Raw genomic sequence first — 71,279 nt, forward strand, 5'->3', positions numbered from 1 at the left:
GATGATTGAATTTGAAATTCAAATGTGGTTTGAATTCAATCATATAACTTAATTTCAAATTCAATCATGCAACTTAAGATTGTGATGCATCTTCTCTTCTCTCTTCTCAAAACCCTAATCTAGTTAAGTAGGAACAAGTTTGTCGCACTCTCGAAACCCTAACCCTGTAGGATGTCGAGAGAGAAACCTGTCCCCCTTCGATGCAGTTTTTGTTTTAAAAGCGCGAAATTTCCCCGTAATTTACAATGCAATGCACATCCCTTTCTAAAATCTACCCCTCGATCATCTCTAAACCTGGGACATTACATGGATCCAATCATAATATTTTGATATCCTTCTTTGGGCTCATATATAGGACAATCAATAGCTCCCACTTTGATAGTTCTCACATTAAAAATTGTGTTAACTCCACATACTTTATCAATCCTCTTGGGGAAATAAACGGTATGCTCCTTGTCACAAACATTGAAAGTAACCTTTCCTTTATTGCAATCAATAACAGCCCCTGCGGTGTTAAGAAAAGGTCTCCCAAGAATAATAGACATATTATCATCTTCAGGCATTTCCAACACAACAAAATCAGTTAATATCAAGCAGTTATTAGTAACTTGAACAGGAACATCCTCACATATACCAACAGGAATAGCAGTAGATTTATCAGCCATTTGCAAAGATATATCAGTAGGTATCAACTTATCTAAATAAAGTCTCTTGTAAAGAGAAAAAGGCATAACACTAACACCTGCTCCCAAATCACATAGAGCAGTTCTAACATAATCATTCTTAATAGAACAAGGAATAATAGGTATATCTGGGTCGCCCAACTTCTTTGGAACTTTGCCATTGAAAGAGTAATTAGCAAGCATAGTGGAAATCTCCTCATTAGGAATTTTCCTTTTGTTAGAGACAATATCTTTCATATACTTTGAATAAGGAGGCAATTTAATAGCATCAGTCAAAGGGATTTGCAAGAATAAAGGTTTCATCCAATCACAAAATTTATTATAGTGTTCTTCTTCCTTTGATTTTAGTTTCTTAGCAGGAAAAGACATTTGCTTTTGAACCCACGGTTCTCTTTCATTACCATGTTTCTTAGCAATAAAATCTTCTTTAGTATACTTTTTATTTTTAGCATGCTTTTCAGGTTCATCTTCCACCTCTTCTTTATCAGAAGCATCATTCTTATCATTATCTTTATCATGTTCATTACCACTTTGAGCTTCAGCATCAGAAATAGAAATACTATTAGGATCATTAACAGGTTCAGAGGATTCTACAACAGTTTTATGTTTCTTCTTCTTTTTCTTAGAAGGAGCACTAGTTTCAATTCGTTGAGAATCTTGTTCAACTCTTTTGGGATGCCCTTCGGGATATAGAGGATCCTGGGTAGAAACACCGCCTCTAGTTGTTACTTCATATGCATGCTTTTCTTTAGAATTATTTTTTAACAAGTCATTTTGCACTTTAGTGAGTTGATCAATTTGAGTTTGAATCATATGAAAATGTTTAACAAGCATCTTAACATCATTGGAGGTTCTCTCCACAATACCATGCAATTCACTAATAGCTCGAGAATTTTCCATTAAATGATTCTCTACTCTCATATTGAAATTTTCTTGGTTAACAATATAATTATCAAACTCATCTAAGCATTGAGCAGGAGGTTTTGAGTACGGAATATCTTCCCTAGTAAAGCGTTGAAGAGAGTTTACCTCAATCATGGATGAAGGGGGAGTTATCTTACATAAATCTTCTATGGGAGGTAAGTTCTTCACATCTTCAGATTTAATACCTTTCTCCTTAAGAGATTTCTTGGCTTCCCTCATATCTTCATCATTTAATTTAATCATACCCCTCTTCTTCAATATCAGTGTCGGGGCTGGTTCAGGTGTAGCCCAATCATCATGATTCCGGCCTATTTTAGCCAATAATTCTTCAGCTTCGTCTGGAGTTCTTTTCCTGAAAATACAACCAGCACAGCTATCCAAATATGCTCTAGACTCAATGGTTAGTCCACTATAAAATATATCAAGTAAATCATTTTTTTCCAGATCATGTCCAGGTCGAGCTCTGATAAGAGAGCAAAATCTTGCCCAAGCTTCAGGCAATTTCTCTCCATCTTCCTGGTCAAAATTATAAATTCTAGCAATATGTTGAGCACTAGCGGGAAAGTATTTTCGAAAGAAAACATCACGCAAACCAGTTGGACTTTCAATAGAATTAGGAGGCAAATTATTATACCAAGTTTTAGCATCATCCTTTAATGAGAAAGGAAAAAATTTAGCGACAAAATAAGTACGCATCTTGATATCATCAGAAAACAAGCTACTCAGAGTAGACAGCTCAATCATGTGTTCTACAACACTTTCTTTTTCAGTACCACAAAAGGGTGTTTTCTCAACAATAGCTATATGAGATAGATCAAGAGAAAAATCATAATCTTTATCCTTAATGTTTATAGGAGATGTGGCAAATTTAGGATCAGGAGACAGCTTATATCTAACAGTATGTTGTGCAAGCAACTTTTTAATTTTTTTGCATCAGTAGTAGCATTGCATTTATCAATAAAATCATCATCAAGTTCCACATAATCTTCATCAGGATCATCACTAGAGTATTCAACAGACTCAGGTGAATTAACAAGTGTAACAGTATTTTCATTAGGAGTTTCAGCATTTTCAATTTATCTAGACCTAGCAATTGTAGCATCTAGAAAAGATCCCAATGAACCACTATCATCAAGCACATCAGAAGCATCATCAAAATTATAAGAGTTTTCAGATTCAGCAGAAGTACCAGCATGTGCAGCTTGTGGTGGTGAAACAAGTTAACTTATCACAGATGGTGAATCAAGAGCAGCAGAGGTACTTAGATTTGTACCTTTTCTTGTAGTGGATGGTAATATGTCGACTTTAGGATCGCGAGATTTACCCATGATGGAGAATTTGCAGCGAACAATATCAATCCAAGTGAACTTCCAAATAAAGCTATGCTCCCCGGCAACGGCGCCAGAAAATAGTCTTGATGACCCACAAGTATAGGGGATCGCAACAGTCTTCGCGGGAAGTAAAACCCAATTTATTGATTCGAAACTAGGGGAGACAAAACCCAATTTATTGACCCACAATGAGAAACTTGCACAACATCTTTTGTCCTACCAGCCGGTGGCAGCCGGGCCTCTAGGGAATCTACTGGAAATTAAGGTACTCCTTTTAATAGAGTACCGGAGCAAAGCATTAACACTCCGTGAACACATGTGATCCTCACATCACTGCCTTCCCCTTCGGTTGTCCCGATTTCTGTCACTTCGGGGCCTCGGGTTCCGGACAGCAACATGTGTATACAACTTGCAGGTAAGATCATAACACAATGAATATCATCATGAAACAATAACATGTTCAGATCTGAGATCATGGCACTCGGGGCCTGGTGACAAGCATTAAGCATAACAAGTTGCAACAATATCATCAAAGTACCAATTACGGACACTAGGCACTATGCCCTAACAATCTTATGCTATTACATGACCAATCTCATCCAATCCCTACCATCCCCTTCAGCCTACAGCGGGGGAATTACTCACACATGGATGGGGGAAACATGGCTGGTCGATGGAGAGGCGTCGGTGGTGATGATGGCGATGATCTCCTCCAATTCTCCGTCCCGGCGGAGTGCCAGAACGGAGTTTCTGGTCCCGAGACGGAGTTTCGCGATGGTGGCGGCGTTCTGGATGGTTTCTGGCGACTTCAACTTCTCGTCTCGCGTTTTTAGATCGAAACCCTTAAATAGTCCAGAGGGGGGCGTCAGAGGATGGCCTAGGGGGCCACACACTAGGGCGGCGCGCCCCCCCTCCAGGCCGCGCCGGCCTGGTGTGTGGGGCCCCTGGGCCTCCCCCAGGCCTGCCCTTCTGGCTCCGTGAATCTTCGGGAAAAATAAGACCTTCGACATAAATTTCGGGGATTTTCCTGAAAGTTAAATTTCTACACAAAAACGAGACACCAGAGCAATTCTGCTGAAAACAGCGTTAGTCCGTGTTAGTTGTATCCAAAATACACAAATTAGAGGCAAAACAATAGCAAAACTGTTCGGGAAAGTAGATACGTTTTGGACGTATCAGTGGCCTAGCGGACACGCGGACAGCGGCCCGCGTCCGCGTGTCCGTTTGGGTCGCGCGCTGCACCCAACGCGCGGACGCAGCGCATAATCGGAGAAACACCAAAAGAAAAGAAAAATGGCAAATCTAAACGAAATTTGATTAAACATATGCCCTATTTTGGGCAAATTTGTACATAGCCCTATTTTGGGCAAATAACTAACAAAAGAAGCCCCTATATGGACTTTTAAATTTAAACTACAAACCCTCTATTAGGGTTTGGTCGGCGGCGCGGTGGCCGCCGGTGCGCCGCCTAGCCCCTGTGGGCGTCGTCGGCGTCGTCGTCGTCGTGGACGACGTCCCCGGCGGCGAGGCACCGTTGTGGCTCGACCGCGCCGGGGACTCCGGCCACGGAGACCACATGGCCTCCTCCCGGGCCGAGTGGGGGTCCGGAGCCACCCGAGGATGCGGCGGCGCACGGAGTAGCGCCTCCTCCCCGAGGCGCTCGCCTCTCCTCCCGTGCGCGGCGCACGGCCTCCGGCGCCGCCGCCGCTCCGCGCGGCGCTGGCCTCCCCGCCGCCGCGCTCCTCGTTGGCGCGGCACCCGGCCTCCTCCCGCCACGCCGCCTCCTCCTCCTCCCATCGCGCCCGGCGGGCCCTGGGCATAGAGCTCCCAGCCCTCCGCTTCCTCGACCTCCCGCCGGCCGCTTCCTCCATCTCGGAGGTGCGAATGGCCGCATGGAGGTGCGGCCATTTCGCGTCCTCCTCCGTCGCCGAGATGAGCGGCGCGGCGCGGAGGTCCGGGTCCTCCTCCGAGGACTCGGGCTTGGGCCCGAGCGGCCAGGCGGCGGTTGCGGCAATGCCGCGCCGCCGCGGGCTGCCTCTCCGATGTGGAGGCCGCCTCGGTTTCCTCCGGAAGGCCGCAGGGTCGGCGGACGACGGCGGCTGCTGCTCGCCTCGTCGTCGTTGGCTCCGGGAGCGAACCGTCGCTTCGGGGCCATGGCGGCGGTTTCGCTGCGGGAGTGGAGTGGGGACGGAAGTGAAGGGCCAGATCCCCTCCAGTCCCCATTTAATAGCCTCCCGGGTCACCGACAGGTGGGCCCTTGGGCGACGAGGCGACCAGCGCCTAGACGCGAGCGGACGGCGCGTTCTGCGGCCACGCAAACCTAGCCCAGATTTAGGCCGGGTTTGCGTCGTTCCGGACGCCGCGGCCGTCCGCTTTTGCGGTGCGTCCCCGCGTTGGGATGGGATTTTGTCCAGCTCGACCCATCCGGACGCGCGGGCGCGAACCGCGCGGTTGGAGATGCCCTCATGCTCAGTGGGACTGTTCAAGACTTCAAAGGGAAGCCACGTGTGGTGCAAGGTGTCGGTCACGTGAATGGACGTGGCGCCGTTCCCTAAAAAAGCGGGTGACTGCCGACCCCTATTTTCCGTTTTGAACTTTGGGCTTGCCCCCCTATATTCGTTTCATTTCCCTCCAAAAGGCCAAAACCGAAACCCCCAATTTCCCTCTCTCTCCTCCAAACCTTCCTTCCTTCCCCGGCAAGATCCCCATTCCCGAGCACACGCACAAAATTCCCCAAACCCAAACCCTAGCCCCTCCACCTATCCAGACCGCCCCCAGGCCAGGTCCCTCCCTCCGTCCACACCCGCCATGTCTTCGCCGGACGACGACGACCGCAACCTCTTCGCCGGCGTCCGCTTCGTCCTCGTCGGCTTCGACAGCGTCTCCGAGTCCCAGGTGCCCCCCTCCTCCCCCCTCGCCAACCCACGCCCACCCTTCCTGGACACGCGCTAACCGCTGCCCGTTCCTGCAGTACCGGGCGGAGATGGTGCGGCGCGGCGGCGCCGACGCCGGGCGGCTCGGCGGCGGCTGCACCCACGTCGTCGCCTGCGGCCGCGTCTACGTGAGTCCCGCCCTGCCCATGTTTCGCTCGCCTTTCTTCTCGCGGGATCTGGAACCGATCTGGCTCTCTCTCTCTGCGTGTGTGCAGGATGACCCCGTGTGCGTGGCGGCGCGAGCGCAGGGCCACAAGGTCGTCAGCGAGCTCTGGGTCGACGACAGCTTGGACCGGGCTGTTCTCGCCGATGCCGACAGGGTCCGTTCCCAGTTCCCACTGCTAACTGCTTCTCTACTTCCCCAATCCTTTTCGTGTACCATACTGCCGCAATCTTTCTCAGATGTTGCTGCTCTTGGTGTGTAATATGCGTCTATCGCCGCAGTTCTGCCACTCGTTTGGTTTCCTCAAGCGGCATTTTCTGTCCACAGGTTATTTATTGGCCAACGAGAGATTTGAAGGGAATACCGGGCAGTGACGAACTCCGGATCTGTTTGACGGGGTACCAACGGAATGACCGCGAAGATATAATGGTAACCCCTTGCTGCCTACTTTTATCCTCATATCTCTTGGACAAAACTCTGAAACATGAGTTTTAGCAGCATTTAGTCGACCTCCTTAATTGAACATAACGTACCAAAACTAAGTTTTGGTCGCATTCTGCACATGGTATCATTCTGATTTCATTGTAGCATTCAAGGAATTGATTGACTGCTTTAGATGCTAACTTTTTTTGCTACTAAATTGTATTTACTTGACCATAACATACCAACCTATGACTTTACTTCTCTGTAGTACAGTCCCTATTTGTTTTGGTACCTATCACATGGGTCCATATATGTAGTCTTGAAGATAATTTGTTTGCTTGTCATTATGCTGATGCCAGAGCACCATATTGTTTGTGTGGAATTCGTTGCCGGTACTTGAGATGTGGAAATGAAGTTGTGTTCTTCGTTTTTTGTGGTTCACTAGTTATATATATATCGACTTACAGTGCACTGTGTTCCCTTCTCATTTTTAATGCAGAAAATGGTCGCTCTGATGGGCGCCCACTTCTCCAAGCCTTTGGTAGGAGGCGTAGTCACTCATCTTGTTTGCTATAAATTTGAAGGTCTGTTGCTTTTAGCAGCTGTTCACTGCCGTTAATATGTATAAATAGTTTATGCTATTTGTTTTGCTGCTTTTCCCGCACCGGGTCTTCATTGCTGTTGCTCTGTATTTGTGACCATGCATTTGCGAAATCTGGCATGAGTTTTTTGTTTCCTATGGTTATTGGTGGCCCTTTTATTTACATCTGATGTATATAGTTTCATTGGTAAGGGTTAACTCAGTGGACCAGTAAGAATCTTATACCCAAATTCGTAACTTGGTGTCAATCAAGATGACAGTTGTTCCTCAAGTTGTCATCAGATTAGGATTTTAGGTCTACTATTTGGTGCATAGAACTTGATATGATATACATCCATGAGGTCTTGAGCTGAGGACCCTTGCTAGCCAATTTAGTAAAATAATTCCAGCCCACTTTGGTCCACCTTATAGGCTAGAGGGTGGGTAGATGTAATTTTGAAGTAAGAAACTTTGATGTCAACAAAATGTTCAGTGCACTGTCATTTGGTGGTTGAAAGCAGAGGTGGCATCACATTGTGAATCTTTGCTTTTCTTGTCTTTATGTCAGCCATATAAAAAGTTATCTCATGATCATACATAGCCTTTGGCATGTGTGGTGTACAAAATAGGATGCCTGTACGCTCCTGATATTTTTCCATTTTTCCAGTTTGGTTCCCTTTTTTGGTCCTTTTAGTTGAATAAAAAGAGGGGATGAAATTATAGAAAAAAATGTGCGGTGTACAATGATGAACATGATACGTTAGGAGATTTGGTCGAACATACGCTGTGTATCTTGGGGATAAATATTAAGCTTTGTACCGTTTAGGAAGCCTCTGAAAAAATGTCTCCTCAGTAACTTGATAAATCACAACATGCTTATAGATTGTTTGTTTTGGACCTTCTCTTTGTGCATCTATATCATGCTGCTAGAAAGTTTATATGCTCCGTGAATGCAATATCTCAGTTATTCAAATGAACCAGGTGAGAAGTACGACCTTGCTAAAAAGGTGAACATCAAGCTTACTAATCACCGGTGGTTGGAAGATTGGTATTGCACTGCAGCTTTTCCTTATATTCTTAACTGTATGGCTCATGTGTTAAATACTATAATACTATTTTTGCCCTTTATTTATTTTGCAGCTTAAAGTCATGGGAAATTCTTCCAGTAGATGATTATAGCAAGAGGCAAGTAAAAGTACAGTTGCATGCTTTTTTCGAGTTCTCCTTTTCACTTGTGTTGTATACATGTTCTGATTTAATCAGTGAGGCTATCTATTACTGAATATCACAAAAAACCAATTCTGGTTATTTATTTCATGCAGTAGTTGGGAACTAGAGATGCTGGAGGCGCAAGTCAAGGATTCGGACGATGAAGTAGAAGATGTAGACAGAAAGCCATTCAACAGCAGATCCAGTGTTAAGCGCACTCCCAACCCCCAAAGTAGCATAAGAACTTCTGGCAATCCTGGCATCGATGCACAGATCCGTCCACCCATCATTCCCAATGATGATAAAAATATGGCTGTGGATAGGCATCTGAACACTCCAAGTCAGATCAAGAAGGAAGGAAATATGATCAAGAAGACACATGATATCACAGCTCAACTTCAAGGCACTCCTAACTTTAGTAGGTTAGCAAGTTCTGCTAACACTGATAGTGGTGCTCCCATTCAAACTGCATTTGTTAAGAGTGGCAATAGAGTGGAAGCTGAAGAAAGAAATCTGAACAGTCCAGATCAGGTCCATGCAGCTGAATACGAATATGTTAACACTTCAGATCAGATCAGAAAGGAAGAAAATATGGTCAAGAAGACACATGATATCACAGCTCAACTTCAAGCCACTCCTAACTTTAGTAGGTTAGCAAGTTCTGCGAACACTGATGGTGCTGCTCCCATTCAAATTCCATTTGGTAACAGTGACAACAGAGAGGAAGCTGCAGTAAGAAATCTGAACAGTCCAAATCACTTACAGGCAGCTGAATATGAATATGTTAACACTTCAGGTCAGACCAGAAAGGAAGAAAATATGGTCAAGAAGACACATGATATCACAGCTCAACTTCAAGCCACTCCCAATTTCAGTAGGTTTGCAAGTTCTGCGGATACTGATAGTGGGGCTCCCATTCAACCTCCATTTGTTATCAGTGGCAATAGAGAGGAAGCTGCAGTAAGAAATTTGAACAATCCAAATCAGGTCCAGGTAGATGTTGGAACAGATATTGCAACTGGTGCACCAGGCGCTACAAGCTCAAGCGATATTGCAACTGGTGCAACAGGCACTCCAAGCTCAAGCACAATGGCAGTTCCTGCTAACCATCATTTTCATTCCTCAAATGACACCCTCATGGTACCAAAGAACACAGCAACTCCTAGAGCTAGGAAAACAGGTGCCAGGAGACCCTGCAGTGTTAGCATGGAGGTTGATGGGTCAGTGGTTAATAATGGCAAGGCAGTTGTTTCTGAATCAGAGACTGACAAAATAATTCCTTGTCAGCAGGCTGGTACAATTCCTAAAGATGGATCCAGTATTGCAAGTGCAACGGAAAGAGAAATAACTTCTCTAAAGAAAGTTCCAGCTGGCACTCCCAGCTCAAGCAGGATGTCAGTTCTTGCTAACCATAATTTCAGTTCCTCAAATGAGACCCTCACGGTACCAAAGACCAAGGCAACTCCTAGAGCAAGAAATGCTGGTGCTAAGAGACCCCACAGTGATAGCCTGGAGGTTGATGGATCAGTGGTTAACAATGGTAAGGCAGTAGTTTCTGAACCAGAGACTGAAAAAATGCTTCCTTGCCAGCTTGCCAGTGCAACATCTAAAAAGGGCTCCAGTAGTGCAAGTGTAACGGAACGAAAAACAACTTCTTCAAAGAAAGTTCCATTTGGTGGAGTCAGGAGTGCCCATGCGAAGAGGCAACAGAGTGTACACATTGAGGTTAATGCTGCACAGGTAGGATCTCAGTTGGAGTTAAATAAAGTGATTTCTCAGGAAAACATTGAGACAGGTCCTAAGAGGTTTTGTAGCAGTGCACTTGATGCTGAACATGAAAGAAAGTCACCCAAGAAATTGCCTAATACGAGGGTGAAAAGTACAGTTGCCAAGAAGTCTCGAAAATCTGACACCAACATGACCACTGAATCACCAGCTGATGAAGCTGAAAAAGTACCTGCAGAGTCACTGTTTGATGATTTGTTTCCTTCAGAAAATGTAGAAGATTGCCCTAAAAAGCTTTCAAGTACTGCAAGTGTGGATGGTTGTGATGCAATTTCTCCTGAGAACATGTCGAAAACTAGAGCTAGGAAAGTGGTTGCCAAGAGGAAAATAAAAGCCGTGGAAGACAAGTCAGGCAGCAAGCATAACAAAATTGGTAGTGCACTTGTATCTGCAGCTAAAGCATTCTCATCAAAGAGAATGGAGAGCACATGCAATATCGATGAAGTAACTGCCGACCAGGACTCCCGGAAGGACAATAATGATGCTATGAGAGATGTATCTGTATCTTCTTGCAAAGACACTCTCACCGTAGAAAAATTAGAAGGAATGCACAAGTCTAAGTTGAGATGTAGTGAAAGAAATAAAGCTCTTGCTTCAGACCATGACAAAGAGAACCAACAAGACCATGGCAATCTCAGTTCTAAATCGGATTGTGGAAAAGGTGGTTTGAACTCCAAATTTGCTTTGAGAAGTGCAAGAAATAAAGCTACTGCTTCAGACCATGACAAAGAGAACCGGCACGACCCTGGTAATCTCAGTTCTAAATCCGATTGTGAAAATCGTGGTTTGAATTCCAAGTTCGATTTGGAATCAGCGAAGAAAAACACAGATATGCTGGACAAGCATGGAGGGAGAGAAGGAAATGGAGCTGGAACCTTCATCACATTGGACCCTACATGCTTTATTTTAAGTGGACATCGTTGGCAGAGAAGAGATTATAGGTCAATACTTAGACGCCTGAAGGGAAGAGTTTGCAGGGATTCACATCATTGGTCATATCAAGCAACACATTTTATTGCTCCGGACCCTCTTAGGAGAACTGAAAAGTTCTTCGCAGCAGCTGCTGCAGGCAGGTACAAACGCTGATCTAGATCCTTAGAAACTTAAATTTCACTAACTTGTTACTGATTATTTTATAGACCTATTTCAGCGAGATAAGAAGGCAAATTACTGCTTATCACATGTTTTCTACATATGTGACTTACAATTATGTCTGACCTACTTAACTTGCCAAAGTCTGCCATATCACAATTCTGAATGTTAGCTCTTTTACTCCCAAAATAGGTGGATACTCAAGCCTGATTACTTGACCTCTTGCAATGAGGCTGGCAAGTTGTTAGATGAAGGGCCATTTGAATGGTCTGGCACTGGCCTCAATGAGGGTGAAACAATTAGCTTTGAAGCTCCCAGGAAATGGCGTGCTATAAAGCAACAGATGGGTCATGGTGCCTTCTACGGAATGCAGATAATTGTGTATGGACAGCTCATTGCTCCTTCACTGGTAAGTCTTGTTTGCCAATCAACTTATCTGCCAAAATCATTAGTTCTTATTATAAAGCAATGCTGCACTGTAAGCGCGTCTAGACCTTATATTTGGAAGCTCCATTGCTCTTTATCCTCTAGCGCATCCTAAAAACTATGCTCTTTTCTTACCAGGATACTGTGAAGCGTGCGGTGCGTGCAGGCGATGGCAACATCTTGGCAACCTCTCCACCATATACCCGGTTCTTGAACTCTGGTGTTGACTTTGCTGTTATCTCAGCGAGCATGCCCAGTGCAGATGCATGGGTTCAAGAATTCATCAGTCACAACATCCCATGTGTCAGCGCTGACTACCTGGTCGAGTACGTGTGCAAGCCTGGGTACCCCCTTGACAGACACGTTCTCTTCAAGACGAACCGTCTGGCCAACAAGTCCCTTGCCAAACTGCTGAAAAACCAACAAGAGGTGGCCACAGATGATCTGGAAGAACTTGAGGACGATGATCCTGCTGATGACCTGAGCTGCTCAGTTTGCGGGAGCACGGACCGGGGAGAGGTGATGCTGATCTGTGGCAGCGAGGACGGCTCGGTTGGCTGCGGCGCTGGCATGCACATTGACTGCTGCGAACCTCCTCTGGAGTGTGTCCCAGATGACGATTGGCTGTGCCCCAAGTGCGACGTGTCCAAAGCCAAGAAGAAACCTTCGGCCCCCAGCAAATCGAGAGGATCAAAGCGGAGGAGGTGATTTAGTTCTGTGTACACTCCCTGTTTTATTGTAACATAACGATGTAATAATTGCACCATTGTAAAGCTTTGATATTTTCTGAAATGCTGCCTCGGCATTTCTTGTGTAATATTTGCTCTTATTCATCCCCATCTGTTTCAGTTGCCTTCCATGTGTAGTGATACATTATTGTAAAAGACTTCTGAATAGAGCGACATCACAGCGTTTTTCTGCAATTTCCATTCGTTCATTTTGGAGTGTATATATGCAGAATGTCTTGGATTGACATCATTTAGCTTGAACTCCGACCGATTTGCTTCGAGCTCCTGCTTGAGTTATGTAGATGGATCGATCAATGGATGTGTGTAAATGTGCTGCTGCTGGTGGCTAGTAGTTTATAGGCCGGGAGGCTCACCTGCATGTTTGGTACATTCAGTTTGTGCGATTCTCTGCGGAAAGGGTGTCTCCTGAGCTCCAGTCTTTCTTCATACTGAAAAAATTGAAAAACATATTTAGAAATCTTAAAAAAATCTAAAAATAATTCTGGACCTTGTCATGCAAAACCTCAACCGAAATTCTTTTTAGCATGGGCTAGATAAAAATGACAAAATCTGATATTTTTGGAGATTTGTAAATGTACATACTCTGATCTACACTTTTAGAATATAAAGTATTTGAATTTAATATTTTGCACGTTTATGGGATACAATATTTCCTATATCTGGTTTTTTTATTTTCTTTGTTGAAACTCACAAATTTGTTTGTTTTAAAAAATGGGATCACTGGTGCTCATGTGTACCAAATCTCCATTCAATTGTCGTTAACTACGACTTGGATTAGCAAATTTGTTGGGTGATTCCATCAGCTAACAAAGAAAACACGACTTGAGACTTAGCTAATTACAACTACCGTTTCAGTAAGGGACAATCTGTTGTGAAGATCAAGGGAGGAAGAAGTGCCAGGAACAATTTTAAGCGCCGGGAGAGGTCAAGTATCTGCAGGGAAGACATCTTAGTTTTTAGGTGTCCACTTCGTCAGTTAATTGTACTACCTGAACTTGTGTCGTGTGACATGGAATTAGTGAATCGGCCCTCGTGTACCGTGTGGTGTGGCCATGGGCCACGGGTTCGGGTCAGGGTATAAGAGCCAGTCGTGTCCTCCAAAACGCCTCCCAAATTTTGATAGGCGTACCGGCTATTTTACCTCTTCTAGCCGCGCGTCCTAAAGAGTCTTTTCGCCCGACGCAGTCTAATAGATGAATATCCTCCACGGCGTTCCCCTATTTCAAGTTGAAGCATGATGCTGTTGGCATGTCCGATTTCTCGTCGATTCAAAGTGCACCGCGCCATGAGGATGTTTGCATACGAAACACCGCTGCGATGAGGATGCTTGCATACGAAGCACCTGCCGATAAACATGACAACTACCTTTGCATGAGTTTTTATGGAGGGTCAAAGAATTATCAGCAAATGCGGCGGCACCTTGATCGATCCAACCCAACTTGTTTGGTTTGTTGTTTTTCAAGAACACACACAAGAATTGCGTGTCTTTCATATTAAGATAGAAAGAGGGTTTAAGTGCAAGAAACTCCAATGGAGCTCAAATCACAGGTGATCGAGCTCCAAAACCTTCACAGAGACACACGCGCTATTACTCGCTAACTCCCACAACTCCACACAGTTTCGCTCTTTTCCATTGAGCAAACTCCACTCTAATTTTCCGACAGACTTCCATCGGCAAGGTAGCAAACCTATCAAAGACTCTACTATTTCTTTCCAACCGCAAAAATGTATTTGCACGATAAAATTTTATTTATATAGTACCACAAATTTGTGGGACGACATCAGCTACGACAACTTATTACACGCACTCAACTGGTTCACACCAATAGCAGGCTCAATGGCTTTATATATTCATCGACGTACCAGAGTCCCACAGCACATAGGTCATTTTCGCGATAAAAATTGCTACTAGATCAATCAGTGATTACATTAGTAGCCTCTGGACTCCACGTCTGTCGTGCGCGCAGTCCTGATATTTCCACATCGTTTTCTTTGCGAATAGGTATTTCCATGTACTGAGGCCCACCTCTGACGTCTCACTGTCCGTAGGTGTCAGCAAAACGGCCTCTCGCCACCGCCGGCCGCCGTCGTGTTGTCCCGCCGCGACACCGGCGGGATGCTGAAATGCCAGAGCCGGCCGGCCCCTCCCACCCGGAACCGGTCGCAGAGGAACTCCTCGGCGTACATCTTCTCCACCTTCCGGTCCACGTCGTGCAGGAAGACGTCGGTGTCGCCCTCGCCGCGCCTCGCCCGCGCCATCGCCGCCGCCGTCCATATCGCCGCCATCCTCCCCGGCGCCGCCGCGAAGTACCCCTTGGGGGCGTCCAACATGAGCACGTCCCACTCGTGCTCGTACACCTCCGGCGGCAGGTCGTGCAGCGCCAGCGGGCACGCGTCGTTTCCCTGGACGGCGGGCTCGTCATCGGCGCCGGCGCCGGGGACGCAGGACGGGACCCGCCTGTAGTTGTCGAAGAGGAGGTCGGCCTGGTCTAGCCGCGTGTGGTAGCTGACCAGGTGGGAGCGCAGGAACGGCGACGCCGAGCACACGGCGCGGTGCCACTCCGGGTCCTCCTCCAGGAACACGGTGACGCCGCCGGGGTTGAGCGCGTGCCAGAGCGGCGAGTCGTGGCCGAGGCCGAACACCAGCAGCCGCACAGGCGCGCGGCGGCGGAGCACGGCGAGGGCCAGCGATATCTCGTCGTGCGTCTGCTGCGGAACCGTCGGCGTGGTGGCGTAGTAGACGGCGGCGTCGGCGAGCGCGGCGAGGCCGGACGGCTGGTACCCGGTGCCTGAGGGGGCAGTGACGGCGGGCAGGCACGGGAGCGGCGGCAGCGGTGATCTGAGGAGGCTAGGGACCAGCAGCGACGTGGCGACGACCAGCGCGGCGATGATGAGGCGGCTCGGGGGCTTCATTGCGGTGGGTCGCCGGCGCGGGAAGTGGCCGGATCTTGGTAAGCTGGGAATGAGTTCGACGCGCGGAGTGGGATAATGGGATTGATGGCGCATAGGCTTACTTGGTTTGCTCTCTTTGTAGGAGGCGCGGAGGTTGTTTCTCCTGTTTGAACCTGCGTGTTTCTGTTCTCTTTATTGGAGGCGCTGTGGTTGTCCTCAAATATATACTCCTCGAATATTTTGAAGTAGATTTAAAATAAATTCACGTGACATTTAATTTTAATTAAGTATTGTTTAGATTTACGAAATGTGGTAGCGATAAGTCCGGAGTAAAATCCGTATTTTGGTGGGTCTCAATCCGAAATTTAAAACCATGGTGGTGTACATCTTCAAATGTATGGATGTTTCAATAAAGAAGAGTTTGTAAATTATGTATATGGTGTATGCCGTTGTTAACGATTAGTTTCAAATTATATGTTCAGTGTATCAGACAATCCACACATACTCTAATCTTTACCAAAAAATATTACAAAAAATACGTCTCTTTTAGTTTTGATCAGAGGGATGATTCTATACTATATACTAGATGATACCCTACACGTTGTTGCGGGAATTCTTAGCAGCATAGAATTTTTTTTTACTAAAATTTTAATTGGAAATCATCTTATGTCACATTACTGCTCCATGGAGTACTTAACAACCAGACCCGTGATAAGCATGCACCACCGTGATAATATTTTGATTCAGGTAAAGAAAATATAATTGCATACTTGTTTTGGCATGAAGAAGGATTGGACATGTCCTCAAGCGGGTAGCAAAAATTCCAACAAAAATAATGTGGTATTTAGAAGAGAAAAATGTTAACACCAGCAGGGCTGGAGATTTCTTGAACCTCGGCTATGGGCAGACTATGAAAGTTTAGATCTGCATGCCCGATGACCAGTGGAATATCCGAGTTATCAAAGATGCATGTCAAGATTCATTTCCTGGTATTGCGAGGAACAATATTTAGAAATAGGCCGGACGGTGAAAAAACAAATATGGGGTGCTGTACATAGGATCATAGGATTGACCGTGACTTAATATACTGTAGAATATATCGATCTTGAAACTATGGAAGGCATATGGTACCTCTTATGTTCTTTAATTGTATCAATACTCCATTGCCAATCTTTATTGTCAACTTGTGTCTGTTTTCTGAGTTTCTGACTGTATGTATTGAAGGAAACGATGCTTTTTGTTTAAATCATCCAATGAATAGTGATTTATTTGCAAATTGCAATTTCTGAAAACATGCTAACAGTATCTGGCATAGCCTCCATGAAGATTGCTGAGTTATAAGATCACTGCCTACAAAATTGAGATGGCATGCATTCCACAAAGTGAAGATTAATGCAAATCTCCTAGGTGATAACCTGCAACTATTATTGTATTTCAAGTACCTGAACTGGAGTGCAATATCAAACGTTAGTTCAAAACGTATGTCTTTATTTAATCTCTGGTTTGGACTGTAAAGCATAGCCCGCAAAATACACTTTGGTTAATCTAGGTAGAACACCATGAATAGCTAGACTAAACTCGACGGACTATATATCCATCGGGCTTGAAATTGGAAGTAATGACATAACAACTTGGGTGGAAGTGGAAATAAAACTACACCAATAGTTCTGCTGAGGTTAATTCCAGCATCATACAACATAATCCATTAGAAGAAACGGCAGAGAAAATACCAAATACTTTCGTCCTGCTTTATCTATGTATTTTGAAGGATAGATAGTCTTGAGTCATAAACATTCATAAGATCCAACAATAGAAAAGAAATATTGTGCTCCAGGGCCATGCGATATATCAATGGTCCTAGTGTGCTCTAGGGCCATACGACATCACTCATCCTTGTGTGCGTACTTCATTAGCCTATATTTGTGACATATGCCTGCTGCAAACAACATGTGAAGAATAATATAGTTAAGCTTGAAAGAAAATGGAGGTGGATGGCAAAGATCAAGCCATTATTTTATTTAGTACCACTGAAGCAAGATTAGAGAATTATTTTTCAGGGAAATGATTACAGAATTACATACCTGAGTATTTTTTTTGGCGATAACATATATAAGTACATGACCGAGAGAAAGTGATGATTGCTGGTCAGCAAGAATACATGTTGAGAGGGCGGATCAATCATCACTTCATCAGGCTAGATAGATGTACAGGTCGAGGAGGGATCGAATTCACCGTGCAAGCTAGCCAAAGCCACCTGGAGACGAGGTACTGGAGCAATGGATGTAGGGGGCTCGCCGGCCGGCCGGCAGCAGCGGATGATTCCTTGATGACTGCTCTGCTATGATTCAATAGGCGAGATATCCCCATCACCTTGACCATTACAACTGCAGACATAAAGCATTAGCGACGTGCGCCGCAGGAAAATGACTGCGGAATCAGCACCGTCAGTCTTCATCCAGGATAGCAAGGTACCACGCTCGGCCTTCATCTGGTGAAGAAATAGAAGCGAGTAGATATACAGACTGCTGCTGTTACAAATCAGGATGTGAATACGAGAGGACGCAATACAATTAATGATGTGCTGGTGGAGGGGAAGAGAAGAGGACACATGCATGGAAAGTATGCGAAGAGAAAATGAAACGGATTGTGCCACCAATTGATGACATGGCAGAAAAAACTGAGGTGGCATCATCTATGATGTGGCATAGCTGCATGTTGAGATAAATAGGATAGTGGGGATGTCAGACAATCCACACATACTCTAATCTTTGCCAAAAAATATTACAAAAAATACGCCTCTTTTAGTTTTGATCAGAGGGATAACTCTATACTATATATTCACATTTACATGCGCGATCCGCCATGGCGCTTTGTTGGATTGCATGTGCTTATGTTGTTGTGTCTTTGTGTGGGTGTGTGCGTCTTTGTGGTTATTCATTTCTGGGTGTGCACCATCTTTATAATCGGAGCAAAAGGGAGTCGTATTTGTTCAAGCCCCTTCATACCGATGTCACGACCTTCATTTCTTGGCAATGGCCTTCTGCATGTTTCGATGTTGAGGGTGTCGCGCTAGCTTGCCACGGGGGTGATTCAGCCATGCCTCCCTTAGCGTATGCGACATAGGCGTCTCTTGTTCCTGTGGTCCCTCAAACAATGTTTACATTTCCTCTTCTATCTCAAGTGGTGTTTTCATCCGTGAGACTGTGACGATGAGGGCAGCGAGGACATGTTGATGAAGAAGATTCAAGAGATTGTAAACCTCTTGAAGAATCTTAAAGGAAAGACTCGTGTGATGGGCATGAAGATAGTAAAAGATCTAGACACTTGACGCGAGGAGTGTGATGTCGTAAATGACACGAGGAGCTCACCGAGGAGGAGAAAAAGGTGGGTACATGGGAGGCTAACCTTGTCAAGGAAGAAAGAGTCTCACCTACATATACACGATTCCTAAAATTTTGTGTTGACTTCACCATGATCGCCGGAAGCATGCCTGCTCCTTCATGAATTCATTAGTCACAAAATCCCACATGCCCCGCTGAATATTTGGTTGAGTACAACTACACAAGCATGGGTGGAACTTATGAGCTTGGGCTTATGTATACTTTATGAACTTAGTCATATTCGACACTGATGTGGACGTGCGGTCCCTCTAATTTTCTCCAATTCTTCCAAAAAAATCTTATGAATCCAAATGTAGTCAAAGAGGTCTTGATAAATACCATCATGTGTAACTTTTCTTGTGATGTGATCTCGTTTGTAGTTGGTAGGAGTTTGTAGCATTTTTATAGTGAATTTGCAACATAAGCCTTGAAGATGATGTTTCATGGAAAAATTACATCAAGTCCGAGTATCTACCTCTTTTTGTTTAAAGTTATTTCAGCACTAGCTATCCTCCTTTTTTGAAACTTCTTCTTTGCATTGTTATTTTTGTTTTGTTTTGTCAAATAGATAATAAATTATATTCAGGGGTTGTGAGTCTTGTTTTTTTAAATATTGTACGTCTCTGTGTGGCGAAAGAAATTTCTCGCTTTTGTATAATAGCCTCTCGAGGACTACTTTTTTCCTCCAACGAACGACTATGCATGGTGTAGCTGATTGGTGCCATAACATAACATTGTAGGATCCCAAACCGCTTGATGGCTGATCGTTGTAGACCGATGTCTAACCCTTGAGGACTCATGAATTAGCCATGTAACATGCCGATGGGAGAGGTAAGCATAGGTAAATCATGTAGGCACTGCTACCTGCGGTAGATGTCATGTCGTCTCTATTTGCGGCTACATTTGGTTGAATACTAGACTAGTAGGCAGATTGATTGGGCAGGTTCCATATTCCATGCCCCTTGATAGACTTTCATGCTGCCAACAAACGCAAATATGGTTTTGCTAATTCCTGAATGACTAGATTGCGCCGTGGCTCGTGCTACCATGAGAGTGACACATGAGTTGCAACCTAGATTTTTGCGGTCTCAACTACAATCTTCCCCATTACACATTTTTTTGAAGCTTTTCCCCATTACACATAGTTTGCAACATAGAAAAATGTCCCAAACCGTTGGATCCATGCCAACATGGCACATGTGTTGCAAATGGGAATTAAGTTAGCTCTCAATCGACTAATATGAGCTCTGGCCGCTCCCGAATAAATCTTCTATATCTAAATAGCAGCCTCTCACTACAAATAATTTTCTCATTATACAACTATGCCACATCATATTTGTGCCAACTCGTCTATTTTTGCCGCCACAACCTTCCATGTTACTATGTACATGAGCCACATCATCATTAGTTGGTCACGAGTAGCACATTATGCTCTTGGCCTCGTATCCATTAGTTGTAACGTGTGCCCTCCCCTCTCCTACCATTTCAACATTAATTCCCATGTGTCCTACAAGCTCCTTGGGTTTCCTGTAAATTTATCGGTATTATTCAAGATTCATGTCTCACTATGCCATAGTCTTGAACAAACTTTGCGAACTTCATGCACTTGACCATACATCTCTCCTACATAATTACTCTACCACTCCATATCCTCTAGTTGCACTACCTTCACGTGTCAATAATGTTTCCTCAACGCCTCTTCATCTCTCCCTCTTCGCTCCACACCACCATTATATGCCCTATTACTAGGTCCTTTCTATGTTGAACAAGATCGATAAATTACTGTGTTCACAACCTTTGTAATTGAGCCACATCATCATTTAGGGTTTTTACGTCCTTGTACATTAACATGTCATGATAACACAACTTGACATTGTACGTAAGGCTAGTGACATCTGTTCGAGGGGCTAGCGGTTGCATCGATATGTACTAGAAAGCGTAATTCTGGGGGAATGGTCTGTATAATATAGAAAGCGCCTAAAAGTGTCAATCTTCTCCGCCTTCTTTGTGGAAATGCGGTGGATATGGGATCGTAAAGTTACGCATGAGCCATTCATGGCTCCCAAGTGTAGGAGATCAATTGTAGTACTTTTCAATAAGAAAGGCTGTCGAACCCACGAGGAGCTAAAGGTATTGGTTAGTACGTTTGACAAGTAAAACAATAAAAGGATGCAATGATTTTGGTGCTTTAGGTTTGTAGTTTGCGATAAAATAAAGTACCGAAAGTAAATAGAAGCAAGTAAATGCTCTCAATGAGAGAAATCCCAATCCTCTATGTAGCAAGAGAACAAGCTCAAGTGTGTGTGAACATGTGACAAGCGTTTCCCGGGGGCGGCATCGATTTACTCAACATTTAGATTTCTACACAACTTGGTGAATATACTATCAAGTTTCATTCCTTTAGGGCGGAGCCTAAATTAAGTGCAACCATAGATATGAGAAAATACAACTCTTATGATGGTTCCTAGAGCCATTTTCATGATCAAGTATATGAATCATTAAGACATAAATGTCCCACCATAGCAGTTAGTTCATTGGTCCCCGACATAAATCCCTCTAACTAATGCAACTCAAAGTATTGGAAGACGGTTTCTGTCATTCCATTCCTTTCAACCCTCATCATTACATCAAAGTGCAGCCCTATACGCCCATATAGGTGAAGTAATATGCAGTCAAAGTTCGCACAAAACCATTATAGAACCACATAAAAGATAAAAATTTGACCAAATACTCATTGCATATTATATGGAAATCATAGCCAATTCATCCTATGCCCTCAAGAACATAGGGATCTACTCAAATGTGACAAACGTTATATGGTTCAGAGGCATATGGATTACAGCACAATCTGAAAAATATAATATCTCTACCTAATAAAGACAAGTTGCCAATCACAAACATGCAAATAACACTTAAACAATATCTTGAGTTCAATCAATCACAAACTACGAGGGGAATGAGGTGGATCTTGGATATGGATATGGTGATGATGATGGTGCTTATGGAGATGTTGATGGATAGACCTCCCCCTACGCCAAGGAGGAGTGGTGATGACGATGGCGTTGATTTCCCCCTCACAAGAGGCTCCGGTGTGCTGCAGGCTATCCTGTCCCGAAGTAGGAGAGGAATTTCGCCTTCGGCTCTATAAATCATGGGAAAAATATGGCGTAGGTTTTCTGGCGAGACGGAGGCATCTGTAAACATGGGGATCCGAGACGATGCTCAAGGCCGAAGCGGTCCTGGGTGGCGCGCCATGTTGAGGGGGGCGCGCCACCTAGTATCTTTCGGGCCTCGTGGCTCCCCTCTCGTGTTTCTTTGGCCCATGGTCCTTCTCTTGATGAAAAATTGATCACATATTTTTCCTTTGATTTTTTTACGTCTAGAAGGTCTTTGAAACAGCAAAATACGAAAAAGGAGGTTTTCTGTCTCCCAAAAATTAAATACCAATGAAAGGAACTTTGTAGGAAAGTCCCATAAATCAACAAAATGGCGTAGATAATGATAGATCTTGGTAAATTGCGGCATTTAAAACAAGTCATATAAGTTAATATATTGATGATGTAAAATGCACGTATCAGCCACATGGACAACAAATTTGTATCTTGCAAGTTGCCACTTGTGAGATCCACAAAGCAGTGGTTTCTCTTAGAACATGGGCACTAGACCTTGTGTCATCCTCCACTCCCGTCGGCGCCTCAACGGCTATGGTTTATAAGTTCGGTTGTCAATCACCCTCTCTTATGAGACTTTATGTATGGCTATAGCTAGGCATCGACTGAGTGAGAACTAGGGGAAATCATTCGCCCTTAGAGTTGTTCGATATTTATAGTGTAACCCTTCACACACAAATTTTTATTTACAGGTTTGCAACATTATGACAACATTTTCCACTGATATGTCAAAAGCATGCAAAAACGCTGTAGCATTTCAAGCAACACCTGAAACACTTTTATTTTTCTGTGTCTGCAACTCGACATAACTCCTCACACATATGCAACTCAGAAACAAAAGTTTTCAGGAAACACAACAAACAATTGCAGCATGAATGCAACATTTGCACCAGAAATCATAGCATATCGTAGTTTATAACAATGTCAAAATAGCATATGCATCATCGAAAAACCGTAAATCACTGACGTTCATTTTTTAGCATCGTATTCATGCCAGATCAGACTATGCCCACCCATTCCTCGCAGTCATGACATCTCCTAAAGCTTGGTGGCAAAGTCAAGCTCTGCAACCCATAGATGGACCATGCGAGAGTTCTAGTGTGTGATGATGGATATTTCCAAGGGAGAAGGAGGGATGAGGAAGAAGTGCCGAGGGCGGACAAATGAGAGGGCTAGTTCTTATTTTCCCCACACAAGACCAACTGAGTTTTTAAATTTCCCTTTGTGCATTTTTTTATGCCGCAACAAACCAAGCCAACGCGGTGAAAATATTCCTAGTATAGATGGGGTCAATGGTAAGAAAAATATCATGCTTCCCCCATTGTCAAATACATATATGTTTGGAGAACGGTTAAACTTTATTAACTTTGACTAACTTTATTAAAAATAATACTTACTCCGACCAAGAATAAGTGTCGGATGTAGTACCATTTATGACACTAAATTGATCTCGCTAGATTCATCTTGACATGTAGTTCAACAATATAATAATTTAGTATCACATATGTTAAAACTACTTTTTGTAAAATTTTGATCAAATTTGAAATGTTTAACTTCCAAAAATGGAAAACCTAATTTTGTTTTGCTTGACGGGATAGTAGTCGTACGAGTATGTTTCAAAAAAAAAAAAAAATACTAGTAGTACATGAATAGACCAACGAGGCAGGCGATGACGAGTACACCAAACCAACCTCTGTCTCCCTGCACTAAAGAAAAACTCTGTCTCCCTCCCCCGGTCAGTCTCCATTCTTCGAGAAGGCCGCCGCCGCCGCTGCCGGGCCGGACGCCGGAGTAGACGTAGTCCGGGAACTCCCCCTCCAGACCTCTTTCTGCGGGGCGCACTGGTAAGCCCTTGTCTCCGGACCGCCCGGGATAGGTAGTAGGATCGCAGATTTGTTTTGACGAGAGCCCTGTAGAGGCGACGACCGAGATCAGTGGTGGCACCGAATATGCGCCGCGCCGTCGCCATCGCCTCGTAGACACCGTCGTCGCCGATATTGCCGTCTCCAAGTTTGATGCGCTGAATTTTGTTGAAGCCCGTACCAAATAAGCAAATGTGTACTGTACGAGTCCCCTAACTTGGGACCATAGCTGATTTTGTGCAACTTTAAATGTTTAAGGATGTTAATCGAACCGTTCAAGTAGAGAAACCCAACGTAGGACATCAGAGTAAGGACTGAACACACATCCATTCCATGTTTCAGTTTAAAAGGTTTTCCATTATGATTTACGAGCTATCTCGAGTTCACGTAAAACATTGCCAGAATTGTTGCAAGAACAACAGTTAGATAAAACATATGGTCTGATAGCATGCCCAGTATAAATCATCACTTCCATATTCTTGAATGTCAGCCAAACAGGAGGTTACTAGTATCCTTACTTTAAACTTTCATGGTAAACTTTATGGAATTTCCTCTAAACGGCTTTTTTTTCATGTTGTGTTATATTATATTCATTAGTTAAATTGTCCCAACCTTTGCTTCAGAATCATGCTTACTATCTATAGTTGACTGGTACTTTATTATCCTGCAGGACTTGCTTTTATCATATACCGGCAAAATGTTTCCTCAGTGACGTCCAGGCATGATTTGGGTATTGTTCATAATGCAGCTGGCTTCTCATACTATCCTAGAAGACGAAGCAACACAGATGGTGCCGAATTGTGATCATGAACAAGTGCCAGATTCGCAGGAGGTAGTTTCACAATCCAACACCACGGGAAGCTCCAAGGAGTATCTGGTCTCATGTGAAATCAAGCAAGTGATAGTTGAGAATGACAATCACGATATCGATGACAATGAAGAAACCCAGCTTGTCATTCAAGACTTATCACAGTGCCGGATTTGCCTTGATAATGAAGGTCCACAATACACTGTGTCTTGAAATACTCTTTTCTTATATGTTGCCTTAAGAACTTCTATATATCTTGTTATATATTGAGTCGGTGTTTATTGTGTTTTATTCCTTCTTCAAGAAGGTGATGACTTGATTGCGCCATGCCATTGCAAGGGCACACAGAAGTATGTCCATAGGTCCTGTCTTGATAACTGGAGATCAACAAAGGTATTGATTCATGAGCATTTTCTTATTTACACCACACTTACTTGGAGACGCTCAAGTGTTCAATTATCCTAATATCCACCCAAAATATCAGATATGCTAACACTCGTTAATCATTTTATCAGTCTCGCTCTGACCTAGCTTCTTTGTTACACATTACCCAGGAAGGTTCTGCATTTTCACATTGCACCGAGTGTCGGGCAGCATTCGTACTTCGTGCAAATGTTCCTCCTGATCGATGGTGGTCAACACTGAAGTTTCAACTTCTAGTTGCTAGAGATCACACATTGATCTTTTTTATTGTACAACTAGTAAGATGTTCACACCTTTTATAGTCTAGTGCAATGGACTACTTTTCTTCAATGATCTTAAATAACATTAGTCTGCACCAGATCTTTCTCTTTTTCTAGATATTTTGTTACACTTTTGTTACACATGCTGATGAACTTTTGTGATATTATATTACATACCCATGTGAGATTTACGTTTTTTGGTCTCATGATATTATTACAGTAATACTGTAACTGATTGAAATACCAAATATGTGTTCTGCTTTGTGTATAGATGCCACTCAGAAGAAGTATATGGGCCGATAAGAGGGAGAATAGTATACTAGCGTAATAGGAACATATATTGGTGTTAATTTCTTTCTAAAGATTCCAATGAACATGGATAATTTTTTTTTATCGCTGAGATTTATGTAACATTTTCTTGCTTCTAGGCTTGTCAAATTTTGTTTTGGTAAATATAGAAGTAAGCATGTCTATGTTTTTTTTATTGTGTTGAAAAATTGCAGCATGCATCCTAAAATGATGAGTCCATAATGTACCATGCGCAGAGATATATAATTGTTTTGATCTTACCAAGTTGATTTATTTTCTTTTTGCCTGATAGGTTGTTATTTTCTTGGGTATGCTGGTATACAGATTTTATGGAGATGAACTGCGAGAAATGTTTGGTTATGAAGAACATCCATACGTTTTTTATGCGTTGGCAAGTAAGTTCAATTTTCATAGTGATGTTTACTGTCCTTGTGCATGTTATCGTTTATCATCGTCTATGATTCAAGAAATTTCTTGAATTGTCACTAGCCCAGTACCTAAAAGGTTAAATGAGAACTAGATAACTCATGTACTTCATTTCATCATGGTACTATCAACATGGTTTGGTATTTACTTCTTTAAAATAAGCCACTTCATTAATTGCAGATTTCATTTTACTTTTGTAGCCAGTATTGAGAGATATTGTGTAGAAATGATCTTACGCCGGCACTATCTCTATGTGTTTCTGTATCTACTGTGATGATGTAGATCATCATATATTTCTCTAATTTATGATAGCAGTAAGAGGTTGGTCATTTGAATTATAAGATAATCTAAGTATATTTTATATAGGATGAGTCATGGTTATCTAAGTGTGGTCTGTGCTTTCAGCACACATGGAAAGACCTGTCAATGGATTCGTTTTCATAATTCAGATGATCGTCTAAAGTATTTGTCGAATTGTAGACAAACATATCTGACAGAGAGAAGTCTACATGCTCAATAGGATCAACAAGATAACTCATGTTTTCAATTTGGCCCCGAAGGCATCGAAACTGTGAAGACAACACATGCTAGATGAGATTGTAATGACATTTGTCTATCCATTGTTGGCATTTAGCTTAGCATTTGTGATTGTACAAGTATTAGCATGCATGCTATATTCTTTAACGCTGTCTATGTACATGCCATTTTGATATACTCCATATTACCCATGCCTGCACTTGAAGCACTTACTGAGATTTTTTTTAATATTTCTTATAATTGTTCAAACTGCAGTACTGGCAAATATTTTGGTTGGTTTGCTGTATGGGTTCTTCATAGCTATAATTTGTGGACAGAGGATCACTGATCGGCACTACCATGTTCTTGCAAAGCAAGAGTTAACCAAGGTTCGTGAAAGAAAGAAAAACGGAAAAAAGTTTGTTAATTTGATCTTTCATTTCAAGAAGTGCATTTTGTGATTAATAAAATGTTTTTGTAACTGATTAATAAACTGTTAACTGTGCTGACACCACCAAGTACTCATGTCGTCAATAGTCCAATATGTTTGGAAAATATGAATGCTAGTTTTAATCCAATTGGTTTATCAGGGTTTAGGTTTCCTGTGTTGTTCAGACATGATTCCAGTAGGTAGAGTATGAAGTCCCGGTGTGATTAACAAAAAAAAAAAAGATGTTTCTTGTTAGTTACACGAGCCTTCATTTTCCTATCGGGCACAGAATAGCTTCTTAGCACTACAACTTTTGAAATTGTAGCACCTTCTCTTTCTTCTGATAAACTTATGTTAAAAGATCTGCTCATGCTTTGATATTCTTTATGGCAGGAGTATGTTGTAGAAGATCTTGAAGGAGCTGATCTAGTGCCAGATCTTGATCCTAGCCATGTTACAGAGTTGAGGACACTGGGACTTTATTGAGCATAACTGCATGTAACATCAGGTAGGCATTTAAAGTTTTTTTTTTATTTCCAAAATTCTCGTCATTATAGTGCATTCTTTAGTTGTCTTGAAAATCTTCTTTTCAGCTTATAGAACAGCTCCCACATAGTAATTAGGGGGGCATATCAGGTGGAAATGGGCAGATCCTGAAAATCTGCAAATTTCCATTCTGAGCGGTTAGATCTTGGACCAGCGATCCAGATTTCCTTGGAGTCTCCTTGGAGTCATGTGCTAGTCATCTTACAGAAAACTGCCCGCAGTCACAAGTACGGTTTGCAAAGAGGTCCTTGACAAATGTCACTTCTAACGTACGAGGACCCCTGTACAGTTCGTGATGTGCGTTCCTGTACCACCATCTCGAGGCCTTCCTGTACCAGTGACTACTTTAATGACTTGTTTGTTGTTTCGTGAATTTTTGGCTGTATATACTAACTGATTTTTTCTTTATCTTCCACAACATTGACTAATCATGAGTTTGTACGTATGTTGAAAAAGATTTGCTTATAGAGTATTTTTTTGTTACAGTTAGCACTAGTGTTGTTGGCTCACAGTTAAGAACTAAACAATCGAACTATATACCCATTCAGAGAAATGCAAAAGCAAACAGACTTCAGTGCAATCTTGCTGCACAGCTTTGCATTTGGATTAGTTCCAGAAAAAATATTAACTGATAAAAAAAGTTCTAGATAACACATATTTCAAATTCTGCAAGAACGGCTATCCCGCATCGGCATCTGCTTCTGAATGGACCTATGGAGTGCATTGTTGTGCTTCAAAAATCTGCAAAATAAAATGCACAAATTTAATGAGATGCCATTGAAAAAGACTGGGAAAATCATTCAAATTCCTGGAAATAATCTATGTGAATGTAAATGTTTAAGACTATTATAAGACGGCACGTATCTTTTTTTAAGTCAAAAAGGAAGGATAACATGAAGGTTTAAGACTACAGATTTGTTCCACTCTGATCTATGTACACATTTAGTTAGGGACATTCTACATAAAAATGGTGGAATCGTTAGTGTCAGGCTTGATAGCAAGTAGATGTGCTAACCATGACAGCAAGTAGGTGGCAGTGGTTAAAAAGTTCCCATCATCTTGGATCAAAATAATGTGGCTCCATTATCATCCGGTAGTGATGCAAACAACTGGAAGGCGACTCAAGCGGTTCAAAACAAGGAATAATGCTGCGGGTGAACATAATAGATGGTAAAGAAAGTCACTTATGGCCACTTTGGTTGAACTTGCTTGTTGAAGTTTGCAGAAATTACAAGGTTTGAAACAAAATGGCATGTCAATAAAGCTCAACCGAGGTGACTACCCTGTATGTTTCAGTACAAATAAAATCAGCATACACAATTACAATTTACAAAGACTCTGATCAAATACTACAGTTGGGCCTGCAAGCCATCATATATGGGCAACCATTAGTCCTAAAAAATATTTAGTCTAACCTCAAGAAATACTTGTGTATGAATAGCACATGATACTATGAGAGTAACAACATTCATTTAGTCAGCAAACATGATTAATCTATTTTGTTTGCAGAAAGTATGAATAGCACAGGGTACGGACAAGAAGTGAGAAACAAAAATGTTGCCATCAGAATATCTAAAGTAATAGGTAGAAGTCTAATCTTATTCTGAATCTACAACACAGAAGGCACATGACGATGATTGTACATCATCATAGATCTGAATCTACAACACTCTATGTTAGCACATGGTGCAGTCATCATCAAATTAACAGTGTCTGGATGTAATAAGATTACTCGCTGCATGTCAATTTTCATCATCACCAATAAAATAAAATTCCACGCGGAAATTAGCTTTGCACAGAAATTCGGAAAAAGAAATACTCGTGTACATACATTGCCCAATATTTTTGGGATGGTTAAACTCCATATATATAGTGACTCCATAACAAGAAATTTCTACAAGACTAAACTCACCTCGTTGAGGACTAACTAAATAGAAAGCCCTAGATTCAGATGCCCACGCCCAGATCTTGCAAATGGAGTTATTCATGGCGAGGACCTAGCAGCCTGCGGCGGCGGAGAACTGAGGCTGCGAACTGCCAGAGAGGAGCTAGCTGAGCGGCGATGCCGACCTGGGGTAGGCCGGCTTGGGCAGCGTCGCCATGGTGCTCGTACTCGGATGGGAACTCGGGAGAGCTGAGAGAGATGGGTTGAGTGGGGAATTCGTTCTGTACTAGGTAAGGAGACACAAAGGGACAGGGACTGAAGTGAGATGTAAACAGATGTGTAGGGTGTTCTGTACGAAGTGCACGATGGCTAAGCGGTACGACGAGATCTGACTACTTGTAGCTGATCCAACGGCTGTGTGGGCATTTGCAGATTTGCAGAAACTGGATCGTTTTCAGGTGATACGTTCCCTAGTAATTAGCCTATTAAACCACTGCAACACACATCTCACACTTCTGGATTTTCCTTTAGGCCTCTTCCATTGGCCCCTTTCCACAGCGTAGTTTTATAATGTCCAATCCATTATTAAGCCTAAAATGTTCATTTTCTTCATAAACCATAATTTATACGAAATTACGGATTTCCAAATACCTAAAGACTTCAAGTTCAATCCTTTGTATATCCAGGACTGCATTGCTGTCTTCATCGAAACATTGCAAACAAGTGAGTGTAAATAAATAGGGTCAGACTTTCGTACCGTTTGTTTGTTCCTGTTAGTGCTCATGGATCTCTGTGCTTGTTGTGATGATGTCGCTGTGGATTGTGCAGTTAGTTGAAACTTGAATGCCACTGATAGTTGTTCTTTCCTTGTAAAAAGAAGGAACATTATACAGTAGAAGCTAATTTTGGGGCTACCAAAGGTTGAATTTACCTTGCACTTGAGTAATATCCTCTAGAGCATCATGTACTACTATTGAATCTTGATTCACACAAAATAACCACATATGTAGGATGTGCCTGTTGCAAACAGGAAACAGTTTGAACTGTTGGTTCCCAGAATTAGAGGCATCAGAGAATATTAAAGGTGATTTTTTTCTTTCTAATTTGATCCAGAAACAAGAACACAGCATCAGTGCAACAATAGTACGAATTTCCCAAACATTTTAGTGGCATAGTTTTATTGATGAAAAAATGAGCACATATACAGTAGCTTTAACCCACCTCTGAAAAGCATCAACAATTGCATGTCTTCTCATCGAGTTCTCGAGGTCTTGAAGATCAAGCAGGCAAACGGTCTAAGAGTAGAGCAACCAAATCAGAAGTTCAGCTAGGTACAATAAGCCAGTAGTTTAGATAGTCGTACCATGCTTTCCCTTGTCATTTTGTTTCAGCCTTGCAATCGTGGGCTGTGGAGCAGTCATCCTGCAGATAGTTGTTTCTTGCCTGAATCTCCTGCTGTCCTACTAATCTCTCTTAATTGATTAGGCTGAACTCCTGCCACTATTCTTAATAAAAAAAGTACAACTAATGAGGTGATATTGAGACAACTACGTTTCCAGTAGCAAAGTCATGCGAAGGACTTTGAACTTCGAAATTACAGTATTGTCCACATGAGTTGTCTTTCCCGAATCAAACTTTCTATTCTCATTGCCTACTACTTTTGAAGCCAAAGAATATATGCCCCATCTTTTGTATGCTTATAGACATAGACTTCTTGCATATATCTTTCTGAAAGTAACAGAATATATGGGAGATATTAGTGTGTCCACTAACCGAGAATCTCCCTCGTAGCAGCTAACTTCTTCTCAGTTTGTTTGGTCTAATAATTGGTGCCCCATTAGTTCATTTTTTTTTTCACTTTCTTCCTCCCATCAAAATCATTGATTTCCCTGATGACATCCTCCAGTTTTTCCTGTTTCCCCGGTATTGGTATTTTCCTCCCAAGTTAATATGATATCTGTATTTGCTGGAGAAAGCATGAAACTGGAAATTCAATTCTTTTCAGCAGACAATTCATTATTCCAGCCTACTTCCTGTAATCAATCAATTATTGTTCTTCTATGTTGGTCAATGGGATACTAGAGTGAAAGTGACATGGAGTTTATACTTGTTTGAGTGCAAATGAATGCACCTTTTCCGCTAAAAAAATATCCACTAAAAAATGCACCCTACTCCTGTCGGTGCACCAGGCTTCGGGGTACCTCTTGGTCATATTGTCCCTCAGGGCACACATGTTCATGTGTTCTTGTATTGATCGAGAGAATTTGAGGTAGAAGTGTTAGTTACACGCAATAGCTTGTGGCCCTATACAAATGAGTAGGATACCCCCTTGGTGCTGCGGCATCTTCTCTGGATATTGTCGTTCTCTGCATGTAGGGTCTATGGGTGGATGTTGTCCCATGGACCAACTAAGTCAGGATCCCTGGGCACATGGACCTCTCCCTGAGCCATAACAAGGGGTCCTAGGAGTTTCTTCCCTCTGAGGTCACCAGGGGACCTTCCTACCAGGGGCCTTCCTGGAGGTAGTGGAGGGGTCTCTTCTATCACCCATCTGCGGGAGATGCCAGGGCCTATTAGAGATGTAAAGAGGTGATCTGCTGTATAGAAGCACATGTAGATGGTGATTTATCCTCTGCCTCCATATTTGTTTTCTGAACATTATAAGCATATAAGATTTATTCAAAACAGTACATCACCATGCATGACCATGCTAAGTTATCACCCTAGAACTCCTCAAGTCTGGGGATGATTTGACAATATAGAAGTGTTCTTTCGGTGTGTCCTCTCCAGGCTACTGCTACCTTGCTTCTGCTTTAGAAAAAATGGCAAGTACATGAACAAAGGTACCCACTCTTCAACGAGGCAATACCAGCATGCTATGACTGCCAATTGTTGTTTGCTAACCGATTAAAAAATCTTAACCATTAACACAAGCCATCCTGACAGTGACCTGAAACATCTGATGTCAGGACGTGTATATAATGCTATGCAGTGTTACGCGTTGTAGACATCATGTACGTATTTCCTTGATGCACCTCATTTTTGGGTGAAGGAAATAATGCCCTGCGATGCTTGTAACCAAAGTCTGATGGCAACAACTTAGACAGTGATATGAGCAGTCCCTATAACAGTAGATATGTCACAATACTGCAGTTCGGGACCCCACAGATTCCTTACCTTTTCTTATTTTCTGTGAAAAAAATGTAACTGGCCATACCTTGGTAACTTGAGCTATGAGTCGTCAGCGGTAACATTATCCAACAAGTAGGAACACATAAATTTTGGGGATTTAAGAACAATTGGAATACATGTTGGAGAATTAGAATAGAAGAACACATCCAGGAGTGAGACTGCTGGCTCTCTCATCAGTTGCAGCTATTTCCGGTTATGTAGTGTCATGCTCGGTTCCATGATTGTTTTTAGACAAGTAATTTAATGTTCTTGATTGAGATGCCGTGTTTATACATCTGATGACTGAGCATACGGTTTCCCTGTTATCCAACACAAGGCACCATCTCCTGGACAAGCATGGGCATAGTTGGTGACTGTTAGATACATCTGTATTACAGTACAAAGATGCATGGCAAAGTAAACAAAGCGAAACTTACAGAAAACAGAAACACCAAGAAATTTCTTAAGCTTATAATTTTTTTTGGAATTATATTGTGATTTAAGCTCTAATATCTTTTCTCCAGATAAACAACAATGATGGAATGGTGAAATCAGTCACTATAAATCTGGAAGGCTGGTGTTGCACGGATATCGTCACATTCTCATACAAGGAATGAAAAACGAGCCTTTGTGTGGCACATATGTATATATTTTCAGAAGTAAAACAGGCCGCTCCTTTGTAGCCACCAGATATAATTCATGTTTCCTCTTTGTTCCGTGTAGGATAGTTTGCTCCCAGAACAGATGGAGAATAAGGTGAGTTACCTCACATTCTTGACAAATGAGCAAGGTTGCAATAGAAATGCTAGGATATTATGCTGAATGTACTTTCTGTTGGATACATTTCTTTTCTTCATCTCTTCCGGTTAATAATAAAATACAACAATTAAAGATGCAAGTATGCTCATTATTTCTCGTATCTTGCAAAACTCTATTTGACTATACTTCATCGTTTGATTTTTTCATCATATGATAACCAATTAATACCCCTGAATGTGCGCAGAAGGCTGTACGCGTAGCCTCACTCTTCAGAAAATGAAGTAGAGATATGGGTATATATTGGCATCACCGTCATAATTTTCATTGCACATGCTGCTATTGTACTTGAGGATCTTTTTAAGTGTGTCTTCCATTTCTGTTTTTCTATGGTTGTTACTTGTTAGTACCTTGGGACTAGCAACGTGTACCTGAAATCAAGGACACACATGTACGATAGTATGTGCCTCGCTGCTGAACTGTTAATAATGCAACAAACACCTGAAGGTGGCGATCATTAGCATACCAGTGGAACAATTTCATGTGCAAGCGCAGTCAAGATTCTAAATTTCTTGCTAGTACCGCTACTTTAAGTTTTAGCGTTACTAAATATCATAGTGTCAAGTGAAACTGATCCCTTCCATGCATATAGGAAGTGTGAATGTCCCTATGGCATCACATGAACTTGATCCTCATGCCCTGCTAGTCTCGCTTTCTAAGTTTTTTGTGTTCTCACCCTATGGCATTGCATGAACCGGATTTTAAATAAAGCAGCCATGAATTGTTAAGCTGAGGTACGCACAATTTCTGCATAATCAGCCTGTTCAATATATTCTTTCTTAGATTTTGTTTTGCAATGGAGGGCTCAGGAGTCCATCAAACCTATCCTGGGTTCAGCATCTGTGTTAGGGCAGGGGTTAACAAGATATCTTTGTCAAAAAAAAAAAAAACCATGCTAGTTTTCGCTCGGTTGGCTGAACGGAGAAGCGACACTTCTTTTTTCGCGAGGAGCAACACAATTCTTCACTCTACTAGTTTCTTATATTTGGTCAACTGCACAGCTGTGCGTGTTCATCAACTTTGTTTCTCTTGACAAATTAAGTACATGTGCCCTACCGTCTACACGTGCACAAAAATAAAAAGAATATCTTAAGCAAGATGTTAAGCAAGCAACCATCATGTGTGCTTAATCTGGCAACTAAACACTGGTGGTATTTATTTTCCATGGCCTGAATTACTAATTGCTGAATGGAATGCTGATGTGGACGGTGATGCATGATGGATGAAGCAGCTGGAAGACAGTTACAGATGGAGACCTGCTCAGTTGCCCTGTGGCAATGGGACTCTCCTTGGTTAGGTGAGGAGCTATGGCTTGATTTGGGTGCTAATTAACAAATGTGCATGGATTGCATTGCTGCTTGTTGCATAATTAGGTCTAGTACATCGCAAGGAATCATGAGTATATTTGTTGCATATTTGTGATCTTAAATGACAGAAGCAGCTAGAAGCTGCAAAGGGATGCTACCTAAGCTGAGTTGGTCGGCGGCTCTGATGTTCTCTAGTTGAATTTGTGTTGAATGAACTAGCTATGGTCCATGCTTTGCTAAACTAGGAATATCTGCACTACCATAAAAAAAAACATCAGAGCTGGAAAATAACATCCAGCGTGTTCAGTGGCATGTAGCCTTGGATACCACACGTTCACACTGCCAATTATATTTTCCAATTTATACATTATTTTGTGATGTGTTAGGTCAAATTTCTCCAAAATTAGAGGTCAAGGTAGATTGCCCTACAACGATGAGTCGTGCAGATCTTGAGTGCGACATGGAATGTCAATTTTGGTTTCATGCGCTAATCTGATATATTTCAAATTGCATCCTAGTATCCTGTTGACAAATAGCCAATTTGGTCACTGCATTGTGAGCACATGAAGATTTATCTCAACCCAAATGTCAAATGTTGCTTGCAAAAGGACTATAGTTTAATAGTTGCCTCTTGCAATTCATTGTCCATTTGCTTAATAATATGGAGAGAGACTGAGATGTCCATTGGAATCAGTGGGAGCTAGTGTTCCACTAATTACATAGCAAACAAGAACTTATCTAGCTAAGCATTTTTAGGATTCCTAGCTCAACTGAGGAAGGAAAGATATCATTCGCTGCCTTTCCAGTAAGATTTGTAAAAAATCAAAAGGATAAAAAAGGTTTACAAGAAAGTTTTGGAGCAAAAGAGCCTATCGAGCATGGAAAAGTGCATTTTTACAATCTGATAGTGATTGCTTTAAACCTCCTCCTTCCTGAGTAAGGCAATTGCTGTTTTGCCACACAACACAACACCCCCACTGTCAAATGGAGGCTACTGCATTAAGAAAATGGTATCAGATCACATCCATCAGATGCCTAGAAGCTTCAAATTCTCAAAAAGGTTAGTTAATTGCACTAATTAACACTAAATTACATGCACCGATTTGAGTTGGAACGAATGAATTCGTTCCAAATGGGGCCTAACTTTTTACCTTCGAAAAGATCACCGAAGAAAGGCCATGTTTATATCCTTAGCCATACAATAATGTGATCCAGGCCTGAACTTTTTTGCAATTTCTTGCATCCAACCTGTCACCACAATCTCATTGGCTTGGCCTCAAAGTGACTGAGTAAGATGAGCAGTCAGACTTCCTGTCCCTGTTGTTTTACTCTTGCAAGCAAATTCCTATCCCAACCTTCACCTTCCGTGAATGCACATTGCAAGCATGCCTATGGCAATGCAACAGCCTGCTTTTTGACAACTTTCATTGCTCCCTTGAACATTGCAAAAAAACCTAGCTATCACCACAGTGACCTTGACATGCTCTTTCGCCATCCATTGTGGCAATAATGCCGCCTTTTCGCATCCTGTTTTGTCCGAGCAGCGTGTGAAATCCATATTCCTGTGTGAAAAAAAACTAACAATGTGCATAGGCAGAGGGGTGTATTGCTGATTTAGACAGCAGTGTGTGTGGATGCAAGAGTGCAAGATGAGGTGCGTCTAGCAACAAAAGCAGAGAGGCAATGTGTGTGAAGGTGCACCATTATTTGGTTTTATCTTTTCCATTTGCAGAAAAGGTATTCCAGGAACAACAATAAAGCTGGACGGCCACGCATATTTCCCTGTGGCCGATGGCTACCTCCAACATGGAAATGCAAGGGAAGCAGACAAATGTAATCAGATTCTCGCCAATTGTCTATGCAATTTTTAGGCATAAGGTCCAAGTTTTTTAATTTTTAATTTCTGCGCTTTATGCTTTTCGGGGAAATGTCCTCGAAAATTCATCGAAATTTAGCATCCGGTGAGGCTACGCTTGAGACAGATGATGATGCTTGTTTAGTAAAAGCATGGTTCACAATCATACCAGGTTATTCAAGAACTTGTTGTTCATAAAAAGTTTTTCCCAAGAAAATAAAAGTGAAATATCTAATCTTTTTTGAACCCAACCGATGTTGACCTACACGCAGTTGGTGATGTGGTTCTACTGAAATCCTTGAAAAAATGAAAATACATTTGCATTTCATCTTATAGAATTTATCACAGTGGGGAGGACAGTGAGGAGGAAGAGGATCCCGAAGAACTGGTCTTCGAGGACGAAGACGCCGGTGGCGCGGCAGCTCCGCCCGCCGCTGCGATGGACTTCCTTCCTCTGCCACCTGCCGAGGCGGAGGATGAGGAAAATTTCCTTCCCATCGTCGACGCTGCGGATTTCTTGGCCGCCCCAGGCCAGGGAAGTGGTGCTCCTTCCTCCATTGGAGCTGGAGACTCTCTGGACCTGCAAGAGCCGGCCCGCCCCGACCACGTTGATGTTTTCGTGCCCTTTGTCAACCTGCGACACTTCGACCACATCGCCTACGCCTTCATCAATCCCACCTCCGTCCATGCTGTGGAAGACCCCGATGCTTTCATCCATCAGGCCGCTGACCTTGGCTGCGGTCCTGACCGCGTCACCCTCTTCCCCTCGGCTGCCGGCTCCCGTGTTGCCGTTTTCGCCACCGACAACGACCGCGAGCACGCCATCGCCAACGACCCCTTCCTGGGCCGGGAGGCCTCCGTCTACTTCCGTAGGCATGACGAGACCGATCAGCGTTTCGTCTTCGAGCACGAGGCCATGGCCGCCCTCTCCATCAGCCACTTCCCGTTCGAGCAGTGGCAGCGGCACCACATCACGCATTCCTCCGGGCCTTATGCCAACCCGCACAACATCGACCGGTCTGCCTCACCGGAGTGGACTTCCAGGCCGTCCTCGTCACCGTCAAGGCGGAGTCCATCACTGACATCCCGCTGAATCTCGCCGTCAAGAACTACTGCAGCATCGGCACTTTCTGTGAGGTCAACATCATTGACTTCGAAGAATTGGCGGCGGGCTCGGATAACTCCTTCGGGCCGGATTTTGAGGATATTCCTGATGCTGCTTCCTCCGCGGGCGATGAGGACGAGCTGGTGGACCTGCCTGGGGGCACTGCTTACCCAGAGATGATGGAGCTCCTGGGGGTGCCTCCGCCGCTCGTGCCTCATGGTGCGCCGCATGGCGCTGCGCCGGCTGCGTCGGCAGTGTCCCTGGTGGACAGGGCTCTTGCCAATGCTCCTCCTCTCCCCTCTGTCTGGGGGGAGGGGGCCATCCTCTCCAAGCCCAAAAGTGTCCAAGTCAAACTGAGGCTAGGATACTTTGATGTCCTGGTGATTGGCTCTGCCGGCGAGCGTGCCTCCTTCCGCCTCCCGCTACGCAAAAAAGACGCCTCCCCCGGGTGCAAGGGCCTCTTGGTGGCCAAATTCATCTCTGCCTCGGTGGGGGTGGTCGACGACATCGCCCTTGTCGGGCCTTTGCGCCGACCGGTCCTCTCTGTGGACGTCTTGGCTCGGAGCTCTGAGGTGGTGACCGGGGCACCCATGCCTTTGGAGGTCGTTGATGCCTTCGTCAACGGGACCGCTGGCCTTGCTTCTGCGCCACCCTCCTCTGCGGCGAACCCTGCCAAGGACCAGACCCTGGACTCCCTCCGCCCAAGCCCTACCCCGCCGTCGCCAACCTTGCCGGGGAAAGAGGCCTCACTGGCTCGGCCTTCGCCGGTTCAGGTCCTGGCCCTGGAGACATCCCTAGTGGCGAAAACCCTATGGCACTCCTCTCCGGCCTCAAAGCAGCCTCGCCGCTGCTCCCGCCTTGCCCGGGGACGCTACGTCTCCATCGTCGAGCGGGCTATCGCTCGGAAGAAAGACCTCCTCGACGGTGCTTCTGCCGCCCCCTCTCATCGCCGAGGTGAGCTGTCGGCGGATGACCTGCTTGCTGTTGCCATTGACGAGGGGCGCGAAATCCCGGCGAAGGACATCACCGTGCTAGCCCAAGCTTGCGACATTCCAGTGGCGGACCTTGAGCTTGCCCCTGGATCGGCTGTGGTGACCTCGCCATCCCCATGTTAGCGCTCTGCGTCCGATCTCCGCTCCGCCCCCCCCCCCCCCCCCCCGCTCCTCCTGGGCTGCTCTCCGGTTCCCTCCGTGTGTGTATCAGTCGTTTGGCTAGCTTTGCCTTTGTTAGTTGGTCCTTTCAGCACCCGTGCGTTCGCCGCTTATCCATGCTTTGTAACTGGATTTATGTCTGGCTCCTTATGTCTTCTAAATCTGTGATGGCTGTTGACCTTTTTGTTTATCTTGCTTTGCTGTCTCTGGATATCATCCTTTGGTGTTTTCTCCTTCACTCATGTTAAACAAAATAGTTCTCAATTGCTGGAATGTCCGCGGGCTTGGTATGCGACAAAAGCGCGATGACGTCCGGGAAGCCATTGACCTCGCTGCCCCCTCCATCTTGCTTCTACAAGAAACTAAGCTTAACGACATCTCCTCCTTCCTTGCCTCCTCCTTCCGCCCAAGCTTCGTTCTTTTGTTTTCAAACCTTCCTCGGGTGCTTCCGGAGGTATTACTACTGCCTGGGATGACAGCCTCCTGCAGCTTACCCACCACTCCATCGACGATTTCTCGGTCACCACCACCTTCTCCTATCGTCCTGATGACCTCTCCTTTACCATCATCAACGTTTATGGACCTTGTCTCCATGACCAAAAGCAAAATTTTCTTGACTCCCTTACTCAAATTTTTGCTGCGGTCTCTGGGCCTGCTGCCATCATGGGAGATTTCAACCTTATCCGTACCCCCCGTGATAAATCTAATGGTAACTTTAACTCTTCCGAGGCAAACCTTTTCAACGGGTTCATCAATAATCTTGGCCTCATAGAAATTCCGCTCCTGGATCGCTAGTTCACCTGGTCTAACCAGCAAGACCCTCCCATTCTAGCTCGACTGAACAGAGTTCTAGTCAACTCGGAATGGAGCATCGCGCTGCCAGACTCCACGCTCACCTCCTCCGCCCGCCCCACCTCCGATCACGTCCACCTCCACCTTATCGCTTCGTCAAAAGCCCCCCGCAGTACTGTTTTCCGTATGGAGAACACGTGGCTCTCACATCCTTCCTTTGCCACCATTGTTGAGGCAAACTGGAACAGTGTGGGTCTCAGGCACTCTCACCTTTCTGTTGTCGGTGCTCTGTGCATGAGGCTAAAAAGGGTCCGATCGGCCGCTAGAGCCTGGGCTAAGGACCGAAAACTCCCGCCCATCTACCTCCTTAACTGTCGTGCTATCATCTCTCTCTTTGACCGCCTCGAGGAACATCGAAACCTCTCTCCCATGGAAAAAATCTCCGCTACCTTGCCAAAACTACTCTCAGCCAAAAAGTCTCCAACAAAGCGACCTACTGGCGGCAACGTGCAAAAATCAAAAACTGCATCCTGGGCGACGAAAACACCCGCTACTTTCACCTTTGCGCCTCCGGCCGCCTCCAAAAAAACCAAATAAAAAACCTCGAGGATCAAAATGGCAATGTCGCCTTCTCCCATCATGCTAAAGCCGTTATTCTTCATGATTTTTACAAAAACCTTCTTGGAACTCCTGTTACCGCTCTTGATCAGCTTGACCTGGCTTCGCTTGTCACCTCCACCTCCCTCACACCTTCGCAAGCTTCTGCTCTGGCCCGGCCTTTCTCCCTGGAAGAGATCCGGACTGCCCTTTTTACTATGAATGACAACTCTAGTCCAGGGCCTGATGGCTTTGGACCTGCTTTCTTCAAGAAAAACTGGAATCTGGTCAGCTCTACCCTCTTGGATTCCCTCTCAAGCTTCCACACTCTCACTTCGGACCTTAGGCCTATAAACAAATCCTACATTGTCCTCCTTCCCAAAAAAGAAGGGGCCAATAAACCAGACAACTTCAGACCCAATCTCTCTCCAAAACTGTTGCCTTAAAATTCACACCAAATGCCTCACTCTCAGGCTCCGGGACCTTATCCCTTACCTGGTCCACCCCGATCAGACTGGGTTTGTCTCTGGGCGCTGTATAGCTGAAAACTTCGTGTACACTGCCGACATTGTCTAGAGCTGTCACAAACGCGCAGCGCCCGCTACTGTTTTTAAGCTGGATTTCAGTAAGGCTTTCGACTCCATCAGCTGGGATGCCCTTGATTGCATCCTCCTCGCCAAAGGGTTCCCAGAGCTCTGGCGATCCTGGATCAAAATGTTAAACCACACGAGCCAGACCGCGGTCCTCCTTAATGGCGTGCCCGGAAGATGGATCCAATGCCGCCGCGGCCTGCGGCAAGGAGACCCTCTTTCCCCCTTCCTGTTCAACATCATCGTTGACGTCCTGCAGCAAATGATTCTCCATGCCTCCCGTGGGGGACTCCTCCTACACCCCCTTGTTGACGACCTCCCCTGCCCGGTCCTCCAGTACGCCGATGATACCCTCATCATTATCCGTGCCATCCCTGAATACGTTGTCAACCTGAAAAAAGTTCTCGATGATTTCTCAGCAGCTACTGGCCTCGTCATCAACTTCCATAAAAGCACCTTTGTTCCCATAGCCACAAATCATTGTATGGCTCTCTCCATGGCTAACGCCTTCGGATGTGTTGTCTCCTCTTTCCCCCAAACATACCTGGGGCTCCCCCTCTCTGTCTACAAACTCCGCCCTACCGACTTTGCCCCCATTATCCACAAGAGTGACATGCGCCTATCTGGGTGGCGGGGCCGGTGCCTCCCAATTGGGGGACGCCTGATCCTCGTTAACTCCGTCCTCACGGCCATGCTCACCCACGCTATGGCCGCCGGGCTCCTTCCTGCTGGTGTCATTGAGGCCATTGACAAACGTCGCAGGGCCTTCCTCTGGACCGGAGAGGAAACTTGCCATGGCGGAAACTGCAAAGTCGCCCGGACGGATTTCTGCACCCCAAAAAACCTTGGGGGGCTTGGCATCCTCTCCATCCAATCTCAGAACTCCGCCCTCTTAACAAAATTCCTCACCAAACTCTATTTTGACACCTCCGCCCCCTGGGTTGATTGGTTCCGCCGTCGCTACGGCTGGAATGGCTCCAAGGACCTCGGGGACACACACCACCTTGACACCCACGTCTGGAAGGACATTGCCGCTGGGCTTAAGGCTTTCCGTTCCATCACCAAGGTCTCGCACCTTGACAGTCTGAGCTGACCATTGGACTGGCGACGCCACCCTTAAGGACCGCTTCCCTGACCTCTACTCCCACTCCACTCGCATAAACATTAATGTAGCCACGGCTCTGACATCCGACTTCCGCGGCACTCTTGGACCGTGCCTCTCGCTTGCCGCGGAGACCGACCTTCGTACCCTTGCAAACGAGCTCACCTCTGTGGTCTTGCATCGCGACTCCCCGGATAACCGCTGCGACCGACTCACTAACAAAAAGCTCTCGAACAAAAGTGTTTATGCCAATTCTTTCAGGCATTTGCAGATCGACGAGGTTGCTGAAAAGATTTGGAGGAGTGCTTCCCCTCTGAAGTGCAAAGTTTTTGGCTGGCTTGCCCAGAAGAAGCGTCTCTCAACAAATGAACGCCGGTTTCGCCATTGTCTCAGTACCACTGCTACCTACCTCTCCTGCTCCCAAGATGAAGACACTGACCACATGCTGCTGCTCTGCCCCCGTGCTTGGGAAGTCTGGACCTTCTTCTTTCCAGACTCCAGCACTGGGAGACCCTCCAACCTCGCCGACCTCTGGACCATGCGATGCAGGGATTTTGAAGAAACAACAATCGTCGCCGCTATCACCTGGAACATCTGGAAGAGAAGAAACGCCAAGACTTTCAATGGCGTGAGCGAAGACCTGCGTCTTGTCTCCCATAGGTGCATTGAGGACATTAGGTTGTGGGCGCATCGCTGTAATGATCCCCCTGTACACTTGTTATTCTTGATCAATGTTCAGGCTGGCATAAGCCCGCGGTAGACCCAGTCAATTTTTTTTTTATCACAGTCCCAAGTCTAAGCTCCAATTATCAATGACTGAATCTGAAATGGGGCTCCATGCACCTTGAACTGTTCAACTACTGATGGAGCAATGTGACTGAACATGAACACAGCAGCCTTTGTCTCCACCGACCACATGGGCTTAAGGAGCACACGATGCAAGTTAGTGCATGCATTAACCCATATGCAGCTGCTCATAATCAGTATTCAACTGAGCACAAGTACAATCCTGCTAAGGCTAATTTAAGAAGGGCAGAGCCTTAGCCTTGGTTTCTGCAAGAAGGAATCAAAAGACTATTTTTTTTAATTTTCCTACGTTTACGTCATAGATCGTGTTTTGCGATACCCCACGCTTTTGATAAGATCTGAATTAAATCGCTACTGTTAAGAAATTCTCATCTTGGTATGAAATATTCTTTGGCCGCATTTAACGGGCTTTGACGATAATGTTCTGCACTTTATTCTGAAGAGAATTATTTTGGGGTAGCCTTTGTTCAAATATATATAGCTCTGCTTTTTGTTCATATTATTTATGTGGCGAAGTGTTTACTCTGCATAACCTTAACATCTTCAGAACATATATTTCTAGTCTTGTAGGATAATTGTTGGCTAGCGTGTAAGCTGCAAAATCTGCAATGCAAGAAAAAAACTGAAATTCCATAGTTCCAAGCCATTCATTGTAGCCCTATCAACTTCTAAGGGAAATCATGTCAACCTGTACAGGCTACTGTTTCACTAGTTTCATGTATAATGCATGAACCAACCTTTGGAGTTTGGACTCAAGTGACACTATGATCCAAAAGCTACAATCAATGGCGCAGAGATTCTTTTCTTTTCTTTTCTTTCTTTCTTCTGTTAGATCTTCATTTTCACAAATTATTAAGAAGTGCCAGATGTATATGAGCAGAACCAACTCACAATTTTATGATACAATGGAGAAAAATATCTACTTTCTCTCTTCTCCACACACATAAAAAAACTGTAAACGAACATCTTGGACACAACAAGCCATGTTAAAGTACAATTAAGTACTCTAGTTCAATTGAGTACCTCAAGAATCTTGAGAGGCACCACCAAGAAAACCAAAGTCCATGGCACTTTTCCCTCTAGGGACTTCGCCTAATATGCCTTCCTCTTTATTTTTTATATGCTGAGTTTTCCTTCTGCAAGCAACGTCTACTTGTTTAAATATAACGTGCAAATATATATGCACACATCATGCAACCAGATCAAGCAGAAGTATGGTCTGGGTGATTCACTTGACCAGAGAAAAGAAAACTTGGCAATATAATTCAATTAAAAAATGCACTGTCAATTCAAACCAATCATGCTCATGCACATCAGGTTGGCTCTAGCTAGTTGCACCCTCTCATGGCTAGGAACAAGCAACCCTTGATAGTTGATACACGCATTCACACCTAGAGCATCAGGTTGCTTCCGTTGCTGATAACTCCCAAAACACTCAAAGATGTAATAGTAACTCTTTTCTTGTGCCTTCCAAAATTTCCAACGATATTCGCCATGACATTCAGTGCCGACTTCGCCGACCAGAGCAGCAACGGCGGCCGGAGATGGAGAATATTCTGGCTGTTCTTGCTGAGAATTTCTTTTTCTTTGTGGAATTGTTGATGGAGAGGAAGAAATGTTGTGGCTGGCTGGGGTGAGCTGAAGTGAGTGACCACCTTGTCGTCCTTGATTCCCTGCCTTTTGCAGCATGGATGGATGGCCTCTGCTGCAATCTCCACTGTGTGAGCAGAGCTGGCTCTACTCCATCAATGTAGCCAAGCTACCTCCAGGTCCAGTGCACCAAAATTGCAATTCTCCCAGTGGTCCATTATATCCCATATGTATGATGCATGTATATACTGGTACAGTATTGCTTACACAGAAACTGAAGACGAAGATGACATTACACATCCCAATCACATCTAGGGGCAGTTGCTGATCCTGCCGGTACTCCTGTTTATAGCCACTGGAGGAGAGGATCATGCATGGGATTCACTTGAATCATATCAGGTCAGGCTGCATCTGCATGTGGTTTGGTGGGTGGGTACCATACCCAAGATATCATCATGTGAGCTGGAGCCAGATGGAAAAATTGGATTTTGAGGTGAAAGATCTGTGTGTGAGCTACTACAAGAGATGGCACTCACTGGGGCTAGTTTAGCTAGGGTACTGAATGATAGGTAGTGCTGCTGCCATTAGTTTGCAGAGATGTACCTGTGTTGGTCCATGCATGCATAACAACTAGAAAAAGTGGCCTTGTGGTACAATCAAATTCTCAAGAACCAACAAGCAGAATGAATAGTGGAGAGAACAAAGAGAGTAATTTGGAGAATCTCTTTCTGCGTGCACAACAACCTATAGCATTGCGCTAAAAAAAAATCCAGAGGAATAAATTGGTGGAAAGAAAAAAACCTGACCGGTTATTTTTATTCCATTCTATATTCCAAGTCACAAAAGACTGGCTGCTGTCACTCTGATTATTCCCACTGCCTTGTGGAATAAAATCATGAGGATTTTTCTGAACAATGTGCATTGGCATCAGAAGAAATAAAGAATGTACTAGCTGTATTCCCTAAAAAAGAGGGCAAATGTACTAAATGCTGTAAAAATCTAAAGGTAAGTCAGACGGAGTAAGAATGTACTAGCTGTATTCCCTAAAAAAGAGGGCAAATGTACTAGATGCTGTAAAAATCTAAAGGTAAGTCAGACGGAGTAACACAGTCAATGTACGAGCAGGGAGCGAGCGAGGGAGAGATAAGAAAATATGTTGCTCCAAGTGCAAGGCATAAGAAATAAGGGAAAAGCCAGACAAAGCAAACCCAGAGAAATACTTGGTAATTAATTAACTTGTGATGATCAGTAAGTAAGTAAGTAGAGTAATTATATATGGCACTTCCTTTGTCTGAAAGAAGAACAACACATAAAGAGAGAGCTTACATAGTGGAGTTACATGATGATCGATGCATGCTAAACATATATAAGAACCATATTACCAGAGTAGCTAGAACCCCACAATTACACATGCTAATTAGGCCATTAATAATTAATTAACCCCAGCTAGCTGCTAGCTTAGTTAGGTGCAGTAAAAACTCCATATACTGCTCTCCAGATTAACCTGAAAAGGATCAGGAAAAAACGATGATCTTCTTTTGTTGTTCTTGACGACTTGTTGCTTCTGTGCCATGGGTGGCTAGGCTAGCAGGGCTGGAACATGAACATCTCGTTGGAGGATCTGAACATGTCGTCGAAGGCGGCGCTGTCGAAGCCGCCGAGGAGCGGGTCCGTGGCGGCGGTGGCCGCGGCGGCGGCGACGGTGAGCGCGACGGCTGCGGCCGTGGCGTTGTTGGTGTTGGCGGTGGCGTTCATGCAGGCGACGATCTCCTCGAGGGAGCTGAGCCGCGCGGTGAGCTCGGCGGCCTGGGTGCGGAGGACGGCGTTCTCGGCGTCGACGGCGAGGAGCCCCCGCGCGGTGAGCCCGAGCGCGGCGGAGACGTGCGCGTTCTCGCGGCGCAGGTGCGCCGCCTGCGCGGCGAGGTCGTCGAGGTGCCTCTGCTTGCGCATCCTGGACCGGCGCGCCGACTCCCGGTTGGAGAGCATCCGCTTGGCCCGGCGCTGCTCCATGAGCGCCCGCACCTCCTCCTCCGTGCCCCCCGCGGCGGCAGCCATGGCCGCCATGGCCGAGAGCGAGCCCGTGCTCCCGCTCCCGCTGGAAGACGCCATGGGAGGGGAAGCGCGCGAGCTAGAGCTCTGCTTTCTTTTCTTGCAAGAAGGAAGACTCGGAAGCACCACCAAAGTTACCAGCTAGGGAATCTAGAGAGGAAGTGACGACGTACGGCGAGGAAGACGAGAGGGAGGAAGGCTAAAGCAGCAGGAGGAGGAGGGGGAGGGGGGAGAGAAGGAAGGGGATGGTCTGGAGTGGGGCGAGTAGTTTATGAGAAGACATAGAACCAGTAGAGGAAGACGACGGAGAAGGACTGGACGAGGTGCGTTCGGCGCCTTAGGGTGGAGTTGATCATAAACCCGGAGAGGAGGATCTCGCTGATCACCGGCGACATCGCATCAGCGTGCGACTCTCAGCCGGACCCGGGGAAGCATATGCGCTCGCTTGCTTGGTTTCTTGGGGCTCCGGGAGGAAGAGGCCGGCGAGCTCGATCAGGAGATGAAGCGGCAATGGATGGGTACGTGACTCCTCTGTCTCTCTCTCTCTGGCTCGCTGCTTCTCTCACTCTTGATGGAATCGAGGAGGAAGAAGAGAGGAAGGAGGAGGAGGAGGAGGGGGTGTTGGGGCAGGGAGCGCAGCGTGATTTATAGCGCCGGGAGGCGGGAGCTCGAGGGAACGGGAATGGCCGAATGGGATTCCGGGTGGAGCGGGAATGGGATACCGGCTGGTGCTGGTGCTGGTGCGTGGAGGTCGGCAGAGCAGAGGAGGTGGGAATGGAGGCGAGCGGCGTCCGTACGGCATGCAGGCTGCTCGCACGTGCGGTCGGTCGGTCGTCCGTTGGATCCGATCCGAGTCCGAGGCGAAGCAGCTGGAAATGAAATCGCACTGACTTCACTTGGGACACCCGTGCACCTTCACTCCACTCCTGTAGCACAGCAGCTACGCTAGCTACTACTGATTGGGTCCGTGAGTGAATGGAGGCGTCTAGAGAGGAGTGACTACATTATTCGCATCGAAACCTCTCGAATTTACCCCCGTCCGTCGGTGAAAACCAACCAAGCTCCGCGGCGCAAACAGTAGAAGAAGTTCCCAGAGTAAATTAGGGAGGTGTCAATACCAGGACAGCAGTCAAAAGACTACAAGTAGGAGCAGTCGGCCATTGAAGCAAACCCAAAAGCATTCCATCTATTCTTGCTCAGCAAAGCAACCAGACACCATTCTTGAATTACTCTAGAACACAAGCACAGCTCTCTAAAATTCAGAGAATATATTCTCAAACACCACCAGACCATCACAAGCCAAAATGGTTACTTAGTAATAGCAGGTCAAGAAGTTAGAAGTAGCAGGCTATCCACAAGAAGCAGAGCTAGATGACCCGCGCTTCTCTTCAAGCAGCAGGTTGAATTCAACCCAATAAGCAAGGTCTCGGTCTTGATAGTGATCAAATGGATCATATACCAAGGATTGGAGCCATAGCTCTTCGCCAATCTATCTGGTGATTGGAAGCGAAAAATATTGACATCATTTGATAACGAGTAAAAGCACCAACTGTAAATGTTCAGACATGTATTAAACGCTTGCAGCACAAGGATTAAAGGCAGCACAAGCAGATAAATACCATATCTAAATAGGGATTTCCATTTTCGTGCCCTCAGGTCCTTAGTTGTACTCAGTTTTCCCCAGCTCCTTAGTTTTTTCTCAGTTTTCTCCAAACCCTTGTTTGAAACCCGTAGAAGTAGCTCAGACGGCAGGATTCCCGTTTAGTTGACCATTCTGTCACGTGTGGGGCCGCGTCGTGTGAGGCCGGTAGAAAGGGACCGCGTGAGACAGGACGAGACCGCGTTTGGTTGCGCACGTGAGCAGGAGCTGGGTTCTGTCTCTCTCGGCCCCAAATTGGCATTATTAAGAGCACATTTTTCCCCTCTTTTCTCTCTGTCCTTTTCACCAAATAAGTATCAAATCTAAAGAAGTTTGCATTTCTGTCTTTCTTCAATTATTTGTGCCTTTTGGCCCTCGTTGTTTGCCCAATATGGCAGCAAATCTAGTAGGGATCCAGGGTAATGTACGATAAATTCACAGTCATAGTAAATCGAGAAAACAAAGTAGGGCCAACAAAATATAGTAGAATAGGGATAGATAATAGGGATCCCTCCCTAGATAATAAGCTGCATACACAGCAGCCAACATAGTAACAGGTTCTAGGTTCTTCACAGCACCATCATACAAATAACATAACAACAAGGGATCCCTAGCTAACAACAAAGGGATCCCAACAACAAAATGGGAGGCAACAGCAACACACGTCCAGGACTCCGCCTACCCCATCTGGCTCTCCCTCCACTTGTTGCTGCTGCTCCCCTTGGGAGCCTTGGGCTTGAGCGGAGGCATGCGCCCGGCGGAGATCTCCACCCGCTGCATGCTGCGGAGGTGCATGCCAAGCGCCCTGTGCTTGGCGCGGAAGGAGTAGATGTTCACCGTCATGCCGACCTTGGGGAAGGTGTTGCTGATGTTCTCAGCATGCGTGACGAGGCAGTTGAAGTCCGTGCCGCCGAGTCTCCTAGTGCAGAAGGGGCACACCAGAGACACCCTTGGCGAAGTAGGAGATGTCTTGGCCGACCCTGCAGCCTCGGCGGACTGGCGAGTCTTGACGTCCTCCTCCTCGTCGTCGCTGCCGACGTCGCCGCCGTACATCCGATCCATATCAAACAGTAAACTATGAGTGAATGAGTTGCAACGATGACGAACGTGCATGATAACAAAGTTAGGAAAAACGAGTCCACGCCTCAGTTAGAGTGGGCACGATTATATATCTACATGGAAGGTGTAAGCGAACCAAAGCTCATGCACAACAGATTTGTACACAGCAATGGTTCGCTGAACCCTCCCTGTAAAAATTTGTGTCCAACGATTCATCATAGGCAAAGAAACAGATTCCAGATCTGAACTTGAACACATTCCAGATTATTTGCAAAATTAAACGGTTGATATCTTTCGATTAGTGCATAAAATAACTGATTGAAATCCCATGATTACTTGCATAAATTAACTGATTGAGATCCAATTATTACTTGCATAAATTAACCGAACGGCCGAACCCCAAATCTTAAAGGAAATCAAGAAATGATCAAAACAAAATGGAATAAAATCGGCGCAAATATTAGCCCAATGCTCATCCATCTACAGATCCATCTACACCAGCAAAAATAGGGTTCAAAAAGGAATGGGGAACAAAAAAGGAAGCAAACCGTAGTTACCTCGCTCCATGGGTCCTCCAGGAAGGTGTCGTAGGGGTTCGGGGGCGGGACGTACGGCACCGGCTCATAGGGGTCATATCCCGGCGGGATCTGACCGCCACCGGCGGCAGCAGCCTCCGATGCACCGGCGGAGGCGGCGGCGACGTCCGTTGAGGGGACGGCGTCGAAGAGGGAGGCGTCGCGCTTGGAGCCGACGGCGCCGTGGATGATGGGATTGGCATTCTCCTTGTCCATCTCGCCGGCAGAGGAGAGGGAGAGGGAGAGGGTTTTTTGCTTTGGAGAAGATGATGGGACGTGAGAGAGGCGTCGTTGCGTGGGCGAGTGAGAGTGACAGAGATAGTGGGAGGAGGCGTCTATAAAGGCGAGGGGTGGTTAATGCGATCCGCGTCCTACGCGTCCACCGCTGCACGTCTGCACGTCTTGGACTTCTACAATGCGACAAGCGTCCACGATTGCACGTCTTCGACTTCTGCACCGCGACCCGCGTCTACGCGTCAACAATTGCACGTCTTCCATTTCTGCACCGCAACACGCGTCCTCGAGTCTAACCCTGTAAATTTAGATATACTCAGATATAACCTCGAGTCATATACTAGCATTTTTTGTGTGCTCAGTTTTCCCCTTGAGTGCTAATACTGGCTAGTGCAATATGCTCAGTTTTACCCTCAAGTGGCTGGTCAACAGACAGTCAACAAATGGGATTAACTAGTTAAATGAGTCATTTAATGTGCAAAAAATTCCGAAAAATAGTGGCACATACTCATGGAGTCTTTACCACAAATTTCCAGTTCTCAAAACATAGATAAGTCATAGATAAATCAAGTTTTACCACAAATTGCCACTTCTCAAAGGCCTTCTCAAATCACCTAGTAGCTATGAAGGTGTATGGTTTTCCACAATAAGCCCTTCCCAAAACAGCTTTCCCCAAAACATACTTTGTCTAAATGAGGCCACAATTCTCACACTCATGTATATTTGTATTGCAAATAGTTTGAGGTAGGCCAAGATGGGTTTCATTGTACAAAACACACATTTTCCATTTTTTAAATCTCATATTTGAATCCCTTAGTCTGTTTATTACACAGGTGCCCTTGGTTTCTTGATACTACTCAGTTTTGCCCTCTCCCTCCACAAATTCTCGCAGACGTGCAACATTGCCCTGATTGGTCTAGCCCATGTCACGCGGATCGTGCCCGCTGACCGTTGATCGTATGATCTAACGGGCAGGATAACCCCTCTCTCTCTCTGTCGGCGGTGACATTCCACTCTCTAAGTATGCTAAAGGGCGGTTTTCTGTATTCATTTTCACGCGCTAAAAATTATAAACTCTTTTAGGCATTACTTTTCACGCAAAAAATGATAAACCATCACCGATTTGTTGTAGCCATTAATTTTCACGCAAAAAATGATAAACCATCACCGATTTGTTGTAGCCATTAATTTTCATGAAAAAAATAGTAAACCATCACCGATTTGTTGTAGCCATTAATTTTCACGCAAAAAATGATAAACCATCACCGATTTGTTGTAGCCATTAATTTTCACGCAAAAAATGATAAACCATCACCGATTTGTTGTAGCCATTAATTTTCACGCAAAAAATGATAAACCATCACCGATTTGTTGTAGCCATTAATTTTCACGCAAAAAATGATAAACCATCACCGATTTGTTGTAGCCATTAATTTTCACAAAAAAAATGATAAACCATCACCGATTTGTTGTAGCCATTATTTTTCACGCAAAAAATCTACCTATCTTTGTATAGAAGATCGTCTGTATGATTTTTTAGGTCATTTAGAGAAGGTAGAAAAAAAATCCCTTTTGAGAAGGTCGAAAAAACCTAACTTGTTACAAAAGCTGGTTTCAGTGAGACCTAACAAAATTTGGCATACATGATGCCATATCTATAACAACAAGGAATATCTAAAAGGGAAAGTTTCACAAAATTTGAAATTTAGGGCGAAAATGATGACATACATGATGCCATAACTTGTTACAAAATCTGAAAATCAATTGGGTATTATAAAGGGAAATAAAAAGTTCGAAAAATGTAAAAACGAAACCATCTATCTATCTATGTATAGAAGATCAGCTGTATGAAATTTGATGTCATTTAGAGAATGTAGAAAAAATCACCTTGTTAGAAAAGCTGGTTTCAGTGAGACGAAACGGCATGCGTTTAAGCAAAGTGATTTTTTTGAACATCTCCAAATGACCCCAAATTTGCCATACATGATGCCATACGTGTAACAACAAGGAACCCTATCTAAAAAGTGTCAAAAAAGTTTGCCCAACCGTATAGCTCTATCAAAAAGAACCTCACCATGGCGCTAGTATAATTTTGGGCTTAGTTACAAACTTTTGTTACCTAACCTTCAACACGAAACTTGTTTCAAATCACTTTTGGCGTACAAGAAACAAATCCCACCTTGATTCGAGCACCACAGCCTCCAAACGATGCCGATGCCGATATCGGCATGATCAGAACGACTATGCTCGCCGCCACTGCTAGGTCACCGTCGGGATGCACCGTCAATCCCGTCCCCTCATTCGATCACTGACACACCAGAGATACCGCCGAGGCCAATGCTGAACGTACATGCTGATGCCAATGCCGAACATGCATGCACGCCGCTGTGGGCACGGCCACGCCGCCCCGCTATGCTGGACGCCATAGACCACCGCGAGGTCTTTCCCTTTGCCACCACACTCTTCTAGCACCCATCTATACACGCCAGAAAGGAGAGATACTAGTTTTCTCTACATTGCTCGCGTTCGTGTCGGACACGGTCAGTCAAAGTTTTGAGGTAGTCGTCGATGTCGTCGACCATTTCTTCTCTTCTTTGCATGGTTAAACGCGTCTAGTTCATATCTATCTAATGCGTCTGGTCTCGCCTCATGCAGTTCTTTGTGGACGTCGATCTCATCTTGGCACCCCGCAGGCCACCTCCTCCGTGCCATCGCTGTAGAGCTCCGTTTAAAAATCTATTCCTACCCGTGTATTGCCCATTGTATCAGCGCCATGGCCCACTTGTCATTCGATATACCGAAGCCCCACTCGTGCGCGTTTTGGTCAGGGATACACCGATGCTTACGGTCAAACAAAGATGGATGGTCTGACGTGTCTTTGCGGGCTCTACGTGGCCCCACTAGTCACAAGATAACGGTCAACTGTCGGGCAACCGGCCGTTACATCACGTGTGATGGTTTCAGACAAAGGCTAGGGTAAAACTGAGGAAAAACTAAGGAGCTGGGGAAAACTGAGCACAACTAAGGACCCGAGGGCACGAAAATAGAAATCCCATCTAAATAATACAGGGCACAAGAACTAGATAGCCAAGCTGATCAACTCAAAAATCATCAGTATATTCAGTTCTCAACATGATTTAGCAAATATGTGTAACTCAATTGATGAGGCATCACATAGTTGCTAATATTTACATACAAGTAATTGCACCTAGTAAGAAAATCTCACTGGAACAAGAACAAGTAAGAAGATCAGATCACAGTGAGCTAAGCAAGCCCAAATAACAGGAAATGTTGAGCACAATAAAGCAAGGCCAGATTTCCAGTACATGCACATTCAGAACAAGTGATTCTGAACGGACATGCAAAGGAAAGCTAGACAAAAGCTTCACAGAATCATGGAATCATCACTGCAAGTAAGCAGATAACTTCAATACAATCAAATCAACATTAATCAGGTAAATCATTGTAGCAGATGGACATATTCATGAGTATATTATATTAAGCTAATACAACCATGCAATACAACTCATACATTGTAAAATGGGACCATCCCAGGCACTAGCACCTGATGGCTTTTTGTTAAAGACAGGAGTCCACGAGAAACCCAAATTCAGCCCCCAACGGGACTCGAACCTGGGTCTGCTGGGTGCAACAGTGCCTCCCTTGCCACCAGGCTACAGTCCGGTGCTCAGCTCATACATTGTGGTGACCCAACATACTATTGCATGTTGTAGTATGCGAGCCGTTGACATAACAACTGTGAAATACTAATCCATAAATATTACATCTCCCAGAGTGGTACAACAAACACATAGTTGGTCCTTTATTCAAGCACTTAGGATTATAAGCCATATATGTACATCATTCATGGTTGAGCTCCTCCTGAGAGGATAGCTTGGTAACTCTAGTCTGACTCTTAAAGTTCGGTGTTGTCCGACTAACTACTTAGATGTTGCTACTATGCTTCTTCTTCCTCGCTAGCCTCCTCGTTGTCGTATGATATCCTGTAGTCCACCCCCTCGAATCCTTCAGACAAATTTGGTTCTTCATAACAGACGTCTTTGGTGTCTTCAGTTCCTGGGTCTTCTCCAGGTTGTTCAGGCAGTCTAAGCATGGGATTCAAAGAAGGGTGAGTATGAGCGTACTCAGCAAGTTCATGATAGGAAAAAGTGTTTAATGCACTAACTATAGCCATGGACCAGAAAGTCATAGGCAATCCATGTTTTGATTAACATTTCTTTAAAATATTGCTTTTATTCTGAAAAGCTATGTCTGTCAGCCTTCACAGGGTGTTTAGAACTTCATGGAGTTCCTTTCCTGCCGCGTTCGCAATTCCTTCCCGAAACGGGAGTGACAAGTCACAATTTATTACACTCTGCAGAGGTGTGTTATTTTTTCCATTAGAGATCTTATCCTTGTTTCCAACTTGGCGTACTTTCCATCCACACTTTCTTGGTGTGAGGCTTAGTATAAGGTTCAAGCCAATCATTGTCCTTCTCCGCAACCCCGCATACCCACCCTTATTGTAGTTCCAACCTTGGATCTTTGTCGGTTTATCTGACCTCGATTATATACCCCCGCCGGACAAAAACCCCCTTAGGTATGCTCCGACCTCGGTACCTTCGTCACTCTTCTACAACCCATCATAGACCATAGTACCGTGGGGACTTAAGTGTGACATCCTGGCCCAGGGCTCCATAGGATTGATAGGATACTCATACAAACAAGTTGCAATTTCTTTTTCGGAAGCTCATTCACAAGGAACTCCGAGGTTAAGCGTGCTTAACCCGGAGCGATTTGAGGATGGGTGACTAGTGCATGTAAAATGCATGCATGAACTTTGTAGTTTGTTGACACATATTCCCACATATTTGCAACATATATGATGTTATATCCATGTTTTATATTGATTTTTGGGATTTACCAGTGACCCTGTAACATCCCAGCACTTAGGACAAACACGGGGTAGATTTAGTAAAGGGTTGTGCATTGCATCGCAAAACGGGGGGAATTTTCGCGCTTAATTGCATAACACCTAAGAGGGATCGAGGTTTATCTCTCATTGTCATTAGGGTTAGGGTGATGAGAGTGCTATGAATTTCTACATGACCTCTTTTGAAACTAGGGTTTTGAGAGAAGTTTGGATTTGCATTTCAAATTTGAATTTTGAATCATAAATGAATATAAAAAACTATAATCCAATTGAACTCATATATTATAACTCAAACAATTATAAGATTCATATAACAGTTTCCAAAATTGGATTATAATTATTACAAAATACTCATAAGGAAACTTTGAGCTTTATTGATCAATCACACATAGATACATTGTCTTTACATCATCTCTGAATATTACAACATTAATGATCATACACAAATAAGAAATTGAGAAAGAAAAGAAGATTACATAGTAAAATTATTTCCTAGCCTAATCTTCTCAATTCTTCATTTGATCATCTCCAAATCTTGAACCAAACTTGAAACCTACAAAAACAGAAAGCAAAAGAACCAAGGGTTGTCCAGGAACAAGTGGCAATGCCACTTGGTCAACAAAACAAGTAAACAAGAGGAGATAAGCTCAGGCAGGGGGATCAAGTCCCAACCAAAGCTAATGCACATGCCACACAGCTCTCACAAGTGACTCACTGCCATGGTGAAATGAGGAGAAGACACCACAACACAAGCCATGCTTGTGCTGTCGACCAAGCAGCCACACTGGCTTGCTATAAATTGTATAGTGCACGGTAGATATAGATCAACCATCCAGGAACCCCACTGCATCAGCAGGAACACAACTAGTTCATCATAGTTCATCACAGTTCATCCAGTTCATCCATCAAAAACACCACCAAACCAGCAACCATGGTGACATAAGTCAAGAACCATCCAGGAGCTAGGAGGAGAAGGGCCAGTTGATCAACAAGATCAACCAGCAAATCCTCTACACCAACAAAGTATTTTGTCTAGGAGCTGGAGCAAGGTATATTTGATACCTGGAAAGGATTTAGAGGATCCAAGCCATCATAAGCATGCTCAAAACACACATAGCATGGAGCAGATGCTCCACATGGATTATTCATCACTTGGTAGTAACCAAGTGATGCTGGCAAGAGAGAGGCCAAGCCAAAACTAGAAAATCTAGTAGAAATGGATAAGCATAAGTAAGCCATAACACATGGCCTATCCAAATTAACCATCCAACTTAATCACCTAGCATCACCTAGTACTTTTAAACCATCAGAAACTTTCCATTCTCTTCAAAGGATATCCCAGTGGCATTCATTTACATGATTCCCTACTGTGGATATCTCTATTTTCACCAAAACCAACCAAATATCCAACTTTGAGATGCAACCAGTGGCAGTAGCAAGAGCTAATGAGATCACAACACACAAACAAGCAAGCAATACCAGTGAGCAAGTCTTCATTACCTTGTATAGGTTCAGACATGAATTTATTTCCAATAAAGGATGGAAATCAAATTGATATCATTGAATTAAATTGAATCATTACCAACACATGGTTCATCAATAACAATTAAGTGACAGTAAATCTCCACAAACCAACAGGTATAGATGATCCAGTAAGCCACATGGGCATAACAATTGATTTAAGTAGACAGTAACCAGCACCAACATGCAGTAGCATAGAAGTGTCACTGGTATAGAACCAGTAGTACCACGGGGTACAATTATAAGTATAGCACACTCCAATTAGCATTATTAGCTCACCAGATAATGATAAGCAAGTAGACAGAGGCATAGACAATTGCTATTGCTTAAGACAAGCAACAACAAGGATTAGCAGCATGGCAGTATATTAACCACTAGCAATTCAGGCTCCAAATGAAACCTTTCGAGCAGATAGAGCCCAATACAGCACAACATCAACAATATAGCATGTCAGTGCTAGCAGCTGGTGTTCATATGAACACCAGATGAAGCAACAGAGTTAGGGGCAAGCTAGAACCCATGGAAAGCATCAGAGATGAACCCTAGCAATGCATCCAGAGCAACAACAGTAGTAAACCTAGAAGCACAAGCAAAAGCATGGCATGGCCAGTGGCCAAAAATGGTGCAGTATCTGGCCAGGTCGATAGAGAGAGGGCCTCGAGGAAGAAGAAGGAGTAGAGGAGAGCAGGACAGGTGATGGTGTACCTGGAGCAGTAGCAGCAGCATCGGAGGCGACACAGCGGCACGGAGGCACTAGCCAGCCACGGCGGTGCCAACCGCAACCAAGCCAGCGCCAGCCGAGCACCACCGCCAGCACCAGCAGGTCGTGGATCTTCACTATCGCGTCCAGAAATGGCGAATCAACGTTAATTCCTTTGGACACCGAAACCATAATCGACGCTAGGGTCGATTACGAGTAGAGCGGACGGGAGCTTCAAATCGATGCGAATAGAAATGTGCGGCGGCATCAGGCGCATCGATTGCAACCGACGGCACCGCCTGAGACGACCGGAGCTAGCCGGGGCACGCCGGCAACTACGGTGGCTACGCGGTCGCCAGGCGAATCGCGAGAGGATTAGGGTTAGGGTCAAGAGAGAGAGAGAGAGAGGGTGGACTGAACCGGCTCGGTCGGTTTGGGCTAGCCAAGTTTGGTTCAACCACTGGTGGGCTGACCAGTGGGACCAGGGGCAACACTACAAGAAAAGTTCTGATAGACAACGTCTCAAAATCGTCCGCTAAGGGGTATTTTTCGTCGCCTATGGGCCTAACCCGACGATATGGGTTCTGTTGTGAAAACTGCGTCAGGCAAAGTCCTACGACGATTTTTTCGGTCCGTCGCGCTTGGGCGCCCTTCCGCCACGGAAAATCGGACCGTTGCCCAAGTGTTTCCGGGAGCCCGTTGACTGCTGACGTCATGCAAACTGACACGTGGCGTACGGCAGATTAGCGGCGATTAACGGCGTTAACCGGCTGAAACCCCATGGTAGATGGTAGGCCCACACGAGGCCTGCCACGTCTTAAGCGGGCCGGCCCATTAAGTTAGCGGGCCGGGCAGTGACTTAGTTTGACCGGTCAACTATATAGGCGGTGGTCCATTAGTTACGTGGGCCGGGCCTAACCTCTAAGGTTGACTGGTCAAAACTTTAATGGGCCGGCCCACTAAGCATGTGGGCCGGGCCGAATGCACTCGTTTGACCGGTCAACAGGCAAAAGGGCCGGCCCACAAGACATGTGGGACCCACTTTCCTGGTATCGGGCCGGCCCATTTACAAAGTAGGGTCCACATTAAAGCAACTGGGCCGGCCCAAGAAGTTAGTGGGCCGGCCCAATTAGCATGTGGGTCCCACTTTCCTGCTATCGGGCTGGCCCATTTAGTACGTGGGGTCCACATTAGATCAAATGGGCTGGCCCAACAAGCCAGTGGGCCGGGCCAAAAGCACCGGTGGGTCCCACTTTCCTGTTAAAGGCCCAGCCCATTTAGTATGTGGGGTCCACCATATAGCAAGTGGGCCGGCCCAACAAGATAGTGGGCTGGGCCAAAAACACAGGTGGGTCCCACTTTCCAGTTAAAGGGCTGGCCCATTTAGTATGTGGGGTCCACCATATAGCAAGTGGGTCGGCCCAACAAGATAGTGGGCCGGGCCAAAACACTGGTGGGTCCCACTTTCCTGTTAAAGGGCCGGCCCATTTAGTATGTGGGGTCCACCATATAGCAAGTGGGCCGGCCCAACATGCTAGTGGGTCGGGCCAAAATCACAGGTGGGTCCCACTTTCCTGTTAAAGGGCCGGCCCATTTAGTATGTGGGGTCCACCATATAGCAAGTGGGCCGGCCCAACACGCTAGTGGGCCGGGCCAAAACACAGGTGGGTCCCACTTTCGTCTTAAAGGGCCGGCCCATTTAGTATGTGGGGTCCACCACAAAAGCAATTGGGCTGGCCCAACTAGTTAGTGGGCCGGCCCAGTAGTGGGTGGGGTCCACCTTAAAGCAAGTGGGCCGGCCCAATTAAATGTGGGGTCCACAGTAAATCAAGTGGGCTGGCCCAATAAGTAAGTGGGCCAGCCCGTTTAGTTGCTGTTTATATGCCGGCGTAATAGGCGCTTTAGGATTTTGCGGGCCGGCACATATATGATTTCGCTTAATTGGGTCGTTTAAGGGATGGGAATTCGTGATTTAGATACTGAGAATATTTACGCAGCATTGATTTCTGTCGGATAGCCTCACTGCGGTGACCCAGCGTACCACTGCATGGTGTAGTACACAAGTCGTTGACATAACACAAGTGAAACACCGTTCCACTCATATTACATCTCTCAGAGTGGTACAACAGAAACATATGCGAGTCCAAGGTATGTCTATAGAAGTACACACGAACCATTTACATAAGATCCACATAGCCTCCTACTTTACAGTGAGGTAAAACTTCAAATAAAGCTCCAGAAGAACGACTCGTAGTCTATCTTATTACTAACTCAAGTTTAAGAACTACTTGGCTTGCTATAGAAATCTAGCTACTTAGGTGCTAGGATTAGGGAAAGATTCCCTTATATTACTATTCTAGGTTTCCATAATAGCTGATGCAGAAGTTGACTCCATTGACTTCATTGATTGGATTCTTCATCTTGTTGCAGTTGACTCCTCTGTCTTCGAGTTCCACGATAGTTTCTCCTTCGGTGCATTGCTCTAAGAAGGGGGTTCAAACGAGATAGAATGAGTACGAGCATACTCAGCAAGTTCATATTAGGAAATATGTGTATCATGCACTAGCTACAGCCATAGACCAGAAAGTCATAGGCTAATGCAAGTTTTTGTAATCATTTCTTCAAAAGGTTTATTTTATTCAGAAAACTATGCCCGTCAGTCTTCACAGGTTGACTAGAACTTCGTGGAGTTCCTTTCCTGCCGCGTTCGCAGTTCCCTTCCCGGAACAGGGAGTGACAGTCACAATTCTTGATACCCTCTGCAGAGGTGCGTTACTTTACCCCACAAGAGATCTTAACCATGTTGCCGGCTGAGAGTATGTCCTCAGCTTGTCCACACTTCCTTTGGTGTGAGGCCCAGTATAAGATCCAAGCCAATCACTGCCTTCTCCGCGACCCTGCAAACCCACCCTTTTGTCCAACCGTACACCTCCAGTAGACTTCCCCCGATAATACGGCTTTACTCATGGTGTACTCCGGACAATCCCTCATAGATCGAAGAGCTTATCATCACTAATGGATGGGGATTTAAAAGGATTTCCCAACCTATTGCGGCAGTGCCTCCAGCACCCCACCGGCTCTCCGATCCGTTGGCGTGCAGAAGGGAAAAGATACAGCTGACTTCCCCTGAGCCATTATAGATCTTATGGATAACGCGATATGTACGGCGCTAGAATCACTGGACGGCATTGGTAATTAGTCCTAGGGTGATATAACCCATGCAATGGAACCTCCACCATATCAACACATACCATGGTTCCATTGCCCACCACATAGTCATATTCATAATTGTAAAATAATACTTTGCTTTTCAATGCATGAGTGATAAGTATAGTACTTTGCATATAGTTTGATACAAATAATCAAATGACATGAGCAAACGATGAACTTGCCTTTCTTGACTGCAAGATTATGCAGGCAAAAGCTTCGATACGTGATAACTCCAAATGCTGAAATACCATCATCGTCCGGTAAGGACAATGTTTAAAGAACTGGCAAAGATGCTATAATGCATAGTATGAGATGCAATCGTCCCGAGCGTAACCTAACCTCGATGATTAAGGATGTATGAGTTGTAAAGTTTTCTTTAGGGTTGGTTGCACTTTTAGAATGGTTCTCAAACAAGGTTCTTATTAGGGTTTGGTTATAATAGCATCATAACCAAGTGATATAAGACATCATAATAATCATACACATAAGAATAGTGATGGAATAGTATGTAAAGAACAGTTGTCAATTTTAAGTGCTACAGATCATGGTTGATGATTACTTATACGATACTTCAAAAGAATAACTTTTGAAGAACATGTTGTTTAAGAAACATTTAGTATTTCAAAGAAGGATTAAGCTTCTAAGGTTTGATTGTCATTTGTACTTCAAAAGAATAACTTTTGAAGAACAGATTAAATAAGAATATGAACTACTATACATAGGAGCTATGGCTTTCTAGGGTTTACTATTGAATTCATCTAGTTCACTAATAGGAACTAGTTGAGTTCTTTAAGTAAAATGGGTTTATATGTAGCAAGTATTGATAGGTTTATTACTATGGTTTATTCTAAACATCATATCAAAGGATGGTTATCTAGATGGTTCTATAACTTAGCTACTAGGGTTTACTATGGTTTCTCATTTGCTTCACTAAGTAATCACTAATAGTTTCTAAGCTAAGGGGGTTATGATCCTTTAGTAGGGTTTAGTGGGATAGGAACATGTGTTGTGCATTACTACACAAGATTGGTATTAGGGTTTATCATTATGGTGCTACTAGGTTTGAGGATTGAGGTTTATCCTAATGGTATGGTATATATGAGTGGTGATCAATGGTACTAATCCAATTAACAAGTTAGGGTTTATACTTAGGTGGCCTTATTGGATCATATAGGTTTTAATCAAAAATAGAGACATGAAATGACAAACTCATATGAATTGGTTTTATGTTGGTGGATCATGACTTGTATTTGTTGGTCACATAATATGGTTCTCTATGTAAGGTGAAATTCACATGATCACATGTGATAAGCAACTAGGGTTTTAGGGTTAAAGTATTTTCAAATGATCACATAAAATAATGGAATCAAAGTCTTACTAAATTGAAACTAGGATTTCTAAATTATGGTACAACTCCTAAAATGATAATTGGTAATAGAGTTGTGGTTACTAATTACTTTGAATCAAAATTAGTAATGGTTTAACATTTTATTAATTTTCCACAAGAATTAATAATTAGGGTAACTCCTATTTTGGTTTAATTCAGAGATAAGGGTTTAACAATTATTACTAGGTTTTAAAAATAATAACTTGCAAATTAAAATTATTTAAGTTCACAATATTTAAGTTACTAAATTAATATTGGCTTTTAGTATTTTCTTGATTTATTATTATTTAAGAAGATAGTAACTTATAATTTTCAAATTAGGGTTTATGAATTACTACTAATAATTAAGTTAGTGCAAGTATGGTAAATAAAATTAATCTTAACATTTTACTTAGTTACTGAATAGTTAAAATTTAATTTTTATAACTTCACTAATTATTGAATTCAAATTGCATGTTAAATAATTGAAATGGCATAATTAATAGGGTTAAAAATAAGTGAATTTTTATTTTGACACACAATTTTGTTTTATATTTTATTTGAGTAGAGTTTATTTTTGTGAGCATTTTGATATATTATTTGCATTTTTCTGAGTTGAAATGAAATTTCTATGATTTTGCAAAGTTTCAGACATTTTCTGGAATTTGAAATAAAGTGAAAAGGCTAGACATACCGATTCAGTTACACACACGGAGACAGACATGTGGGACCTGTGCGTCCACCTCAGCAGCCACGCGGCAAGGACCGGTCAACCTTGACCGCGTGTTTGACCTCACCGGCGTTTAACCGCCGGCGGTCTGCTGATGACGGCGCCGCCACTTTAGTGCCTCCCGAGACGCGCGACTAATGTTTTCGGACTCTCCTCGACTTGCTGAGGCTAGTGGTGGGGATGGTTTTGTGAGGGGATCACCGGAGCGTCGCCGGCGGGAGGTACTGCGGCGGTTTACTCCGGCGAAAAACAAATCGGACGCTACGGTGGATCCTAGGATGCAACAGATAGCTCGGAGGAAGCGCAAGCTCACCAGGAGTACGCTGATATGCTCGATGGCGATCTTGGTGGTCGAAATCGACCACACGGCCATGGTTTCCGGCCAGTCACCGAAGAAGGGGATGATGAAATTCGCCAACTTGAGGAAGCTCCAGGACGATTCCTTCCTCCCAGATGCTCTACGCGTCGAGGCGCTTCTCCTCGACTCCGCGCCTGAGGCTGGGGTGGCCTGTACCACCGTATTCACCATCGACGCCGGCGACAGAGCGTGGAAGAACACGAGAGATAGAGAGGTTCTGGGAAGAAATGGAAGGGTGGCGAAGAACAAGGAGATCACGGCGGTTCTTCATCTCCTATTTATAGCTCAAGGCGAGGTCCGTTTGGTAAGTTCACCGGCGGCAGTGGTCGGGATAGGAAGACGATGTCGTTGCTGTTCTGGGCGTGAATCTTGACGGTTTTGGATAGGCTCGGATGTGAGGAGTATAGGTTGGAGTTCTGGAACCTTCTGCGGCGCCCGGGTTGATCTTATCGTCGGCGAGGGACGTGGCCACAGTGCTCGCCGGCGTGTCGTCTGCGAGGAGGAAGACGGAGCTTCTTTTCTTCCTCGCCGAAACGGTACGAGAACATGGGTCATTTTGTTGGTGGGCTGGGCTTCGACTTGGGCTGCTGTGTGGGCTGCTGCTGGGCTAGCAGGTGAGCTGACCACGGGCTGCACGGCCAGGTAAGGTAAATTTTCCCTCCCTTTCTCTTTTCAAACTTTCTATTTTCTGTTTTTATTTTCTGTTTTGATATATGAATCAAATTTGAATTCTGTTTTGTTTTGCAGGTTCTAAAACATTTGAATATCAACATAACTTGATAACAATGCTCACTATATAATCTTGTTGTTTAAACAAATATTTAGTTTAGGATTTATTTGATATCTTGTGAGGCTTAAGTAAAAATAGAAATGGTTTAGTTAGTTATTTCAATTCCCTTTTTAATTTAGGATCCAGATCTATTTAAATGGTCTGAAATTTATAGCTGGTGCATAATGAACACATGATTAGGTTGAACTAGTACTTAACAATATGGATTGTTCATATATAATTTTCATTATAGCTAGAATTTAAATTAGTAGTGAAAATGAGGATGGAATTGAATTCATCATTTTATGTGAAGGATTATTTCTTAGGGTTCAAGAAGGTGGTTAGACTCACTCTATGTTAAATAATCTTGCTTAGCACTTCTAGCTTGGGCTTACTTGAAATAGATCCTAAGCTCATCATGGTTAATTCACTTGCTAAGGTGATGGTACTTTATAAATGCTATTCATTTGGTTCACTTAGGCAAAGTATTTGAATAACCAAGTAAAATAGGGTATTGGTTTAATTCTACTCACCCAATGGCATTTAGTCCTAAGTATATATGGCTTGATTTGTACTTGTGGCACATGATACACAAGTTAGGAAACAATATTTTATGTGGGGTGAATCCTATGTGAAAAGGTTTATGGTTTTGGAAATACTTCACTATTTGAAGTATTAAATAGGCATGAGGTATGGCAGGGTTCTAATTATAATCCAAGTTAATCCATGGGTTGGATTTCAAATGTAGTTTAGGGTTTAAGTAGTGATCACCAATGTGATACACAACTAGGATTAGAATATGAGCATAAGCTTTGGTTATGTTTCACTAATGGAACATGGCTCTCATCTACAAGATTAAAGGTTGGTTTAAACAAGTAATATGTAATACTACTCTAAAATTCTCTAGGATAGACATGGCTATGGTTAGCATCTATAATCTCTCTCACTTCTAACTGTCTTGTAATAGCCTAAGGTCCTACTCAAGATATGATGATATGATCCTCTAAATATATGGTTTGCCTAGGAATTCTACCTTGGTATTTTCTGTAGCTTGTTCTTCAGGAAATCTGATAAACCTGCATCTTGTGGTATGCCTCCACCTCCTAGCTTCTCCATCTTGATCCTAGCTAATTCACATGGAGTGGCTCTATGTGTTTGTTTCCATGTATCATGGTACTTGATGAGCAAATGGATGAAGGGTGTGGCTCTATTTATAGGCTTGGGCAAGCTCTAGTATCATGACACATAGGTGGTGACTCTTGTGTTGTTTAGATGAGTAAGGTGCTTGGTTGTCATGCCCTCATCCATAGCAATCCTTTGAGCATGAGGTGGCAAAGCTTGGGATGTAAGTCATGTAGATATTTTCATCCTATGTGGCAAGATCATTATCCTCTCATATGATTTATTTTTGGATAGCCAAGTGGCATTTGTTACTAAATATCTTGTGGATGGTTTTATTATTGTGGATGAGTCACTATATCATACTGGATTGAATTTCATTATAATATTGATCAAAAGATCAAGGTTGAAGGTTATTCCTCAAATTTGGATAGTTGGTTTTGATTTCACCAAGGCATGATCATATGAGTTTTCAAAATACTCATAGTCAGTTTGATTCAAATAGTTTGAACTATAAATCGTAATGTAAATGGATTTAGTTTTATGATATTCCATATACTTAATAAGTTATGATTTAAATAAAAATGTGTGGCTTTTATGCACTTTAGACCCTGTGGTTTACCTTATTTGGTAATAAGTTTAGAAGTGAACTAATTTACACATAAAGGTAGTTGCTAACTTTTAAGTGTTAATAAGTTAGGGTTTGATTCTGAAAGAATGTGTTGTTGTAAATATAATTCCATTTGGTATAATCCATAGATCAAATCATCTCTACCCAAAACAAGGTTTTAACAAAGATCACAGTGAAGTTTATAGCGCTTGACTTGATGATCTACTTCAATTCCAGCAAGTCAAGTGAAACTTCAGTTACTGTGGTAAATTTTATTTGAAGCGCGAAAATTCCCCGGATTTTCTATGCATGAATGCAATGCACACTTCGGTGTTCTCTCATTTTGTAGCCTCTAAACCTGGGATATTACACTCACTTACCACAAGCACCAAAGAAAAAATGCGCGAAAGAACTATAAAAACTAACTAAATATTACATCAGCTGCAAGGCATTGAAAAAATATTACAGAACCCAGAGAAATTGAATGGTAATTAAACCTAGCAATACAATGAAGGGATCCGGCAAACTTTTAAGTTGTCCATGCAGCACCTATATCCGAAACAAAGACATTACAAGTTAAGACAGCAACAATGGAAAGGCAAAGACACTATAATATTGTTTGCCAAAGAATTTGGAACTCATCATTTCGTCGTTATAACAAGATCATTGTAATGCGCACAATAAGCAAACAAAGAGTGCATGCCGCATACCAACAGCCAATATAACAGAGCATGTTAGAATGAAACAGCAGACTTACTACTGTCGAGTCCCATGCAAACCAACATGTTCAGGGAGTACAAAATTGGCATGAACAACATAGTAGCAGGCTATAAATTTTGTAACAACGACTGAGCAAGATGAAGTTATGATGGCTACATCTACAGAGCAGGGAATGTAAACCAAAAATAGAAGTTACGATGGCAAAAGCTAAAGAGGAGGGAATGTGAACCAACATGTGCCAAGTGCAATTACTTCATTTTGGCCGTGAACTAAATAATACTCCTGAACTTATAGTGAAGGGGATGCAAATCAAGATGTTTCGGGATATAAACTTGTAATGAGCAACACATAGAGGATAGTTAATGCTGGAGCTTAGGATGGACCAGATACAGAATATAGTGGGATCACCTGTGAACTTGTATAAGAGGGAATGCAAACCAATATGTTCAGCTTTCCATATGTGAGCGTCATGCCAAGTCAGAGAAACAAGTCAATAATGCAGCTTTTGAAGAACAAGATGGCACGCAAAATTATTATCTAGTAGTATGACAAGTTTATTTGTACTACAGGCTAGATAGCAGAGTGATAGCATGCCAAACTAAGTCCTTACTTTGTTAGCTTACAATGAACTAGATACAAAACAATGGCATCACCTCGTAGTACGGGGAATGCAAGCCAACATGTTCATGGAGTAAAAAATTGGCACAAACAACATAGTAGCAGCCATAATTTTTTGTAACAACGCCGGAGCACGATAAAGTTATGATGGCTAGATCTACCGAGCAGGGCCTGTAAACCAAATATAGAAGTTACGATGCCAAAACCTATAGAGCAGGGAATGCGAACCAACATGTGCAATTACTTAAAATTGGCCATGAACTAAATAATAGCAGGATGTTACTATAATACCTATAATTTTTGTAACAACGATCATGCAAGATAGAAGTTATGATGGCTACATCTACAGAGCAGGGAATGCAAACCAAAATGTTCAATCGCTTAAAGTTAGCAATGAAGTAGAAAATAGCAACGTGTTACGGTCATAGCTAGGAATGAACTAAAAGAGCTTCAGACAAACAAGCATCTGAACCCAGAACATGGCACTAAAACAAGGGACTTACATTAGGAGAAGAACTCTGTGGGAGTCACAACAGATCTTCCTGGGGTTGATAGATCCGGTGATGAAGTACGCTACATGTGCTACTTGGGGTTGGAGAGACGGCCATTACACTTCATGGTTACTCATCTCATCTGCAAAAAAGTAACGGCGCGTCGTTAGCACAAACAGGTTCCCCCAAGATTAAACAAGAACTTGCAGGCAAGCAATAGAAAAGTGACAGTAGAAGAGTTTAGATCATGCACGGCGCCGGTGAAGCAGATCCGGTTCATGCACAGCGGTGTCGGTGAGCAAGATCCGATGCGGTGGAAGACGGATCCGGCGAAGCGGCTAAGCTGAAGCGACTGCGGTAGACTGCTGGATGAGCATATGGTTTCGAGGTACGGCGGGGATGATCCGGTCCGGTTGATGACGGCGTCGATGAAGCGGCTCCGACAGGCAGCCGGATGACGAGGATCGCGAGGGCTCGGGTAGGCCAGGGAAGTCCGGCGGGGATGTTCCGGTGCGGTGGTCGTGGAGGTGGGAGAGAGGGACTTGGGAAGTTCCGGTGGGTGGTCTGAGGGAAATGAATTTTTTCTGGGAGGGTTTCCAGGCTAGGGAGGTGGTGATCCAAAAAATGACGGGCATACCCCCCACCCCCCACCAACCGACCTTTCTGTCATCTCCGCAGGGGTAGAATGGGAATTTGGAAGCGTGTCAAATTTTTGTATTTTGTGGGCGGTAAGTTTTGCCGCTATGAGATTTTGAATTTGGCTAAGGTCCAACTATAATGATTAAAAAATGTGAGACCGTACTAGTACCTCTGTTCAAGGCCGAGTGCAAAATCAAATCATCATCACATTAAATACCGGTTACTACCATGATCATCATCTATCTCTGAAATTGGCTCATCCGCTAGATCTTGCAAATTATAGTGATAAAAAATTGTGAGACCGTACTAGTATTTCAGTTCAAGGCCGAGTGCAACATCAAAACATCATCTCGTTGAATTTTTGTTACCATGATCATGATCTATCTGTTTTATTGGTTCTTCAATTGCAAAGTATAATGATTAAATTTTGAGTGACCGTACTAGTACTTCTGTTCAAGCCCGAGTGCAACATCAAATCATCATCATGCTGAAAATTTGTTACCATGATCATGATCTATGTCTGAATTTGGCGCATCTGCTAAATGTTGCAAAGTATAATGATTAAAAAAATTGTGAGACCGTACTAGTACTTATGTTCAAGGTCGAGTGCAACATCAAATCATCATCACGTTGACGATTTTTTCTGTTACCATGATCATTATCTATCTATAAGAGCATCTCCACCGGCACAACATCCTCTATTTGGGGACGCTGCTCCCACACCGGCGGCCCCAAAACGGCAGCCCCGATAGATTTTAAAATTTAAATTGACATCTAAAAACCCAAATTCATACGAAATTTATACCAAAGTAGCTCGAATTTAAACATAACTAAACATAAACTTAATCCTGGTCTACTGGCCATCGGTAGGGGCGCTCGACGGCCCTGCCTCGTCGTTGTTCTTCGCCATTGCCGCCTGCTTCCGTGCCCGCTTCTCCTCCGTTGCTTCGCGCATCTGGCGGTGGAGCATGGCGGCCGGCGTCGCAGGGGCTTGCCGGCGGCGCTGTCCCCGCGCTTCCAGCCTTTCCCGAGAAGCTTCGATCTCGGCGCACCTCGCCTGCTGGCGAGCGAACGCGTCCTGGTGGCGATGAGCGTTGAGCTCTGCGAGCTTCTGTCGCTCCGCCTCCTTGAGGCGGCGTCCCGCCTCCTCCGTGACCGCTCGCTGGCGCGATATCTCGAGGACGTGCTTGAGGTTCGCGTCGTTGACGAACTCGCGCTCCTCCTCCCTCAACCGCTGGTATCGTTGTGCGTTCAGCGACGCGAGGATCGCCGCCTGCTCCGGGTCGGCGGGGGCCTGCGGCGGCTCGCCCGATCGCTCGACTCCTCGATCCGGCGCCTCGCTTCCGCTTCGCTACGTAGACATCGTGCCCGGACTCGAACCGTGGGTCCTCGTCCTCGTCGGAGCTGTGCTCGTCGTCGGCCTGCAGCTCCGGCTCCGGCTCCGGCTGCGGCTGCCGTGGTGGTGGAGGCAGCGCGCGGCCGTTGAGGCCAAGCATCGAGTAGGTGGTCTTCAGACGGCGCGGCATCTTGATGTGGAGAGTAGAGAATGGAGCGGCGGTGGTGGACGACGTACGTCCTATATATCTAGCGGTGGCAACTACCCACATTTACGGCGACTGGACGCCGCGTGGCCAGTCGCTGCCCTCGTGGCCAGTCGCTGCCTCGGTTTCCGCGCGGGAGGCCATTTAAACGCCGATGACCAACCTTCCCGCGTCGTGGCCAGTCGATGCGAACCGTCGCGTCCTCTCGCTGACAAGGCGCCTCCACCAGCGGAAACCGTCGTTCGCGAGGCACCGGAGCGCTCGATTCGCGCCCACAGCGAAGCGGGCGGCTCGGGGATGCCGGCGAAGCTCCTCGGCTCGACAAATAGCCGGCGCCGTTTGGAGCGCACCGGTGCGAGCCCTAAAACGACGCCGGCCCCCAAATCGCTATGGGTGCTCTGAATTTGGGGCGACCGCTAAATCTTGCATAGTATAATGATAAAAAATTGTGAGACCATACTAGTAGTTCTGTTTAAGGCCGAGTGCAAGATAAAATAATCATTACATTGAAAATTTGTTACAATGATTGCAAACTATAGCAATAACAGGAAAAAATGCTCAAGGATTACAATAACAGCAAAAATTCTCAAATACAACAACAAGTCGAAATAACTCAAATGATACAAGCCATACAAATGGCATCATCGGCAAAACTGCATTTCTGTTAGGTAGAATTCATCGGAGTGCAAGTAACAGTTGGCTTTCCATTAGATGTGCGTAGTAGATTATTAAGGATCTGCTCAATCCAAGCTTGCCTATTTTTCAATTCATGTATCTCATTGACTGTTATGATGATATTTGAATCTCTTTCATCTCTTTGCTCTTGAATTATATCAATTGATTCGTGTGCAAAGGCAGCGATTGTTTGCGCTGGAATGGCTGGGACAGTAGCTATCATCGACAATCGAGATGAATTGGCATTGTCACGGGTGTCTTTGTGGAAAGACCTGGACACTTGATATACATGCCCTGCCATCTGCCTTCCTTGCTCTATTCAGGCTGAAAACAAGACAGTGCAAGTTCTGAGTAACCATACAATTTGAGAAAACAACCATATAATTAGTTGTCACAGATTTTTCCAAAGCATCAAAACAGATGGCACATTTTCACAAAGCACAAGGCATAATATAACAAAGCAAGCTAACAACCGCAATACAACAGCAGAGCAACCGGATGGCAAATATGAACAAAATAAATCAAGTAACTAGACGATGCCTAATAAAATAAGCCAGGAAACCGCATAACATTTGTCTATTAAAATTGACACTTGGAAGGGGTGCTTCAGATCCCTTAAGTTCCACAAAAGTGGTCATGTGGACAAAACTAGCCGTGACATTGTGCGGTTGGAGAATCTCCAACCCCCTAAATTTCATTATTTTAATCATCGGCCAGCCATGGGAATGCCTCGGATAAAAGAGAAATATATCCATTTGGTGCCAAATATAAATGAGCAGACCAATTAAGGCAGTTAGACAAAGAACTATTACGGGATTCATATAAACTGACATATTATTTCAATGTTTAACCCATGAGCGCAATATAAGGGAAGGAGAAACAAACAAATGAACCATTTTGTGCCTAAAAATAAAAGATGGGTCAGCCAAAAAGTAACAACAAATCTTATTTATGATACCTACGAAGGTGGATTTCCTACTACGAGAAGGTGGCATTGGATTAATCAACGATGAAATCCGAAAAAAGTCTTACAAAAAACAAATATGCTCATTATATCCCACAACAAGCATGCCAGATAGTCGCAAGGTTTATATGTTTTAATCATCAGTCAACTCAATGAATCAAGGACTAATAACCAATTGAATCATCATCTGACTCATATTCACCAAGCAAAACATTCTTATCATTATGGAAGAAATCCAGAAGACATAACGGTATGAGGAAGTGCATGAGAAATCAAACATTATGTGGCTGGAATAAAATGCCAGATCATTTAAGTTAAGCAGAACAATTAAATTGGTTTAATCACGATCAAACAAAAAAAGATTAGACAGGCAATAGAACAAGTTTGAGAAGCTAGCAGGAAAATGAACGAAGACATGCAGTCATACAAATAGCATGATTTATTTCAGACCAGTTATCCTATCTATATGGAGAGTAAATGTGTTAAACACAAACTGGTTCCAGCACGATAAGCATATCAATACAAAAATGAAAGGTACTTACTGGATTATAGGGGTGATTCACTCCACGATTTGTTGTGTTCCATGTGATAGTGCAACATGAAATTACAGCAAAGAGTTAGGGTTGCAGCTCTTGAAGAACAAAAACAATGAAGAATTTAAATGTACCAGA

The 71,279-nt window shown here is 44.2% G+C and overlaps 5 protein-coding genes and 1 long non-coding RNA gene across 7 annotated transcripts; 2 read left to right on the forward strand and 4 right to left on the reverse strand.

Moving 5' to 3' along the window:
• The first annotated feature begins 5,634 nt into the window (after positions 1-5,634).
• Positions 5,635-12,527, forward strand: LOC127308532 (BRCT domain-containing protein At4g02110). The gene is made up of 10 exons (XM_051339382.2): positions 5,635-5,833; positions 5,910-5,999; positions 6,087-6,191; positions 6,362-6,463; positions 6,957-7,041; positions 8,019-8,085; positions 8,178-8,222; positions 8,360-11,104; positions 11,316-11,532; positions 11,688-12,527. The coding sequence occupies exons 1-10, from the start codon at positions 5,747-5,749 to the stop codon at positions 12,255-12,257; spliced, it is 4,113 nt and encodes a 1,370-aa protein (XP_051195342.1). The 5' UTR covers positions 5,635-5,746; the 3' UTR covers positions 12,258-12,527.
• Positions 12,528-14,114: 1,587 nt separating this feature from the next.
• LOC127308531 (arabinogalactan O-methyltransferase 1-like) lies at positions 14,115-15,537 on the reverse strand. Its single transcript, XM_051339381.2, has one exon. It carries the CDS (start codon positions 15,302-15,304, stop codon positions 14,351-14,353), a length of 954 nt encoding a protein of 317 aa, XP_051195341.1. The 5' UTR covers positions 15,305-15,537; the 3' UTR covers positions 14,115-14,350.
• Positions 15,538-16,657: 1,120 nt separating this feature from the next.
• Positions 16,658-30,717, reverse strand: LOC127308529 (uncharacterized). Its single transcript, XM_051339380.1, has 5 exons — positions 30,569-30,717; positions 30,427-30,500; positions 30,137-30,222; positions 29,963-30,018; positions 16,658-17,678 (listed from the first exon to the last, which is right to left on the reverse strand). Exons 1-5 carry the CDS (start codon positions 30,584-30,586, stop codon positions 17,529-17,531), a joined length of 384 nt encoding a protein of 127 aa, XP_051195340.1. The 5' UTR covers positions 30,587-30,717; the 3' UTR covers positions 16,658-17,528.
• LOC127308528 (uncharacterized) lies at positions 23,405-33,274 on the forward strand. Of its 2 annotated transcripts, none has more exons than XM_051339379.2 (8): positions 23,405-23,584; positions 24,273-24,600; positions 24,718-24,803; positions 24,965-25,111; positions 25,695-25,797; positions 26,621-26,733; positions 27,168-27,282; positions 32,901-33,274. In XM_051339379.2, the coding sequence occupies exons 2-7, from the start codon at positions 24,324-24,326 to the stop codon at positions 27,258-27,260; spliced, it is 819 nt and encodes a 272-aa protein (XP_051195339.1). In that variant the 5' UTR covers positions 23,405-23,584; positions 24,273-24,323; the 3' UTR covers positions 27,261-27,282; positions 32,901-33,274. The 2 variants fall into 2 exon arrangements, with proteins under 2 accessions (XP_051195339.1, XP_051195338.1); XM_051339378.2 differs by having other exon boundaries at positions 23,406-23,584; positions 24,715-24,803.
• Positions 27,841-29,613, reverse strand: LOC127308530 (uncharacterized). Its single transcript, XR_007856635.1, has 2 exons — positions 29,233-29,613; positions 27,841-28,061 (listed from the first exon to the last, which is right to left on the reverse strand). It is a non-coding gene; the product is annotated as an uncharacterized lncRNA (long non-coding RNA).
• A 12,067-nt stretch (positions 33,275-45,341) lies between the features above and the next one.
• On the reverse strand, positions 45,342-46,765 carry LOC127308527 (bZIP transcription factor 44). Its single transcript, XM_051339376.2, has one exon. It carries the CDS (start codon positions 46,195-46,197, stop codon positions 45,673-45,675), a length of 525 nt encoding a protein of 174 aa, XP_051195336.1. The 5' UTR covers positions 46,198-46,765; the 3' UTR covers positions 45,342-45,672.
• Positions 46,766-71,279: the final 24,514 nt, after the last annotated feature.

Source organism: Lolium perenne, chromosome 6 (genome assembly GCF_019359855.2).
Source record: "Lolium perenne isolate Kyuss_39 chromosome 6, Kyuss_2.0, whole genome shotgun sequence".
NCBI lineage: Eukaryota > Viridiplantae > Streptophyta > Magnoliopsida > Poales > Poaceae > Lolium > Lolium perenne.

Excerpts from the sequence above, each read along its gene's own strand:
- LOC127308529 (XM_051339380.1), bottom strand. Across the intron at positions 30,223-30,426 it reads ATTGTTGATGCTTTTCAGAG|GCACATCCTACATATGTGGT; the intron begins GTGGGTTAAAGC and ends TGTTTGCAACAG. Across the intron at positions 17,679-29,962 it reads CTAACAGGAACAAACAAACG|ATGAAGGCCGAGCGTGGTAC; the intron begins GTACGAAAGTCT and ends TTTCTTCACCAG.
- LOC127308531 (XM_051339381.2), bottom strand. The coding sequence starts at position 15,304 with ATGCGCCATCAATCCCATTATCCCACTCCGCGCGTCGAACTCATTCCC.
- LOC127308527 (XM_051339376.2), bottom strand. The coding sequence starts at position 46,197 with ATGGCGTCTTCCAGCGGGAGCGGGAGCACGGGCTCGCTCTCGGCCATG.
- LOC127308532 (XM_051339382.2), top strand. The coding sequence starts at position 5,747 with ATGTCTTCGCCGGACGACGACGACCGCAACCTCTTCGCCGGCGTCCGC. Across the intron at positions 5,834-5,909 it reads ACAGCGTCTCCGAGTCCCAG|TACCGGGCGGAGATGGTGCG; the intron begins GTGCCCCCCTCC and ends CCGTTCCTGCAG. Across the intron at positions 11,533-11,687 it reads AGCTCATTGCTCCTTCACTG|GATACTGTGAAGCGTGCGGT; the intron begins GTAAGTCTTGTT and ends TTTTCTTACCAG.
- LOC127308528 (XM_051339378.2), top strand. The coding sequence starts at position 24,324 with ATGATTTGGGTATTGTTCATAATGCAGCTGGCTTCTCATACTATCCTA. Across the intron at positions 24,601-24,714 it reads GATTTGCCTTGATAATGAAG|AAGGTGATGACTTGATTGCG; the intron begins GTCCACAATACA and ends TCCTTCTTCAAG. Across the intron at positions 26,734-27,167 it reads CAAAGCAAGAGTTAACCAAG|GAGTATGTTGTAGAAGATCT; the intron begins GTTCGTGAAAGA and ends TCTTTATGGCAG.